The sequence below is a fragment of the Arachis hypogaea genome, chromosome 10, assembly GCF_003086295.3.
Source record: "Arachis hypogaea cultivar Tifrunner chromosome 10, arahy.Tifrunner.gnm2.J5K5, whole genome shotgun sequence".
NCBI lineage: Eukaryota > Viridiplantae > Streptophyta > Magnoliopsida > Fabales > Fabaceae > Arachis > Arachis hypogaea.
The window spans coordinates 96,378,708-96,450,796 of NC_092045.1; the positions used below are offsets into that span (position 1 = coordinate 96,378,708).

Consider the following 72,089-nt stretch of genomic DNA (forward strand, 5'->3'; position numbering starts at 1 on the left):
TAGCCCGCATGATCTCTTCAATGAATGGATCTTCTCCTCCAAAAGGGGTTTCTTCTCGATCTATATGATTGCTCCTATCTCAAAGGTCAGCTTCTAATTTCAAAAGCTTTCCTTCTAGTTCTCTTTGTCATTGTACTTCCCTTCTTAAGTCTCTTTTAGCTTCTCTTTGTCGCTCTATCTCCTGCTCGAGTTGTTCTAGTCGGCTATGGTGCCCGTGCACAAGTTCTATGAGTTATGTTGGATGTTGGTTCACCACGTACTTTGGTGGGTGTATCTCTAAGTTGATTCTACTGAGTTGAAGGTTTCGCAAAGTCCCCTCCCATTAGAATTGTCTGCTCTATCTTATCACGGGGGTATTATTATTGCAGGATCGTGGTTGTGACGTCCTGGCTTAGATTTGGATGCCGTATGTTCGTCTTCGGGTTGATTATTTGCTATAGTTGTGTGTAAACTTCCAGGTCCCCAGCAATGGCACAAATGTTTCAAGGGTTATCGAAAATTGGGTTACTTTTGGGCCCAAATGTGAGGTCCAAACACTTTGGGGCAGTGTCCAACATCTACTGGTGTCAAGGTGCCGCCGTCCAAGTTTCTCGTGAGGAGGTGAGGGTGGGGGTGGTACCTACAAGGGACTCTGATACTTAAGTTAGCAAGGATTTTATGTAGGTTTTTAGTAGATTGGGTTCAAAAAATCCCTGAAAGTGTCAGGATATTTATAGGTGTAGATATAGAGTCGATAACCATCTTTTGAATAGTTTCACCTTTGATGGTGAATAACCGTCTTCTTTATTAGGGAGATTGTTGGGATCTCCCTTCTAGATGAAGGGAAGAGATTGTAGGAGTTAGTTTATTTGATTCAAGTAGATAAGGCCAAGGTTAGCATTGTCGAGCTTGACCTCCATAAGGTCGAATGGGTGCTGCCTGGTTTGTAGATTGGGCTTTCCTCACTTTAGGTCTAGTTGTATTTTGGGCCAAAGTGTGAACAAATACTAAATTAAATTTATAGTTCCACAATACAACATTAATAATGATTGAGATATTAAAATATATCAATTTTGAAAAAAAAAAGAAAGAAGAATAAATGAAAAAGAAGTATATGTTTATTGATTAAAAAGTGCATCTTATATACATTACAAGAAAAGCATTGAGTACTGTCAGAATTTCCGTCGAATTTAGCATTGCAGAGTAGCGGTGGAGTTACCATCAGATGTTACCGGCGATAACGGCATTGAATTTGTAAGGTTAAGTAATTACTTGCGGAGTTACATTTCCAACAAAAAATTTGCCGGTAATATTTAGAGGGAAACAAAAAATAAATTGGCGCGTCCTTAAGGTCGGATTTTTCAACAGAAAAATTTGACAGAAAACCCACTTAGTGTCGGATAAAGCCGATGGTTACTTGAACAGTAAATTCATAGCACGAACCCTCTTCCCCCATCATTCGAATTTCACACACACATACTCTCTATCTCTCTCTCTCTCTCTCTCTCTCTTGCCCTTATTCCTCCATCTCTCTCTCCACCCCTCTATCCCTCTGCCCATTCTCTCTCCAACCATCTTGCCTTCCCTGCCGCCGCGGGCCACTATAAGCCACCGCCTCTCCCATCTCTTTCTTTCCTTCTCTCTCTAACCCACGCTAGCTCGGCCCCTGTCATGGAGCCCTTATTCCTAGCTCATTTTGGATAGCTTCCAACTCTTGTGACTATTCGTTTGCCGCTTGTCGCATCGACAACATCATAGTGCCACTGCAACTCCTTTCATCTTCTTTGTTCCGTTCCATTTTGGCAACTCAGGTTATTACTCTATTTTTAATTTCTGTTTTAGTTAATTTTAGTTTTATTAATCTAATTTCTTGTTTGTTAGTTAGTTAGCATTATTTTTCTATTAGTGGATTTTAAGTGGTTGGAATAGGTTAGATTAGATTAGGTTATTAAGTTTTGAATTGCTGAAAAATGTTTGGATTATGCTTGGTTGTTGTCAATTTTGAATTATTTGTTACTGGGGTTGATTGTTGATTTGGAATTGGAACTGTTAATTGCTATTTGATATTAATTTTGCATGTTTAATATTTGTGCATGCAAAGTGTTAGCAATATGCCTCATAGGTTTTAATGTAATTTTTGGTCTAATTCTTGAAAATGAATGCTCGTTTGCATGTTATGATTGTTATTACGCATTGATAATGGAATTTGATTTATTTTTAATTGACCAAAACTTTTGAATTTTTTAATGATTTAGGCATGTATTTAATAGCACAAGGTTAATTAAGTGGGTCCTTTTTAACCCGATTAGGTCAACCTTGTATGTTTAATTCGTTTTGGGTTATATTAGGAATAAATTTCAAATGTTGAAATTAATTGGTTTGATTTTTGTTCCTTATTTAGTTCTGAAATTAGGGTACTGAACTTTTTTTAGACCTAGGAATTTCTAAAATTCTAAACTTAGGTTACTGGACTTGTTTAGTTTCAATTTTAAGTAGAACATGTTCTGATTTATTCCTTAGTTAGTTCTGATTTATTCCAATTCTAATTAAAACATGTTTTGATTATTGTTGATTTGTTCTGAACTAGTTATTATAATTTATAAAGTTGATTTGTTTTTCTAAATTTCTGATGATTGTTAATCATTGTGTTGATTATTGTTGATTTGTGTTGATTTAGTTCTGTTTGTGGGATTTCTAAACTAAGTTTAACGTAGATAATTGGTATGCTATTTGTAGACATGACGATAGGTGAAGGTTTAGCGGATCAGGCTACTGGTCATGGATGTGGTAGAGAGAGGGTTTCTTTTGGTACCCCAAGGAATTCTGGATCCTCTCCCTCTACTCTGACCACCCCAGTGATGTCACAGGCTGTGGGTTTAGCGGACCAACCATTCATCATGGTCTCTAATCCCAACTACGTCCCTCTGTCTACAGCAACAACGCCGCCTCCAACCGCTCAACAGCCCACTACCACGGCGACTTTGCCCCCAGCGACAAAAGCCGCAACCCTGAAGTCCTCTTATGGAAGCGAGGCAACTGATGCCCCTCCACCATTTCCCATCATAGGTTGACGATTTAGCCTGATGGTGGCATGGTGTAAGTACCACCTTAAGTCTTCTATATTTTTTTATTATCAAATTGCTGAAAGTGTCTGATTATTGATTCTAGTTTAGTGGATTTAGGATTGTAGGTTTGAATGGATGAATGTGTGTCATGTTTTTTTATTATTGAATTACTGAAAGTGTCTAATTATTGATTCTAGTTTAGTGGATTTAGGACTATAGATTTCACTGGCTGAAAATGTTTCATATTTTCTGATTATTGAATTGCTAAAAATATTAGTTGTTCATTGATTGTTATATTTGGTGTTGTTTAATTTAATTGTTGATGGAAAGAGTTTGTGGTGCATCCTAGTTATAGATGAAACTCTGTTAAAATTTCTATAAAAATCTCTATATATTATGGTTATTTGCTTTTGAAGTTTTAATTTATATTGCCATATTAGTTGTTTGTGGATTGTTGATAAGTTCGCGTCGAACAATAACGCATGTACTTAGAAGATGACCAACATCATCAAGCTAATGTACGACCATCCTTGGCCCAACTATAAGAAGATCCCTTTTGATTAATTTTTTTTTAGTTTCAAGCCTTTTTAGCGAGTTTATATCTTCTATTTTGATTAAGTAGTTTTAAAAAATTTTGTGTAGCTGCACTTTATATGGGACCCTTCTCACGATGCCCTCATTAGGAAGATCTACAACTATCGAATGGGTTGGCGACTGCAGCAGATGCTGGAGGATGTTCGTGAGGAGCGGGACCACATGACGACCTGGCTCCCACTGAAAATAAAGAAGGATCTGTTAGTTCACTAGGAGACCGATGGGGAGTTCAAGCATGGGTATCTCACCAACAGAGCTAACAAGGCATCAGCTAGCTAGGTCGTCCAAGTATACCGATGGCTCAATGACCTTCATCAAGATTAAGACCAGGCTAGTATATAGTATCTTAAATTTTGTTATTAACTTAGTTATATTCTTTAACATATCATTACTAGTCATCATAATTATATTGTTTCAACACAACATGTGTAGTCGAAGTCGTTAGATCGTGAGGCTACATTGGTAGAGATGTTCAAGTACACCTACACGTTGAAGAAGAATAAAGCGAGATTTGTTGATTAGCGGTCTCAAGATCATTATGTAAGTAAACATACATCTGATCTTCTAATATAAAATTAGAGATTAACTGTATAGTTGTCGTACTAATCACAATAACATGTATTACGCAGGAGTCCTACACGTAGAGACTATAGGCCGTGACTTAGTAATCTCAGCAAAATAGGAAGGACGCTGCCGATGGATTTACTACTTCAGTCGTCGATCCCAAAGCAGTTTTCCCTGAGACTGCCTCAATGTTGTACAAGAACTATGTACACGGGCTGGGGTCGTTCTTCACTAGTAGCATCCACACCTCCACGTTGAGACCATCATTCGCCTCTACCACTAGTAGAGCCATTGAGCCAGAGGATGGCATCGATTTGAGGCTGCAGGTGCAGGAGCTCACCCGCAATCTTCACTAGTAGGCTCAGAAGCTGAACAATTATTGGGAGAGGTATTAGGAGATCCTCACATGCGTGACAGACACGGATTACCTTAGGCTAGAGTCGAGCGAACAGATGGAGCAGCTTCAGCGGATGGAGGCTCAGATAGAAGTATACCAGGCTCAGATGTGCCCCACTGCCATCATCCCTACTGGTGGCACATAGACATCACCGTCTTCGGTGCCACCTTATCAGGGTTATAGGAACGACGACGACGAGGAGGACTACCTGGATCTTTAGTGATTAGTGTTTTGTTTTATTATTTCATTATATTTATTTGATTTACTTGGTTTTTAATTTATTTGAATATTTTATTATTTATTTTAAAAATAAGTTTCTATTATTTATAAATTGACTATTAATTGTGTAAAAAATAAATTTAAATAAAAAGTTAAAATTGACCATTTATTTCATAATTTTTTTAAAAAAAATTGACATTATCGTCGGATTTGCCGAGGGAATAATCCGACGATAATAGTGCAAGAAATAACATATTGTGGCACCAATATTACTGTCGAAAAAATCCGTCGATAACCAAATAATTTTTCGAACAGGTAATTTATCGTAGAATATGACAACAATTATTGTCGAACGAAAAAATTATGATGGTAAATATTTACTGACGATGTTTATACTATCTGTTTTCTTCTGACAATAACTTAATTACCGTTGGATTTTGTTCATTTTTCGACAAAAAATTTGATCATAGTCAGCATTATATGTCTTTCTTGATTTGTTCTGAACTAGTTATTATAATTTATAAAGTTGATTTGTTGTTCTGAATTTCTGATGATTGTTAATCATTGTGTTGATTATTGTTGATTTAGTTCTTTGTTATATTTCTAAACAAAGTTTAACGTAGATAATTGGTATACTATTTGTGAACATGACGACAGGTGAAAGTTTAGCCGATCATGCTACTGGTCATGGACGTGGTAGAAGGAGGGTTTCTTTTGGTACCCCTATGAATTCTGAATCCGCTCCTTCTACTCTGACCACCCCAGTGATGTCACAGACTGCGAGTTTAGCATTCATCATGGTCTCTAACCCCAACTACGTCGTCCATCTGTCTATAGTGACAACGCCGCCTCCAACCGCTCAGCAGCCCACTGCCACGACGACATTGCCTCCAGTGACAAAAGCTGTAATGTAAGAACCCGCGTTTTCACGTAAAATCATTTTAATAAAATAATTTTAGTGCCTAGAATAGATTCAAAAGAAGTTTTAATTTGAAAATAAAAATGTGAAATTTGATTTCAGTGAATTTTTCTGAGTTGAAAAATGTATTTCTTTCGAAAAGTTTTTGTAAAATTGTGTACTGGTGCTTAAGCTGGTAGTACCGGCTCTAGACTATACAGTACCTCGTATTTTGAAAATAATATTTTGAAAATTGATTTATTGTTTTGAAAAGAGAAAAATAATTTAGAATCGAAAATCGGACACTAATCTTAAAGGTTTTGGCCCAAAGTAGGCCAAACGGATCAAAAACGCTAACAGGTTGGACCGGACCCAAACCGGGCCCAAGGTCCAACATATATAAGCTCACTTAATGAGCTTTTCAGCTCATTCATGCCCTCATTTGATGAGAGGGGCGCTGATAAGAAGAGAGAAGAGAGGAGTGGGGGTTTCAATATACACTTCCACCTTGCAGGAGCCATAACTTTTGATCCGGACTTCCGATTGACGATCCGTTTAGGTCACGTGAAGCTCTTGTTAAGCTCTACATTTTTATCCAAAAAAATTGGTAAGAAATCACGTCTCACTTCCCAGTTTTGTGCCCTAGATTTTTGCATTTTTGAGGTTATGGTTTTGAGTAGATTTTGTGGTTTTGCTTGTTTATGTGATTTGTAGTAGCAGGTAATTGTTGGGTTTTACCCCTACTCTCGTTGGATAAGGTAAGGTTTTACTAAACCGTTGTGTTTAGTTGTTTTGTGTATCTTAGGTTGCGATTTTGGTGATATATGTGTTGTTAGTTTGAGCATTGGTATTTGTTGGTGTTGGTTGAGGCTTTGGATCAAGCTTGATGGCTTCATTTGGTGTTTGGTGCGTTTGGGAATCGGCCAAGGTATGATTTTAGTTTCTTTTATGTAATATGTAATGTTCATGGACACTTAGGCTAGTAGCCCATAGGATAGAATTGAATTGGATATGTGGTTGTAGTGGTATATGTATGATGATGGTAATTGTTAAGGATTATTGGTGCTAATGATGTATTATGATGTTGGTTAATGTTAGTTATTGTTTAGTGATAAATTGTTGGAATTGATGAGGATTTATAGTGGTTGTCGATGTTGGTTGGTTGATGATACTTGATGAATTGATTTTGTAAATGTTACTAAATAATGATATTGAGATATGAGGTATATTGAATTTTGAAAGAATGTATATTGTTGATTTTTTTGGGTACAAAGCATGAATGAGGTCGTTGATGAAGATTGATAGTGAAAGAATGATGATCGATGAAGGTGTTGGTGGGGGACTAATTATAGTGTTTTATAATTGATGTTTGAATTGATGAGTGTTAAAGGGGTTGATAATTTGAGATATTAAGTGTTGGATGTGATATAGTTGAATAATTATGGAAATGGTGAGAAGTCATGTTGATGTTAATAAGGTTAATGGAAATTTGGAAAATGTGGATTAGGTTGGATTTAGAATGGTTGAATGGTTTAGAAGGTGGTGTGAGTGAGAAAATGGTTGAGGTAGTGGTTGTATGAATTTTTGGACTGTTTTGGTATGGTTGATATGTGATTGAATTGGTATTGGATTGAGGTTACGTTAAAATTGAGGTTATGTGGTTTTTTGGTAAAAAATGGATTTTTTGGTGAACTTTGTTTGATCATAACTTTTGCCTCGATTTTCAAAATTTGTTGAATTTAGTTTATATTTGAAGATTGTTGAAAACCCTTCAATTTGATATAAAGTTTGCAAAATTTAGAATTTTGTAGAGGAAGTTATGATCATTCAAAGTTGGTGTTGAAAATCTGAAATTCTGCAAAGTTGCAAAATTTCAGGATTTATGATATGTGCGCATACACAACCCTGCAAAAATGTTATTCTGTTCGGACGCACAGACCTGTGCGTACCCACAGACAGGGGAAAGGGCTCTGGTAGCAGCGCTAGCATAGGTTGTGCGCGCGCACATTAATGAAGAATTACGACTTGTGCGGACGCACAAGTCAGGAAGGGACGTCTATTAGGGGCGCTCGCACAGCTTGTGCGAGTGAATATACTTTATAAATTTTAGTACCTGTGCGTATGCACACTTTCAAAATCTTCCTGGGCGTGTGCACGCACACCCTTGTGCGGACGCACACACCCTGTTTCATAATTTTAAACTTTGTTTTCAACTATTTCACCATCCCGACAAGGTTGTAAGCTTCTATAACACCATTTTAAGACTCTTTGACTTATTTTCGTTTAGTAGAACATGGAAAAATCCCTATGGGGTTTGATTTGGGTTTTCTCTGAATACCTAGCAAACGGAGGTTTAGGTTTCTGGTGTATTGTAGAAGAGTTAGTTGAGAGGGAAGGAAGAGTGGTGCATATGGTGATTGTTGACAATGAATTGGGAAATTGATGAACTAATGAGCCCGGAATGGAAGTAATGAATTGATGATGGTTATGATGAGTTGAAGACTCAAAGAAGAATGATGATCTTGTTGAATAATGAGAGTGTGCCAGGCACTATATCCTTGGGTTATGTATGAGAATGTGCAGGGTCTTATGTCTTTGGGATTGAACTATTTTTGATAATCTTTTCTGCTGCAAGAGTGTGCCAGGCACTATATCCTTGGGTTACGCATGCAAGTGTTTCCGGCACTATATCCGTGGGTGAATAGAGTGTGTCCGGCACAATATCCATGGGTTAATAGAGTGTGCCCGGTGGTGCTCTCAAACGTGAATCACATTTTGTCACAACTTCGCACAACTAACCAGCAAGTGCACTGGGTCGTCCAAGTAATACCTTACGTGAGTAAGGGTCGATCCCACGGAGATTGTTGGTATGAAGCAAGCTATGGTCATCTTGTAAATCTTAGTTAGGTGGATTTAAATGGTTATAATGGTTTTCAAAAATACAAAGATAAATAAAACATAAAATAAAGATAGAGATACTTATGTAATTCATTGGTGGGAATTTCATATAAGCGCATGAAGATAATGTGTTCCTTCTGAATCTCTGCTTTCCTACTACTTTCATCCAATCATTCTTACTCCTTTCCATGGCAAGCTGTATGTAGGGCGTCACCATTGTCAATGGCTACTTCCCATCCTCTCAGTGAAAATGGTCCAAATGCTCTGTCACAGCACGGCTAATCATCTGTCGGTTCTTGATCATGTCGGAATAGGATCCATTGATCCTTTTGCGTCTGTCACTACGCCCAACACTCGCAAGTTTGAAGCTCGTCACAGTCATTCAATCCCTGAATCCTACTCGGACCACAGACAAGGTTTAGACTTTCCAGATTCTCAAGAATGCTGCCAATGGATTCTAGCTTATACCACGAAGACTCTGATTAAGGAATCCAAGAGATACACGCTCGATCTAAGGTAGAATGGAAGTGGTTGTCAGGCACACGTTCATAGGTGAGAATGATGATGAGTGTCACAGATTATCACATTCATCATGTTGAAGTGCAGCGAATATCTTAGAATGAGAATAAGCGTGATTTGAATAGAAAATAGTAGTAATTGCATTAATACTCGAGGTACAGCAGAGCTCCACACCTTAATCTATGGTGTGTAGAAATTCCACCGTTGAAAATACATAAGTGATAAAGGTGTTCATTAGTTCCGGCCCCAGAGAGGGAACCAGGATGACCAAGACGACAATACAATAGTAAAAAGTTCTATTTATACTAAATTAGCTACTAGGGTTTACAGAAATAAGTCTAAGTGCAGAAATCCACTTCCGGGGCTCACTTTGGTGTGTGCTTGGGCTGAGCTTGAGCTTTACACATGCAGAGGCTTCTCATGGAGTTAAACGCCAAGTTGTAACGTCTGTTTGGCGTTTAACTCTGGTTTGTGACGTGTTTCTGGCGTTTTACTCCAGAATGCAGCATGGGACTGGCGTTGAATGCCAGTTTGGGTCATTTAAACTCGAATAAAGTATAGACTATTATATATTTATGGAAATCTCTGGATGTCTACTTTCCAACGCAGTTGAGAGCGCATCATTTGGAGTTTTGTAGCTCCAGAAAATCCATCTCGAGTGTAGGGAGGTCAGAATCCAACAGCATCAGCAGTCCTTTTTCAGCCTAAATCAGATTTTTGCTTAGGTCCCTCAATTTCAGCCAAAAAATACCTGAAATCACAGAAAAACACACAAACTCATAGTAAAGTCCAGAAATGTGAATTTTTCATAAAAACTAATAAAAACATCCCTAAAAGTAGCTAGATCCTACTAAAAACTACCTAAAAACAATGCCAAAAAGCATATAAATTATCCGCTCATCACAACACTAAACTTAAATTGTTGCTTGTCCCCAAGCAACTGAAAATCAAATAGGATAAAAAGAAGAGAATATACTATAAATCTCAAAATATCAATGAATATTAGTTCTAATTAGATGAGCGGGACTTGTAGCTTTTTGCCTCTAAACAGTTTTGGCATCTCACTTTATCCTTTGAAGTTTAGAATGATTGGCATCCATAGGAACTCGGAGTTCAGATAGTGTTATTGATTCTCCTAGTTAAGTATGTTGATTCTTGAACACAGCTACTTTATGAGTCTTGGTCGTGGCCCTAAGCACTTTGTTTTCCAGTATTACCACCGGATACATAAATGCCACAGACACATGACTGGGTGAACCTTTTCAGATTGTGACTCAGCTTTGCTAAAGTCCCCAGTTAGAGGTGTCCAGAGCTCTTAAGCACACTCTTTTTGCTTTGGGTCACGACTTTAACCACTCAGTCTCAAGCTTTTCACTTGGACCTGCATGCCACAGGCACATGGTTAGGGACAGCTTGATTTAGCCGCTTAGGCCTGGATTTTGTTTCCTTGGGCCCTCCTATCTATTGATGCTCAAAGCCTTGGATCTTTTTACCCTTGCCTTTTGGTTTTAAGGGCTATTGGCTTTTTCTGCTTGCTTATTCTTTTTCTTTCTTTAAATTTTTTTTGCCACTTTTTTTTCGCAAGCTTTGTTCTTCACTGCTTTTTCTTGCTTCAAGAATCAATTTTATGATTTTTCAGATCATCAACAATATTTCTCTTTTTCATCATTCTTTCAGGAGCCAACTATTTTAACATTCATAAACAACAAGATAAAAAATATGCACTGTTCAAGCATTCATTCAAAAAACAAAAAGTATTGTCACTACATCAATATAATTAAACTAATTTCAAGGATGAATTCGAAACTCATGTACTTCTTATTCTTTTGTATTAAAAATATTTTTCATTTAAGAAAGATGAAGGATTCATGGAATTATTCATAGCCTTAAGACATAGTTACTAGACACTAATGATCATGTAATAAAAACACAAACATAGACAAAACATGAAGCTCAAAAATCGAAAAACATAGAAATAAGAACAAGGAAGTTAAGGAATGAGTCCACCTTAGTGATGGTGGTGCCTTCTCCTTGAAGGACCAATGGTGTTCTTGAGCTCCTCTATGTCTCTTCCTTGCCTTTGTTGCTTGATCCCTAGTGATTTTGGTGCTCCTATCCTTAATTTCTCCCAATAATTGTGTGGAGGAAAATGTATCCCCTGAGGTATCTCAGGGATTTCTTGATGAGGTAATTCCTCATGCTCTTGTTGAGGTCCATGAGTGGGCTCTCTTGATGTGCAGTCAAATGCTCTATTACTGAGCTATGGACCCTTGAGATGAATCTCTCCATCTCCCATGACTCGGAGGTGAAAGCTTTTGTCTTCCCTTTCCTCTTTCTAAAGGTTTCTCCGGCCTTAGGTGCCATAAATGGTTATGAAAAAAACAAAAAAAACTCTGCTTTTACCACACCAAACTTAGAATGTTGCTCGCCCTTAAGCAAAAGAAAAAAGAATAGAAGAAGAAGAAGAAGATATGGAGGAGAGGGAGAGATGTGTGGGTTTCGGCCAAGGGGGAGAAGAGAGGGTTGTGTTGTGTGAAAATGAAGAAAGATGGAGGGGTTTATATAGTGGAGGGAGAGGGTAATAGGTTCGGTCATTTAGGGTGGGTTTGGGTGGGAAAGAGATTTTGAATTTGAAGGTATGTGGGGATCCTATGGGGAAGAGTGGATGGATGTGAGTGGTGAAGAGGTGATAGGGAAGAGAGATTGAGGTGATTGGTGAAAGGTGTTTGGAGAAGAGTGTTATTGGATAATGTGAAGAAGAGAGATGGTGAGTTGAGGTAGGTGGGAATCCTGTGGGGTCCACAGATTCTGAGGTGATCCTGTGGGGTCCACAGATCTTGAGGTATCAAGGATTTATCATCCCTGCACCAATTAGACGTGTAGAACGCCCTCTGCATTCAATCTTGGTGTTTAACGCCAGACTGAAGCTTGTTTTTGGCATTAAATGCCCAAATGTAGCATATTTCTGGCGTTTAACGCCAGCCTGATGCTTGTTGCTGGCGTTAAATGCTAGCTTTCCTCATGATGCAATCCTGCCATTTAAACGCCAGACTGCTGCTTGTTTCTGGCGTTCAACACCAGATTCATGCTCTGTTCTGGCATTGAACGCCAGCCAGATGCTTCTTACTGGCGTTTAAACGCCAGTAGGCTCTTCCTCCAGGGTGTGCCATTTCTTCTGCTGTTTTTTATTTTGTTTTAAATGTTAGCAATTGTTTTGTGACTTCACATGATCATAAACCTAATAAAATATAAAAGAACAAGAGAAATATAGATAAATAAAAATTGGGTTTCCTCCCAATAAGCACTTCTTTAATGTCAATAGCTTGACAGTGAGCTCTCATGGAGCTTCACAGATCATCAGAGCATTGTTGGGACCTCCCAACACCAAACTTAGAGTTTAAATGTGGGGGTTCAACACCAATCTTAGAGTTTGGTTGTGGCCTCCCAACACCAAACTTAGAGTTTGACTATGGGGGCTTTGTTTGACTCTGTATTGAGAGAAGCTTTTCATGCTTCCTCTCCATGGTTGCAAAGGAAGATCCTTGAGCTTTAAACACAAGGTAGTCCCCATTCAATTGAAGGACTAACTCTCCTCTATCAACATCAATCACAGCTCCTGCTGTGGCTAGGAAGGGTCTTCCAAGGATGATGCATTCATCCTCCTCCTTCCCAGTGTCTAGGATTATGAAATCAGCAGGGATGTAAAGGCCTTTAGCCTTCACTGACATGTCCTCTACCAATCCATAAGCTTGTTTTATTGACTTTTCTGCCATCTCTAATGAGATTCTTGAAGCTTGTACCTCAAAGATCCCCAGCTTCTCCATTACAGAGAGTGACATAAGATTTATACCTGACCCCAGGTCACATAGAGCCTTCTCAAAGGTCATGGTGCCTATGGTACATGGTATTAAGAATTTACCAGGATCTTGTTTCTTTTTAGGTAGAGTTTGCTGAACCCATATATCTAGTTCACTAATGAGCAAGGGAGGTTCGCCTTTCCAAGTCTCATTACCAAACAACTTGGCATTCAGCTTCATGATGGCTCCTAGATATTGAGCAACTTGCTCTTCAGTTACATCTTCATCCTCTTCATAGGAAGAATAGTTCTCAGAGCTCATGAATGGAAAAAGGAGGTTCAATGGAATCTCTATGGTCTCTAGGTGAGCCTCAGATTCCTTAGGTTTCTCAGTTTGGAACTCCTTTTTGTTCAGAGGATGTCCCAGGAGGTCTTCCTCACTGGGATTCACGTTCTTCTCCTCCTTTGTGCATTCGGCCATATTGATTATATCAATGGCCTTGCACTCTCTTTTTGGATTCTCTTCTGTATTGCTTGGGAGAGTACTAGGAGGAGTTTCAGTAATTTTCTTACTCAGCTGGCCCACTTGTGCCTCCAAATTTCTAATGGAGGACCTCATTTCACTCATGAAACTTAAAGTGGCCTTAGACAGATCAGAGACTATATTTGCTAAGCTAGAGGGGCTCTGCTCAGAATTCTCTGTCTGTTGCTGAGAAGATGATGGAAAAGGCTTGCTATTGCTAAGCCTGTTTCTTCCACCATTATTAAAGCCTTGTTGAGGCTTTTGTTGATCCTTCCATGAGAAATTTGGATGATTTCTCCATGAGGAATTATAGGTGTTTCCATAAGGTTCACCCATGTAATTTACCTCTGCCATTGCAAGGTTCTCAGGATCATAAGCTTCTTCTTCAGAAGATGCCCCTTTAGTACTGTTGGATGCATTTTGCCATCCATTCAGACTTTGAGAAATCATGTTGACTTGCTGAGTCAACATTTTGTTCTGAGCCAATATGGCATTTAGAACATCAATTTCAAGAACTCCCTTCCTCTGAGGCATCCCATTACTCACAGGATTCCTCTCAGAAGTGTACATGAATTGGTTATTGCAACCATTTCAATAAGTTCTTGAGCTTCTGCAGGCGTTTTCTTTAGGTGAATGGATCCACCTGCAAAATGGTCCAGTGACATCTTAGAGAACTCAGATAGACCATAATAGAATATATCCAGAATGGTCCACTCTGAAAGCATGTCAGAAGGACACTTTTTGGTCATCTGCTTGTATCTTTCCCAAGCTTCATAGAGGGATTCACCATCTTTTTGCTTGAAGGTTTGAACATCCACTCTAAGCTTGCTCAGCTTTTGAGGAGGAAAGAACTTGGCCAAGAAGGCCGTGACCAGCTTATCCCAAGAGTCCAGACTATCTTTAGGTTGTGAGTCCAACCATGTTCTAGCTCTGTCTCTTACAGCAAAAGGGAAAAGCATGAGCCTGTAGACTTCAGGATCTACTCCATTAGTCTTAACAGTCTCACAGATATGCAAGAACTCAGTTAAAAACTGGTAGGGATCTTCTGATGGAAGTCCATGAAACTTGCAGTTCTGTTGCATCAGAGCAACTAGTTGAGGCTTCAGCTCAAAATTGTTTGCTCCAATGGCAGGGATTGAGATGCTTCTTCCTTAAAAGTTGGAAGTAGGTGTAGTATAATCACCAAGCATCCTCCTTGCGTTATTGTTGTTGTTATTATTTTCGGCTGCCATCTCCTCTTCTTTTTCGAAAATTTCTGTCAAGTCCTTTCCAAAGGGTTGTGCTTTGGCTTCCCTTAGCTTCCTCCTTAGGGTCCTTTCAGGTTCAGGATCTATTTCAACAAGAATGTCCTTGTCCTTGCTCCTGCTCATATAAAAAAGAAGGGAACAGAAAATAATAATAGGGATCCTCTTTACCACAGTAGAGAGATTCCTTTATGTTAGTAGAAGAAGAAAAGAATAGAAGAAGAAAAAGAGGAAAATTCGAACTCAGAGAGGAAGAGGGGGTTCGAATTTTAAGATGAAGAGAAGTGTTAGTAAATGAATAAATAAATAGAAAGAGATGAGGGAGAAGAGTTTTTGAAAATTAACTAAAATAAAAGAAAAATATTAAAGTTAAAATCCGAAAATTAAGAAAAGGAATAAAATAAAAATTAAAATTTGAAACAATTAGTTAAAAAAAGAATTTTGAAAAAGTTGGAGGTAATTTTCGAAAATTAGAAAGAGGAAAGTAGTTAGGTGGTTTTGAAAAAGATAAGAAACAAACAAAAAGTCAGCTAGTTAGTTGAAAAAGATTTGAAAATTAATTTTGAAAAAGATATGATTTGAAAAAGATATTTTGAAAAGATGTGATTGAAAAAGATATTTTATAAAGGATTTGATTTTTAAAATTAAAATTGATTACTTGACTAACAAGAAACTAAAAGATATGATTCTAGAATTTAAATATTGAACCTTTCTTAACAAGAAAGTAACAAACTTCAAAATTTTTGAATCAATCACATTAATTGTTAGTAAAGTTTTCGAAATTTTGAAATAAAGATAAGAAAAAGATTTTGAAAATAAATTTTAAAAATTTTCGAAAATAATAAAAAAATGAAAAAGATTTGATTTTTTAAAAAGATTTTGAAAAGATAGGATTTTTAAAATTGAAAATTTGACTTGACTTATAAGAAATATCTAAGTTTTAAAAATTTTTTGACTAAGTCAACTCAAATTTTCGAAAATTATGAGCAAAATAAGGAAAAGATAATTTTTTTATTTTTGAATTTTTAATGAGGAGAGAGAAAAACACAAATATGACCCAAAACATGAAAATCTTGGATCAAAACACTTAATGCATGCAAGAACACTATGAATGTCAAGATGAACACCAAGAACACTTTGAAGATCAAGATGAATATCAAGACTTATTTTTGAAAAATTTTTAAGAAAAGAAAAACATGCAAGACACCAAACTTAGAAATTTTTTATATTTTAGACACTAAGAATTCAAAAATACATATGAGAAATAACAAAAAACACAAAACAAGAAAATATCAAGATCAAACAAGAAGACTTACCAAGAACAACTTGAAGATCATGAAGAACACCATGCATGAGTTTTCGAAAAATGCACAAATTTTTAAAGACATGCAATTGACACCAAACTTAAAAATTGACATTATACTCAAACAAGAAACACAAAATATTTTTGGTTTTTATGATTTTATTAAATTTTTTGTATTTTTTTCAATTTTTTTTTTGAAAAACAAAAACAAAGAAAAAAAAATTTTTGAACAATTTTTGAAAATTTTTTGGAAAACAGAATTACATAATCTGAGCAACAAGATGAACCGTCAGTTGTCCAAACTCGAACAATCCCTGGCAACGGCGCCAAAAACTTGGTGCTCTCAAACGTGAATCACACTTTGTCACAACTTCGCACAACTAACCAGCAAGTGCACTGGGTCGTCCAAATAATACCTTACGTGAGTAAGGGTCGATCCCACGGAGATTGTTGGTATAAAGCAAGCTATGGTCATCTTGTAAATCTCAATTAGGCAGATTCAATTGGTTATAATGGTTTTCGAAAATACAAAGATAAATAAAACATAAAATAAAGATAGAGATACTTATGTAATTCATTGGTGGGAATTTCAGATAAGCGCATGAAGATACTGTGTTCCTTCTGAATCTCTGCTTTCCTGCTACTTTCATCCAATCATTCTTACTCCTTTCCATGGCAAGCTGTATGTAGGGCATCACAGTTGTCAATGGCTACTTCCCATCCTCTTAGTGAAAATGGTCCAAATGCTCTGTCACAGCACGGCTAATCATCTGTCGGTTCTCGATCATGTCTGAATAGGATCCATTGATCCTTTTGCGTCTGTCACTACGCCCAACACTCGCGAGTTCAAAGCTCGTCACAGTCATTCAATCCCTGAATCCTACTCGGAATACCACAGACAAGGTTTAGACTTTCCGGATTCTCAAGAATGCTGCCAATGGATTCTAGCTTATACCACGAAGACTCTGATTAAGGAATCCAATAGATACACGCTCAATCTAAGGTAGAACGGAAGTGGTTGTCAGGCAGGCGTTCATAGGTGAGAATGATGATGAGTGTCACGGATCATCACATTCATCATGTTGAAGTGCAGCGAATATCTTAGAATGAGAATAAGCGTGATTTGAATAGAAAATAGTAGTAATTGCATTAATACTCGAGGTACAGCAGAGCTCCACACCTTAATCTATGGTGTGTAGAAACTCTACCATTGAAAATACATAAGTGATAAAGGTGTTCATTGGTTCCGGCCCAAGAGAGGGAACCAGGATGACCAAGACGACAATACAATAGTAAAAAGTTCTATTTATACTAAATTAGCTACTAGGGTTTACAAAAATAAGTCTAACTGTAGAAATCTACTTCTGGGGCCCACTTTGGTGTGTGCTTAGGCTTAGCTTGAGCTTTACACGTGCATAGGCTTCTCTTGGGGTTAAACGCCTAGTTGTAACGTCTGTTTGGCGTTTAACTCTGGTTTGTGACGTGTTTCTAGCGTTTTACTCCAGAATGCAGCATGGGACTGGCGTTGAACTCCAGTTTGCATTATCTAAACTCAAATAAAGTATGAACTATTATATATTGCTGGAAAGCTCTAGATGTCTACTTTCCAACGCAGTTAAGAGCGCGCCATTTGAAGTTCTGTAGCTCCAGAAAATCCATCTCGAGTGTAGGGAGGTCAGAATCCAACAGCATCAGCAGTCCTTTTTCAGCCTGAATCAGATTTTTGCTCAGGTCCCTCAATTTCAGCCAAAAAATATCTGAAATCACAGAAAAATACACAAACTCATAGTAAATTCCAGAAATGTGAATTTTGCATAAAAACCAATAAAAACATCCCTAAAAGTAGCTAGATCCTACTAAAAACTACCTAAAAACAATGCCAAAAAGCGTATAAATTATTCGCTCATCACCCGGCACAATATCCATGGGTTAATAGAGTGTGCCCAACACTATATTCGTGGGTGCAGCAGAAAAGCGACATCCAAAAGGATGTGTCGAGTTGACATTTATAGACCGACAAGTGATATCACGAGCTACTAGGATAGGCATTCATCATGTGCATCTTCTATATGCTTGCTTGCTTTGTTTACTTGAGTTTTCCTAAATGTATAACATGCCTACTTGCTTCTTGAACTACCTGCTATATATGAATATTACCTGTGCTTTCCTTGCTTGCATTTATCTATTTTACTGGTGCTAAGGAGGTTAGGTAGGCGGTGGCGATGGGATTGCACGGAGGTGAGGTTGGCGAAGGCTATGGGATACAGCGGTGTGATTAGTATTAATTAGAATCCCCCTAAGTTTAGATAACCCTGGTTTATAGTTTAAGTTCTTTTATTTATTTTGTTCTAAGCTTGAATATCAATATGTGATGTGGAGCTCTATGATTGCCTTCGGCGTCCCAGAGCCTTACATCTTACATCATTGGGCACTATTACCAAACTGAGAACCTCCAGTTCTCATTCCATACTTTGTTGTTGTTTTCAAGATGCATGTCATAATCTACTTCGGTGAGATTGCGGATATGGTGACAGAGTGGAGTATGGTTCCTCCTTGGTTTAATTTATTTTACTTTCTTATAGATACTCTCATATCTTTTTGCATTTTATCTTTACGGCCTTAGAGGCTTACTTGAGAGATAGGTTGTATAAGTTGTTTTACTTCTAAAACTCTGTATATTTCTATTTGTAACTAGTCGGCTTAAACTCCGCAAGCTGCGGATAGTTCTCTATGCTTATTATATTCTTATACTTATATATGTTTTATTCCCTTATACATATACCTTGTACCTTATGCGTTAGCTTCGTGTGAACGTCTCACGCTTTTGTAATTCTGTAATTTGAGCTTAATCCTTCTAGAATATATTATTCCCTTCATTATATATATATATATATGTCGTAACCTCTTATTAACCTTTGTTTTATGGCTAGAGGTACATTTTAGGGTAATTGGGGTGTTACACGTAACCCCGAAGTCCTCTTATGGAAGCGAGACAGCTGATGCCCGTCTACCATCTCCCATCATAGATTGACGATTTAGCCTGATGGTGGCATGGGGTAAGTATCACCTTAAGTCCTTTATATTTTCTGATTATCAATTTGCTGAAAGTGTCTGATTATTGATTCTAGTTTAGTAGATTTAGGATTGTAGGTTTGAATGGATGAATGTGTGTCATGTTTTTTTATTACTGAATTACCGAAAGTGTCTGATTGTTGATTCTAGTTTAGTAGATTTAGGACTATAGATTTTAGTGGCTGAAAATGTTTCATGTTTCCTGATTATTGAATTGCTGAAAATATCAGTTGTTCATTGATTGTTGATATTTGGTGTTGTTTAATTTAATTGTTGATGGAAAGAGTTTGTAGTGCATCCTAGTTAATTATAGATGAAACTCTGTCAAAATTTCTATAAAAATCTCTATATATTATGATTATTTGCTTTTGAAGTTTTAATTTATATTGCCATATTAGTTGTTTGTGGATTGTTGATAGGTTCGCACCGAACAATAATGCATATACTTAGGAGATGACCAACATCATCAAGTTAATGTATGACCATCCCTGGCCCAACTACAAGAAGATCCTTTTTGATTAATTTTTTTTTTAGTTTCAAACCTTTTTAGCAAGTTTATATCTTCTATTTTGATTAACTAATTTTAAAATTTTTTGTGTAGCTGCACTTTATATGGAACCCCTCTCACGATGCCCTCATTAAGAAGATTTACGACTATCGAATGGGTTGGCAACTGCAGTAGATGTTGCAGGATGTTCGTTAGGAGTGGGACCACCTAACGACCTGGCTCCGACTGAAAATAAAGAATGATCTATTAGTTCACTAGGACACCGATGGGGGTTTCAGGTATCGACATCTCACCAACAGAGCTAACAAGGTATCAACAAGGTCGTCCAAGTATACCGGTGACTCAACGACTTTCATCAAGATCTTAACCAGGCTGGTATATAGTATCTTTAATTTTGTTATTAACTTAGTTATATTCTTTTATATATCATTACTAAGAATCATAATCATATTGTTTCAACACAACATGTGTAGTCGAAGTCGTTAGATCGTGAGGCTACATTGGCAGAGACGTTCAAGTACACGCACACGTTGAAGGAGAATAAAGCGAGATTTGTTGATTAGCCGTCTCAGGATCATTATGTAAGTAAACATACATCTACTTGTAATATAAAATTAGAGATTAACTGTATAACTGTCGTATTAATCACAATAACGTGTATTACACAGGAGTCCTATACGTAGAGACTAGAGGCCGTGACTTAGTAATCTCAGCAAAGTGGAGAGGACGTTGCCGATGGATCTACTGCTTCAGTCGTCGATCTCGAAGCAGTTTGGCTTGAGACTGCCTCAACGCTGTACAAGAACCACGTATACGGGCTGGGGTTGTTCTTCACTAGTAGCCTCCACACCTCCATGTTGAGACCATCGTCTGTCTCTACCACCAGTAGAGCCATCGAGTCCGAGGAAGGCATCGATTTGAGGCTGCAGATGTAGAAGCTCAGCCGCAGTCTTCACTAGTAGGCTCAGAAGCTAAACGATTATCGGGAGAGGTATTAGGAGATCTTCACACGCGTGACAAACACAAATTACCTCAGGTTGGAGTCGAGCGAGCAGCTGGAGCGGCTTCAGCGGATGGAGGCTCAGATGGAGGTATACCAGGCTCATATGCACCTCGCTGGCATCATCCCTGCTGGTGGCACATAGACAACATCGCCTACGAGAACGACGACGATGACGAAGACTAATTGGATCTTTAGTGATTAGTGTTTCGTTTTATTATTTCATTATATTTATTTGATTTACTTGGTTTGTAATTTATTTGAATATTTTATTATTTATTTTAAAAATAAGTTTCTATTATTTATAAATTGACCATTAATTATGTAAAAAATAAATTTAAATAAAAAATAAAATTGACCATTTATTTCATAATTTTTTTTTTAAAATTGACATTATTGTTAGATTTGCCGAAGAAATAATCCGACAATAATAGTGCGGGAAATAACATATTGTGGCGCCAGCATTACTGTCAAAATAATCCGTCGATTACCAAAGAATTTTTTGAGCAGGTATTCCGTCGCAGAATCTAATGATAATTATCGTCGAACGAAAAAATTATGATAGTAAACATTTATTGGCAAAGTTTATACTATCTAATTTCTTTCGACGGTAACTTAATTACCATTGGATTTTGTTCGTTTTTTTTGGCAAAAAATATGACGATGCTCAACATTTTTGTTGTAATGACATGTTTTTCTTGATTTGGTAGAGTATGAAGGTGAATAAAAATAAAATAAAATGAAAAATCATGTTGTGGCATGGTCATGCATGTAATTCATTTAAGGTTATATAATTCAAAGTCAAACAATATAAAGCTCAGAGAAAAAAAAAAGTCAACACATTATATCTAGGTCGTGATTTTGGAAAGTAAAACTTAGCACTATATATGGCAGTATGTATATAATATATCTACCATCGATATATATGAAGCAACCCCCCTTCTTTCTGGATCTCATTTTTCAAAACCATATGTAGTTTAAATGATGAAAGGGATGAAGCATATTATTATTGTGATTGTTATTATGGGTTTTATGTTGTTGTGGCCTTGTCCATCATCAGCAGAGAAGACAGTGATTAATGTTGGAGTAGTGCTTGATCTTAGTGAAACAGTGGGGAAGATTGGATTGAGTTGCATCAACATGTCCCTTTCGGATTTCTATGATGCTCATCCTCATTACAACACCAGGATGCTCCTCCATGTCAGAGACTCTCAAACTGATGTGGTTACCGCTGCTTCTGCAGGTACATATTTTTTCAATTAGCTGCATATGTATATCTTGCTTATTAGCTTACATGTATCTACGTACAAATTTTCAATTACTTCAATTTTTTCTTTTTAATATTATATACTCTGATTAGCTTGCTAATTGCATTGTGAAGATGTATTTTATCATTTATGTGAGATGAACCTCTCTTATTATATATACTCCTCTCATACACCGTTAGGAATTTGCATTGAGTATTAAGAAACGTTCAAACTTTCATGGGTTTTCAATTACTTTATAGATACTTAAAGGGAAAAAAAAAGGGAATGCAAGGGTAATGGGCTTCTTTGACAATAAGTTTGATAGAGTAGAAGAATATATATAATTTTGAGTTCTTTTTTTCATTTAATTTTAATTAATTTATTTTTTTCCCTTTTGGAATATTACTAAAGGCCATTTTATAACAGGACTAGTTAATAATATATATCTCATTCTTAGTCTCTGCCCGTATTTGTTAGAATTGAATCTATATATATATATATATATATATATATATATATATATATATATATATATATATATATATATATATATATATATAATATCAAGGAGGGATGACACTATTAGCGAGTAAATGAGTAATTTAAAAGCCTAATCAAATGCGTGTATATATAAACTAGAGATATTCATAGCACGAGAAAGAAAACAAACAAGAGAGAGAAATATTAATGTACGGAGAAGCTAAGACCTCTTCAGCTCTTGGATTACTACTTAACTAATTGTAGTAGTATTCATCATAAGTTATATATTAGACCAAGTCATTTTAATTGGTGATGGAACCTATCATATATTTGAGTCACGGCAATGCATATGCATGTATATGAGCCGTGACTAAGACAGAAGGAAGTTAAAGGGATATTAGCTAGCTCGAATCAAAGATAAGGAAGAAAATATATGAATTGTGTATATAGTCTCCAGTCGTTATATATCACTGTCCCGACTGTGTTTACTTCAAAATTTCCAAATCAAGCAGCCTTTTAAGAATATATATAATAAATAATATTATACGGTTACCAAAATTAATCGCTAAAATTATATATATATATATATGTATTATATATATAATTTATTTTTAATATATATTTTATAATCACAGCATAGTTTAGTATATACTTAACATTGATATGTAATAGTTTAGTTGACTTGTATTATAACAATACTTCATATATTACAATTTAAATAAGATGAATTCTATGATGTAAAAAGGAAAAGATTTTCTACACCTATATATATTTGTTGTCAATAAAAAAAACTACCAAGTGTCTAAAGAGAGAAAACTTAAAAGACAATATCTGCTATTATTTTAATAAGTTGCGGAATTTTTTTTTGGGAAAAAGACAGATAGGTCCCTGACTTTTCAAACTTTTGACAAATACATCCCTGACAAAATTTAAATACAAAAAAGTCCCTGACTTTAACAAATGGAGGACAATTTAGTCCTTCCGTCTATTTGCCTCTCATACACCTAACGGAACTGGCTGACGTGGCTGAAACGGTGTACATGTGTCCGTTACGGTGCCACGTTGGAAGGAGAAAAAAGTTCGAAGGACAAATAAGTCCTTGACGTCATTTTACAAATAAAGTTCGAAGGACAAATAGGTCATTGAGAATTTTTTTTTCATTATACTTCTATTATGCTTCTATTATGAGAATTTAGTTTATAAAATTAGGCTATTTTTTTTTTGTATGGAAAAAATATTGGTGTTTTTGTTGAAAATGGGAGAATGTAGTGTAATTATAGATGGGTGGATTTTTTTTGTGGGAAGTAAACACATGGGGGGCGTGGTTAACACGTGGCATCATTCTGGCCAACACGTGAGGGGCGTGTTGAACACGTGGCAGCATCTTAGCCAATACGTGGGGGCGTGTTGAATAATTTCCACAATACTGTAATACACTTCAAATGTCAATATTCAACCAAAACACCAATTTTCTTTCCATATTAAAAATAATTTCTGATAAAATTATGCTTGTATTTTGAAATCTAGTTAACTTGTTTTATTCTATAATTTAAATTATTTGTATTAAAATTGTAGAAATTGGGCTTGTTATGTTTCTATTCTTTTTCTTAAATTGCATTAGTTTAGTTTTAGTGCATTTGTGTATTATATTAGAATTTGTTAAATTGCATTAGTTCAGTTTTCATCATACCAGTGGCATTAGTTAGCATAAGTTCATTTATGCATCAAGTTAGCATTAGTTCATTTGTGCATCATTCATGTATTAAGTTAGCATTAGTGCATTTGTGTATTATATTAGAACTAGTATTTTTATGCATAATAACATTACGAGAATATATATTTTTTTAAATTATAGTTCACTTTGTTCTAACAGTATAAATTATGCATGACACAAAATATTTATAAAATCAAACTACTTTTACAAAAAAGTCGTAAGTTGACAAAAATTTTTGACTAAGAAGACCAAGATATCTGCAGATAAAAAATTAAATAATAAGATTTTTAGTTATTATTTTTATATGAAAAAGTATGATTTTTTATTAGTAATTAATTTTAACATTCGTTATCTAAAATTTAAAATAATTTAATGTGTATAATTTTACATTTAAAATATTTTAATTGTAAAAAAATATCGAATGACATATTTTGATTTGTCAAATTACTAGTACAAAATATAATTATATATGGAGTAAAAATAGTAGAGAGAAATATAAAAATGGAGAGAGGTAGATGAGAGAATTTAGGAAATGAGTTTATTAATTTTGAAAAAAAAAATTCTCAAGGACCTATTTGTCCTTCGAACTTTATTTGTAAAATGACGTCAAGGGCTTATTTGTCCTTCGAACTTTTTTCCCCTTCCAACGTGGCACTGTAACGGACACCTGGACACCGTTTCAGCCACTCAGCCAGTTCCGTTAGGTGTATGAGAGGCAAATAGACGGAAGGACTAAATTGTCCTCCGTTTGTTAAAGTCAGGGACTTTTTTGTATTTAAATTTTATCAGGGATGTATTTGTCAAAATTTTGAAAAGTCAGGGACCTATTTGTCTTTTTCCCTTTTTTTTTTGTTTGTTTTTTTTGCTACTCCTTAAAACATGTGAAAAAATTTAGTAACTAAATATAATAAATATTTATTTAATTAGTGACTATAAAAATGATATTGGACTTTTTTTTGTGAATTCTATTTATTTTGGGTAATGATTACGGTCTAAAAGATTAAAACATTTTCATAAATAATAATTATAGTAAACAATATAAAATTTGCAAAAATAATAATTATAGTAAACAATATAAAATTTGCAATATACGTAAATATAATCAATTCAATACTTGATATAGTCACAACAAAAAATTCAATACTTAATACGTGAAATAATCAAATTCATCTCACAATTAAAAATTAACACATAATAAATTAAAAATAATTAATTATTCATTTATCAACTTAAAAATTAAAATACAATATAAAATACTGTTTAATATTTAAAATAGATAAATTTAAATTTAAATTAATATTCAAATCATATATATTAATTAAAAATTGTATTTACGTATATCACAAATTTTATATTATTTACTAGAACTATTATTTATGAAATTTTTTTAACCTTTTAAACCGTAATCATATTGTTTTTCTAAATATATATTACGTTCTCAAATTTTTTAACCAAATTATTACTCTTTTTATATTTCTAATAAATTTTGATAGTTATTTTAAATAATTATTTAATTTAATTAGTATTTTAAACTAAATTTTGTTCATTATTATTCCAAAAAATGTATCTAATTACTATAGAATTTTTTTATGTATTTCTTGTGAACATTTTAGAAGGAGACTTTTTTTTCTCATACATATAAAAAAGACTTTTTTCTATAAATCTTGTAATTTATAAAATTTAGTTCTGTATTTTTAATTTTTATTTATAAATATGATTTGATCCAAAATAAATAAAATTTTACAAAAACAAAAAAATTCAAATAAAGGTCCAATATTATTTTTATAATCACTAATTAAATAAATATTTATTATATTTAACTATTAAATTTTTTCACGTACATTAAAAAAAATTGAAAACATTTTACAACTTAACAAAATAATGATAGATATTGTTTTTAAATTTTCTCTCTCTGAACACTTGGTATTTTTTTCTATTGACAACAAATATATATAGACCTAGAAGATTCTCTCCTTCTATATCATAGAATCCACCTTTAAATAAATAACCAAAGAATATTCTTTCTGAGGGAAAATATTCTCTTAAAACTTTACAAGATCATCTGGCTTATTAAAACCTCCAGTTTTGTCCCAATTAAACCCTCCACTAAGCAAGTGCTTTTGCTTGAAAAAGACGAGCTTAGAAGCAGTGCAAGTTACTAATTAATATACTATATATACACTAGCATTTGACTTTATAAAATTAATTAACTAATAGTACGTACGTACTTGTAAACTACATCAGCATATATATTATTATAAAATTGTGGAAGAATAAATTAAAATTAATTGTAAAGATATTTTTACATTTAAAATCTATCTTATAATTTAAATAAAAAATATTTTTTAAATATTAAAATTAATCATCAAAATCAATACTTATATATTTATATACAAATACATGTATTATTTAAAATAAATACTATCAGATCCTCTTTAAAATAACATATAATTTATCATCTATGAGATGGTTTAATTTTTGATTTGTTAATATTTTAACAACCTCTCGTCCAAATCTTCTTCATTCAAACTTCAAACCAAAAAAAGACCAGTCTCTCTCTCAACATAACGGTTATGATTCTGGGTGGATTGAATTTCTTATTTTTGATCATTGTTCACTTCAACATGCATTTACACTCTAAACCTCTTAATGTTTCCATGTTTGTTACTTTTTTTAATATTAAAATGAAAATTTCTATTAATTTTTCATTCTTTCTAATTTCGCCGATAATTTATTTTATTGTTAAATCATGGAAGAATTAGTTACTTTCTTTCATATCTTATTTATTACTGAGATTTATATTTAAATCCTGATTTTGGATTCAATTTTCTTTACTACTGTAATTAATTGAATATCTATCATGATTACACTTTTTGTTTTGTTTGAGGAAAAAAATTTTGGAAGAGAAAGATTTGTTTATTAATGCTTTTAAAAATATATAATGATAAATTATAATAAATTAATTACAACTAATTCTATTATAGTTCAAATATTAAGTCTAGTTAAATTATTAATATAGTTAATAATTAAAATTAAAATATCAACTAATTAACGGTTAACATATCGCATAAGATAAATTACATATATATTTTATATTTCAATATATATTTCATATTAGTAACTAATTTTAGTATATACTTAATATAATTAATTTTATTGATTTAAATATATTAAATTAAACTGATTAGTATAATACTTAGTAATATTTTAGTTATATTTTGATATAAATACGATGAAGATATGTGAGTAAAGTTATTCTTTGGAGTGTTATGTGGTATGCATCCTTTTTTTTCTTATGCACATACAGCTGTAGAGTTGATGAAAAAGGAGAAAGTGGAAGCAATAATGGGACCAGTAACATCAATGCAAGCAAGCTTTGTTTTGAATCTTGGAGACAAAGCTCACGTTCCAATCATATCCTTCACCGCAACAAGCCCTTCTTTAACTTCGCTTGGCAGTTCCTACTTCTTTAGAATTGCACAAAATGATTCTACTCAAGTACACGCCATAAGCGACATCATCCAATCCTTCGGCTGGAGACAAGCAGTTCCTATCTACATCGACAACGACTATGGCCGCGCCATTATTCCCTTCTTAACCAATTCCCTTCAACAAGCAAATATCAGGGTCCCATACCTCGCTGTTATTCCTCCCTCCGCCACCGCCGATCACATTGAAGAAGAGCTTTACAAGCTTATGACCATGGAAACTAGGGTTTTTGTTGTTCATATGGTGGGGAATCCTGGGTCCACTCTCTTTGCCATTGCGGATCGGATTGGAATGATGAAACAAGGCTATGTTTGGATTGTAACCAATGGTATGGCTAATACTTTGGCCTCTCTTGACGCCTCGGATATTCAAGCGATGCAAGGTGTGTTAGGAGTGAAAACATATGTTCCCAAAACCAAAAGGGTTGTTGATTTCCAAGCACGTTGGAAGAGGCGTTTCTTGCAGGACAATCCAGCCATGGTTGATGCAAGCATCAATGTGTTTGGATTATGGGCTTATGATGCCTCAACCGCGCTCGCAAGCGCGGTTGAGAGGGCTAATAATAATAATAATTCAAAACCCGGATTTCGAAACACCACAAATAATGCTTCCAGAAATTTCAGTGAGATTGACAATATAGGAGTGTCTCAGAGGGGTGAAGAATTGCGGGATGCTTTATCGGACACCAGATTCAGCGGCCTGGCCGGCCAATTCGGCCTTGTCAATGGAGAATTAGAAGCTGCAACTTTTCAGATAATTAACGTAAATGGTAATGGAGAAAAGGTGATAGGATTTTGGACACCACAGAAGAGATTAACAAGAAATCTTAGCAGCCTAATAAAAAGTAGTACAACTGATTTGAATAATAATCATGATAATGTTCTAGGAGCAATGATATGGCCAGGGGATAGTTATTCAGTTCCAAAGGGGTGGGAGATACCAACCAATGGGAAGAAACTGAGGATTGGAGTCCCGGTGTCATCAAGGCCTCAATTTGTGAAGGTGGAAAATGATGGTGAAACTAACACAACCAAGGTAACTGGTTTTAGCATTGATGTGTTTGAAGCGGTGGTGCAAGCTTTGCCTTATGCTTTGCCATACCAATTCATTCCTTTTGCAAAACCCAATGGGGAGAGCGCCGGCACCTATGATGATTTAATCATGCAGGTCTATTTTGGGGTAATACTAATTAAGTACTTCTTTAATTTGGAGTGAGTGACTAATTATATATTCTTTTTCATTTAATAAATTATAAATGAAAACTCGTATGCAGTATCTTTATATGAAATTAATAATTAAAGCAAACAGGTGTTTGATGCTGTGGTGGCAGACACAACGATCATAGCAAACAGGTCAAAGTACGTTGACTTCACGTTGCCGTATACAGAGTCAGGAGTATCAATGGTGGTGCCAGTGAAAGATAAGAGCAAGAAGGGTGCATGGGTGTTCCTAAAGCCTCTCACCTGGGATCTATGGATGACCACTGGTTGTTCCTTCGTGTTCTTTGGATTCGTAGTGTGGGTTCTTGAGCACCGCATCAACAAAGATTTTCGTGGCCCTCCTTCTCACCAGATCGGCACCAGTTTGTGGTTTTCTTTCTCCACCATGGTCTTTGCTCATCGTATGCATGCATCCTCCACTACTCTCTATTATCCACTTCTTATTACAGATTAAATATTAAACATGCTAATTAAATGAGGTTATAGATCGACTAATTTGACTCAATTACTTAACATGTATATCTTAGGAGAAATTCTTTATTATTGTTCTAAGACTAAACTAAAGAATTAACTTTTTTAATTATAATCAATTTATATCACATATACTAAAATAGCTTTGTTATAAATATCCACTAATAATTTCTCGGCATTCAGCTATAATTTGCATATAAATTATTATCTTTATTTTAAGTAGTTACTTTATTAGTTAAGAATCTAGTTTAATTTTATATGAATAATGTGATCAGGAGAAAAAGTAGTGAGCAACACTGCACGGTTTGTTGTGATAATATGGGTATTTGTGGTGCTGATTTTGACTCAGAGTTACACAGCAAATTTGTCATCACTACTAACGGTGGAGCAACTTCGACCAACCGTGACCAATGTAAATGATCTAATAAAGTATAGAACACGTGTTGGGTACCATACAGGTTCTTTTGTTCGTGGGATCTTGCTCAACCTTGGTTTCAAGGATTTTCAGCTCATAACTTATAATTCCACAGCACAATGTGATGATCTTCTCAGCAGAGGCAGTCAAAACGGTGGAATTGCTGCTGCATTTGATGAAATTCCATACATTAGGATTCTTCTTGGAACCTATTGCTCTAAGTATACCATGGTGGACCCCACATTTAAAACCGATGGCTTTGGCTTTGTAAGTTACATATATTATTTTGAATAAACATCTATCAAGATTAATCTTTAAAAATTTAATAGACAATATTTTGATTTTTAAGATTTTTAAAAAAATTAGACTTATTGAATAGACTGATTTTTCTCCGTTTTAAAAGAAATTAATTTATCTTAAAATGACATATTTTATTTTATTTTTTTTTTACTAAAGATAAGAGACTCGAACCCGTAACCTCTTGACTGAGTATGAAGAAATTATGCCATTTAAACGATTATTCATTGGCATGATATATTTTAATTTAATAATTGAATCATAATAAAATTTAATAAAAAATTATTTATCTAAAAAATATATTAAAAATTTGATTAAAAATAATAAAAAGACTAATTTGTCGGACAAAAGTAATTTTAAATATATTGAGACCAAAAAATAATATATACATGTATTTTTTATCTCATTTTTAATGTATGTTTTATATTTTAATATATATTTTGTATTAATTAGTAACAGATTTTAGGATATATTTCCTATTGTTATATTTAAATATAGATTTAATTTGATTACAAGGACGGTTGCAAATGCATATAGGTATTCCCAAAAAGTTCTCCTCTGGTGGGTGATGTATCAAGGGCAATTCTGAAAGTAACTGAAGATCCAAGAATGAAAGAAATAGAGAATGCATGGTTTGAGAAGCGAAGTAGTTGCCAGCAAGAAGATGCATCAGTGTCTTCTTCTAATAGTCTTGGCCTAGACAGCTTCTGGGGCCTATTTCTCATTGCTGCATTGGCCTCCACTTCAGCACTCCTCATCTTTGCAGTTACATTCTTGTATGATCATAGACATCAATGGTGGTTCATCAATAATGATTATTCAACATGGACGACCCGAATCCGCATCTTGCTGAGAATCTTCGACCAGAGAGACCCTAGGTCTCAAAGATTCAGGAGAGGTGGTACTGATTCAGTTAAGGAACAAGATAAAGACAATTATGATCAAAGTAGCAGCACCATTGGTCGTCATCATCATCATCATCATGATCATAGCTTAGATGCTGCTTCCACCTACACAGAATACAGCTTCTCCTTTCAAGGATCACCTTGTGAAGACAGCAATAGTGATAATAGTAATGTAGAGCAAAATAATTTGCATAGTCAACCATCTCAACAAGAAAACTGATGCAATTACTTCATTTAATTTGTTATTATTAATTAATTAGACGTAAGAAGATTAATATATATAGTTTGTGTTATATTTTTAATTTGTAATTCCAATATTTAATTAGGGCCATCTGGGTCGATTTTTGTATTTGTACAGAGACGATTCCGATTTACCTAACCATCTAGAAATGGCAAGCTAAGACCCGGTCTCTTTAACTACTGCTACTATGTATTGATTGACTAATTATATTATATAATATGTATATTCAAGTCTTGTGGTCTTTCAATATGTATATTCCTTTTGAGTTTTGACCTGGCTTTCAGGACACATATTTCGTGCAAGCTAAGTTATTAGTTAGATGAACAATTAATGATATATCTCGATGAACAATTAATGATATATCTCTCTAAGATCCCATTTTACTTTTCATCTTTATGTACAATAACAAAATGGAGGAAAAGTTCAACATAATTATAATTACTTTTGTTAAAAATTATGCTTGTGGCTAGATTATGAAAAATTATGAGACTATGTATATATATGAGCAATGCTAGGGGGCAGCAATTTTTGTGATTGTTAGCCATCAACTAGCCATCAATGATAATTTGATGGTGTGAGATTGGTGTGAAATTTCATCCAATAGCTCACCTTCCTCTGCTGGTTACATGCTGGCTAACATTCAATAAAACTGCTGGCCCCTAGACTTTTCCTATATATATCTCCAAAAATAAGAATACTATTATTATTACTAGTTACCACCTTTAAATTATTATAATATTCTCTTAAACGCCAGATATGTACACAAGATTTATACTACAGTTATTAGAATTACCCACTATAGGCTATAGCTAATAAGATATATATGGCTATACAAATTACACAATTAACTTAAAAAAAATTTAACCAAAATCAGCTAGAATTTATTTTATTTAATATTCATTAATTACTGTAATAATTAATAAATATTAAATAAAGTCAGTTATAATTTTTTTTTTGTTTCTCTAGTATCATCTTTAATTTTGATATTAAAATTCAATTATATGTATTATATGTTCATTAATATTTCATTCCTTTAAGATGCAATCCACACGGTGGTTAGTAGTTATTACACAATTACACTAGGTTTGATCTGAACCTTATTGGAAAATGGAAATGATTCATTGACCTTTGGAAGTAAACTCTTTTATAAGTCCTCCGCAACAAGAACTAACCCGCATAAAGAAAACAGAAAACACACATTGGTTACCTTTATTTAAATTAAACCTAGTTGTGAAAGTATTCACAAGTCAAAAAAGGGTTGTTAAGAGTGAAAATCACCTAGTAAGAGAGATACAATTTCTGTCTTTCGATGTCAATGGTAATATGTGTATGTATCTAGGGCTTGGTGTATGTGGCAACTAAGGACCCACTTTTGAATTTCCTCCGCAATGACTTCACCTTCCCAATTTTTGTCCCTATCACAATACTCTTTTTTAATTTGTTTCTCTTTTTATAATGGCTTATTGAAGTTTGATTTGGTCAAAGTGAATGAAAAGAAAGAAAGAAAGAAAGAAAGAAAGAAAGGACACTATACAGTGTATGTGCAGTTTTTTTTATCCTGTTTCGACTCCTATGACCATGGAATTGTTAGACAAGGAAAACTCGTTATACTGTTATAATCGTAATAAACATGATATTAACGTATAATAAATAATTAAGTGCAATCTATTCAGTATAATAAATTATGAAAAGAGTTCACGAAGACTTCCATTTTTTATTGAATAAGGTACCGCGTCAATTCTACCGAAATAAAAATAAAGGCACTTTTATATTCAGTTCTAACAAATTCATCATATTATTATATATCTTCAATAAATATCAGTTTTTTTCTCTTCAATAATATATATTTTTGTTAGTTGTATAATTATATATTTGTAAATATAGATGTCAAGGAATGAAAGTGATGGTTTGATGGACACACAAAAAGTAATGGGTTTTTCGAATAATTAATTTATTCGAAATATTTAATAATCAAAATAAATTAATAAAAAATAGTTAAAATTTATTTTATTTAATATTTATTATTATTATAATAATTAATAAATATTAAATAAGATAAAATATTTTATTTTTATTTTTCTAAATAATTTATATATATTATGATATTTTTTTATCCAAAAATTAAATATTAATTTATCACAAATTTGATGAGTTCTATTTAAATTTAGGTACTTATTACGGTATTTATATATAGTTGTCTAATTTACTAATAAAAAGAGATAAAAATTAATATTTAATTTAAAATATAAAAATAAATTATTTTTAAATGTTTAATACTTATTATAAAATGTAAGTTCGACAAATTTGACACTAAACTTAAAGACAGTGAAAAATGTATCTTAAATTTAAGGATTTCTTATTTATTGCATACTAAAAAAAATTTTAACTCTCAGTACTTATTTAAATATGTGATCAACGGACACGGTATAACACGGGACACATAGACATACAATATATATATATATATTTAATAAATTAATTTATATTCTAACATCAAAATATAAATTAATAATATATATTAATTTTAAATTTATTTTAAGAATACGTTGATACGTGATGATATTTAAGTGTGCTCACATGTGTCCAGAAAGAATTTATTTTTTATTAAGATATGATTGAATATAATAAATACATGTATCGGACGAGTGTCAATACATATTATGTTCAAAATATATCGGCAAACACGACTAATTAAAATATAAATATATGCGTGGTTTAATTTATTTTCAACGAATATTTGTATTCCAACATATATTTTATACCAGTGACGACTGATTTTGGTGTACACGTAGCATCACTTGTATAATTAATTTGTATTTAAATAATTTATGACGTACGTAGTACGAAGGAGTGGAGGACCATTATGGGATGAGTACTTTTCAAAGACTGACTGGACTAAATATATATAAAGATATGGTGTCGTTCTTCATTATGAGAAATAACTTTTATTTGCAAGCAAGAGATTATAGATGGTGACGAAGAACAACGTTAGAAAATTGTTGGGTTTTGTTTACTCTATGAACTTGGTTGTGTTGTTGGGTGTGGCGGCAGTGGCAGAAAGAGAAGTGAAAGTGGGAGCGGTGCTTGATGTTGGGGTTGGAATGGTTGGGAAAATGGGTTTAAACAGCATCAGAATGTGCATCCATGATTTCTATGTCTCTAATCCTCATTTCAAAACCAGGCTCCAACTTATTCTTAGGGATTCCCAAAGGAACGTTGTTACTGCTGCTGCTCAAGGTTCGCTCCATCTCTTCGCCTCTTTATATATGCAATGTTTCACATTTAGATCTATGATTGTTGGGTGTATTTTGTTTGTTCATATTCATATATAATAACCAATTGCACTCTACTGAATTCTTAAAATAATGAAATAATAATTTACGACCTTGCATTACGGCAAGGACAGTAGTGAAGACTAAAAACAACTTCTTCTTTTCCTTTAGAAATTAAATTGATGGAGAATGAGAGTAAAGATAGACTTGAATAATGTTTAAGCATAACATAGAGAATAAATTTAAATTAGTTTCGTATAAGATAGACTGATATATTTGTATTGAATTGTTAATAATTTATAATATGGTAACAAAATCCCATATTATTTTTATAATTATTATGTTAGATATATACATTACAATCGTGAGTTACATTAAAATTAGACATTAACATACATAAATATATAATGGTTAATATTAGTGAGTAATTTTAATTTACATATAGTATATTTGTATCTATAAATTTTATAAAAAAAATGTTAGAATCAGTAAATTTTGTAATTTATAATTATCAATTAATTATTATTATTAATATTTTTAATGATATGATAATATTATATCTAATAATATAAAGTTATTTATTTTTTTTATAATTAAATATCGGACAAATTTTAATAAAAATACGGTCCTGAACTTTTCCATTTTATAATACAGAAATTTCGGAGAAGTTTCTACTTTCTTGAAAGTCACGGTTGTGTTATTTACTACGCAATCCAGTAGCCAATTAATAATGAAGAATAGTGCCAAGTTTAGACTACTTGACAAAAATTAATTAATTAAGATGATAATAGTGGTAGGGTGGTATAAATGGTAGTAAGAAATAATGTCATGTGTCAACGTACGTACTCATTCACTGGCAATGGGTACAAAGAGACATAAATGCAACTGTGAAAGATACATGTCCTCTACCTCTAGACTCTAGTATTTCTTTCTTATCTTCTTCCCTATCCTCTTCCAGTTGACTCACACCATGGATGCATGTGTGATTGTCCCACTACTTTCACTGTCATTATTCAATGCCATAAACAAAAAACAATATATATCCTTAATATGTATTTCTCTTCAAAATAGAAAAATTCAACACGGGCAGCTTGTTTATCATATGGAGACAAAATTATATATATTAATCATAATTATATTTTATGGAACTAAAAATCTAAACTACAGGCCAGGGTGGTGAGAGATTAGAGAATAGAGATTATGGCTACCAGCTAGAAACCTAGACTTTAAATTATTGTTGTGGCTATATAGTCTTGGTCTCTTGGATCTGTCTTTGGTTTCTTCCTACTAATTAAGGTTATGTTTGGTGGGGTTCAACAATAGTATAGCTAGCTCATGTATAATATATCTCTGTCCCATTTTCATTTCAACGGAATAATAATATAAGGGAAGTGCCTAGACAAACAACGATCATTTTAAATAACATGAATAACTATCAATTAAATAAAAATATATTATTCTTTTAAATCTTAATATTAAAATAATTATCTGTATATTTAATAAAATAAACATTCAATATATTTATTATTCATATTATTTAATATTTTCATTATCTACCTAAACTTCGTAATATAATAATACTCGTGTTTCAGTAGTAACATTGATGGTTAAGGTAACAATATATAACAGCCGTCAACTAGTAAGGGAGAAAAAATCATTGGTAATTAATAATTAAGAGAGTCATGCATTATTTCGTTTTAATTGTATAACAGTGTTAAGTGAATAAAATTAATTACGGTTTTGCTAGGTAGACAATAATCTTTGTGAATAATATAAATAATAAATTTTAAAATTGACCAAATAAAATAAAAAAAATATAGATAAACAATGAGAATATTAAACAATGTGAATAATAGATATGTCGGATATTCAATTTAATAGGTATTATTTCTTTTGATTCGATTTACTCATGTACAGTTAATAATAGCTAGATGTTTAATTCACTAGGTGTGTAGATGGTTATTCTAATATTAAAGTTTAGGAAATAATTTAGGAATAGAGTATTTTTTACTTTATTAGATCAATTCTAAGTTCACATTGTTTACAAAAATCATTGTCTACCTAGCAAAATCCAATAAAAAATACTTTACTTCCAAATTATTCCCTAAACCCTATCATCTGGATGATAAGTAATGAATTGAACATTCCGTCAGTATTAATTGTGCATGAGTAAACCGAATCAAAAGAAATAATCATTCAATTAAAAATCAATATAATCATCTGCATATCTATTGAATTTAACATCCAGCGTATTAGACTAACCATCGGCATACTTAGTGAATTGAACATTTGCCTTATTATCCATTAATGACTATGTATGAATGAGAGAAATTGTCGTTCATAAATGAAACGGGCTATCACAATGCAAAGCAGTTCATCCAAGATAGACTCCATCTGCGTGCATATGAAAATGTAATAACGTATGGCGTTGTCGACGACACTACCGCGCACCTGCAATGGAGCCTTCACGGCCGGCGGCAGATGGGCAACAGAAAGGAAGATGCACGGGACTACTGCAACGCGATCTCACATTGCAACGGAGCGCAAACAGGATGAGGAGAGGCTGGGCAAAGTCGGCAGGAGGCGTCGGACCGGACAACGAGAAAGTGCAGCCGGGTGACTCTGCAGACCTGAGAGAGCAATATATTGAACTAGCTTCAAAATTTTCGTTCTACTCTTTCAACTGAATGGATATCTTAGCTTGTAGTGCAAGAATGAAGTAGATGATTATTACAAATTAAATGGGCTTAACTTAGGTTCGAAAACTAACTTTAATTTTAGACACGTGTGACTTGATACTGATCAATATTTAACGAGAATATTATAATCATGCAGCTTTAGATCTCATAAAGAATGAGCAAGTGGAAGCTGTGATAGGACCAATTACAACAACCGAAGCCATGTTTGTGATCAACCTCGGAGACAAAGCGCACGTGCCCATTGTCACGTTCTCAGCAACGAGCCCTTCTCTCTCATCACTCCACACCCCATATTTCTTTCAAATTGCTCAGAAAGATTCAACTCAGGTGGAAGCCATAACCGCCATTATCCAAGCTTTTCGGTGGAAAGAAGTGGTTCCAATTTATGTAAACAACAGTTATGGCGAAGGACTCATTCCATGGTTAACTAATTCACTTCAAAAAGCATACATCCGTGTTCCTTATCTGTCTGCCATTGATTTCTCAGCCACAGATGATGCCATTGAAAGAGAGCTCTACAAGCTCATGACTATGCAAACTAGAGTCTTTGTCGTTCACATGACACCCCTTCTTGGCTCTCGTCTCTTTGCCATTGCCAAAGCCATTGGCATGATGGATCAAGGTTATGTTTGGATTGTCACTGATGGAATGGCTAATTTCTTCAACTCGTTGGACTCTTCAGTTATGGACTCCATGGAAGGTGTCTTGGGTGTCAGGCCTTATATTCCAAGAACTAAACAGTTTCTTGATTTTAGAGCTCGATGGAAACGACAGTTCCTAAGAGACAATCCAACACTTGTTGATATCAATCTGAATGCTTTTGGAATATGGGCCTATGATGCTACCACCGCATTGGCCATGGCCGTTGAGAAACTTGACAGCACCCTTTCTGGCTTCACTAATGTGAGCAAGAACTCAAGCAATGTGACTGATCTTGAAAACTTTGGCGTTTCGCGAAACGGTGAGAAGCTGAGAGAAGCTTTGTCAAATGTTAGATTCAAAGGTGTTGGTGGTGACTTCAAATTAGTTGGTGGTGGGGAGTTAGAAGCATCAGCATTTGAGATAGTTAATGTGATTGGTAACGGGGAAAAAAACATTGGATTTTGGATGCCAGAAAAGGGACTAATTAGAAGTATGGATAGCAAAACTGCAACAACCGCACATTCAAGTTCTAAAGAGAATCTAGGAAGAATTATATGGCCAGGGGACTCTTACTCTATTCCAAAGGGATGGCAGATTCCCACAAATGGTAAAAAGTTAATGATAGGGGTTCCAGTAAAAGATAGTGGCTACTCTGAATTTGTGAGAATAATCCATGACCCTATTACTAATTCTACAAAGGTCACTGGGTTCTGCATTGATGTCTTCAATGCTGTGGTAGAAGCCTTGCCTTATGCCCTTTCATTTGACTTGATTCCATTTGAAAACTCCAACGGTGAGATGGCAGGAACTTATGATGATTTGGTCAACCAAGTTTATTATGGGGTAAGGCTCTCGCTCTGTTATTGTTATTTATTGGTAAATCTCATTCTTAGGCCTAATATGTTTGATGCATTCACAATTTCTGAATGGAACAGAAGTCTGATGGTGTGGTGGGAGATACAACAATTACGGCAAACAGGTCCAATTATGTTGATTTCACATTGCCGTACACAGAATCTGGTGTGACTATGGTTGTTCCAATAAGAGACAGCAGAAAGAAGAATGCATGGGCCTTCTTGAAGCCATTGACATGGGACCTTTGGGTTACAACATTTTGTTCATTTGTATTCATAGGATTCGTTGTTTGGGTTCTTGAACACCGAATTAACAACCATTTCAGAGGGCCTCCTTCTTATCAGATTGGCACTAGCCTGTGGTTTTCCTTCTCAACCATGGTGTTTTCCCATCGTAAGTATGCTCATTGACAGTAACAGATAAAATAGAACACAGTTTTATACAATTATAGATGATCTGTATGAATATTTAATGATTATGCAGGGGAGAGGGTAGCAAGCAACTGTGGAAGATTCGTGGTGATAGTATGGGTTTTTGTTGTTCAAATTCTAGTTCAAAGCTACACTGCAAGTCTTACCTCTCTCTTAACAGTTGAACAATTACGCCCAGTTATTACCGATGTGCATCAACTCCTAAAGAATCGGTTGAATGTTGGTTATTTGGATGGTTCTTTTGTTCGTGAAATCTTGAAGGATTTGGGATTCCAAGAAAGCCAGCTCAAGATTTACAGATCTGCAGAAGAATGCAATGATCTCTTCACAAAAGGAACTGCAAATGGTGGCATTGATGCTGCGTTTGATGAAGTTCCATATGTGACACACCTTCTTCAAATTTACTGCTCTAAGTATACCATGATTGAGCCAAGATTTAAAACTGGTGGCTTTGGATTTGTAAGTTCTGTGATAACATGTTTAATTTGTTTAACTATATATATTGGTTTCTTCAGAGAGTAATTTCCTCATCTTTCTCTAGGTGTTTCCGAAAGGGTCACCTCTTGTAGCAGACATATCAAGGGCAATTTTGAATGTGACTCAAGGAGCCAAAATGAAAACAATTGAGAATGCATGGTTGAATGGAAGCAGTTGTCCAGGATCTAATGCTCAAATTTCTTCTGCGAGTCTAGGACTCGAAAGCTTCTGGGGTCTGTTTCTTGTTATAGGTGTTTCTTGTGCATTAGCACTCATGTTCTTCTTAGCAACATTCCTATATCAGTATAGACATATTCTGTCAAGCCATCAGCCCAGTACTTCAATATGGACAAGAATTGGAACCTTGCTAAGTATCTTCAATGAGAAAGACTTGAGCTCTCACACTTTCAAGAAAAGTGCAAAGCAAGATGCAAGTGTAGCTAGTAGTCCTGCTCATCATCATGGAATAGGTTCAGCTGAGGCATCACCAAGTACACATTGCCCTTCAAGTCCTTATAGCTACACAGAATCAAATTTTTCATTCTATGGAGACCAAGTAATGTTTAGTCCAGATCGACATGGTGATGGAACTCATCAAGGTCATGAGACTCAAGACAGAGAAATGAGGGTGGTGCATGATGATACTCAAGAAGTGGCCACTACAAACAGCAATAATACTAACTCCCAAGCCACATAGAACATCTGTGGCAGATTTTAACAAATTACTGTTGTAACAATTTTGTAACAAACCTCATGCATTAAACATATTCTATGACAGTTTAGTTCAGGTCAAGGTTTAGTAACAATGTATATATGAATTTTCTATTTGATGGTGCAAAATGGGCAATGGCTACAAATTTTATATATACTTTTTCTTAAGAGTCTTAGTAAATACATCAGTCCTTGCATTCATGCTCTAATTGGTTCTATCTAACAAACTAACATGTAGAGATTCATGCACCACGTTTAGAATTACTAACAACTTTGGTGAGAAGAAAGATAAATAATATTTTAGGCCTATACAACTAATTAAGGTAGAGACTAATGATGGAAGAGAACACCATCCATCCATTACAAAACTTTCCTAGGATGTTATTCTTTTATACATAAGCAGAAATTTACAAGGATGTCAACTTAGATATTGTTCAAGACACTCTTTCAGTTTTTGAAAAGTTACAGGTTTTGATACAAATGAGTCCATACCATTTGCAAAACATTCTTCAGCACTCTCTGACAAAGCATTTGCTGTCATCTGCATTCATATGAAATAATAAGACAATGATCATTTCTTTCCAAAATTATTTTTATTGAATTCAAATCAACAATGGAAGGGGACAAGAAGATTAATTTCTCACCGCGACAATTGGGATTCGCTTTTTAGATGGTCCAGAACATTCATGATCTAGATCTGGTAGATTTAACTCCATTAAAACTTTTCTTGCAGCATCCCAATTTCCTGTTTCCTCGAAAGACCGGATCAATTTCGTTGCCTGAAGGCCATTCATTATTGGCATGCAAACATCCTGCCAAGTGCAAGTACCAAATGATTATTACAAACTGAAAAATTCTATGCAAAAATGATAATGGCAGCTGAACAAAGTTGGCAGATCAAGGCACAAGTTACAGGTTCAGAGAATTCCAGAAGTTACCATCAAAACCAGGTCATAAGAGCAGCGCTGAACGGCACGCACTGCTTCGGCTCCATTATTCACAACATCTATGCTATGGCCTAACTGCTTCATCATGGATTGTGTCACCATGACATTAATCTTGCTATCTTCAACCAGAAGGATCTTAGGCTTTGATGTGGATCTGGTTAATTCTGATGCACAGATGCTAGTAACACATTGAGTTGTCATGTTTGCATTCCCTTGAACCTTACATGTTTTCTGAAGTTCACTTGGCTTTGTTGCTATATCCATTTCTGAACCTTCCACCATATGTTTAGAAGAATCTGTAATACCCTTATCTTGACAATATTTATCACTGCTAACTATATTTTCGATCTTTGTTTCTCGGCTCTGACCGGATGAACTTGCTGATGATTCTGATATCTCTGGAGCATCAACAACTAAAGATGAATCCTGAACAGAACATGTCCCTTTTGATATGATATCATGAAATGGGAATGGGAATGAGAATGAACACTCTGAAGTATGTGAGCTTGTGTAGCCAATCTTATGTGTTAATAACTTGTGTGCTCTGCTAGAACCATTGGAAGAGAAAAGAGAGCCTAAAGTTCGCGGTTGGAATTGGAAGAAACTTTCTGTTGTATAATCACAAGCACCTTCATCATTCTCCATATCAGAGAGTTCATCTGTGTCATCAGAATTTTCTTCAATTATTGAAACCTTGTAGGGAAGTATGAATGTGAAGGTAGAACCATGGTGTTCTTTGCTAGACACTGTTAGATGACCCCCCATCAACTCAACCTATTCAAAATTAGAAAATTTGGTAATTATATATATGTAAAACTAATGAAACATAACTCAGATCAAAAGAAGAATGAGGAAATGGTGTTATACCAGCTGTTTGCATATTGCTAATCCTAGTCCTGTGCCACCATACTTTCGAGCATGATCTGTGCCAACTTGCATGTACCTTTTAAATAAAGTAGGTATTGCATTTTCTGGCACATTATACCATTGAAAGAATTATTCATCTGAAGGTCACTTACTCATGTAAGAAAATCAAAGTGATTAGTATGAAATAGAATTGTTAAACAAACAGAACAATATACATACCTGGTATGCCAATGCCTGTGTCATACACATCACAGCGTATCCACACCATTGTCTCTGTCAAATGATGATGCTCCTCGGTGTCTTCATTTACTGAGAATTCACTTTTAATTGGTGATCCGCATTCACCATGAAATGCATGGTTTTGGCCTTGAGGGTGATCATGTCTCTGATCATCAAGAAGATTTCGGTCACTGCTACTTTGAGGTGTTGAGAGGTATCTATCTTCATTTGCTTGAGTTGCTGAAATATTTGAAACAACATATAGGTTTATACCTACTTTCCCTTCATGTGTAAACTTGATCGCATTGCTGCAAAATATTGCAAAAACTTGGATTATTTAGACTATTAACTAGACTTTAACATTTCTCTGCTTAGTTACAAAAATCATTCCAAATTTACTAATTGTCCAATCACATAAAGTTTATTACCTGATCAAATTTGTAAGAATTTGCCGGAGCCTTAAAACATCACCAATAACCTGCAATTGTTCATCAATCAGATGAAGCAGGTACCACCGATGAAGTATACATTAAGAAAATTTTTAAGGTCCTCACCTCAATTGGTACATCATCTGACACATGTCCTTCTAAGGTTAATATTTTCTGCAACGACGCTGCAGCCGTCTGGAGTACGTGCTTTACTACCTCTCGTGGCCGAAATTTAGTTGCCTCGAGCTTCATAACTCCTACGTAGATGCAGAGGATTGCAAGGGTGGGAAGAAAAAAAATAACATGATTTTTATCTAATTGTATATGAAGCAATTCCAAAACAATCTCAACATAACATAAATCATGTTATATAATCTTAGCACTAATAAGATATGAAACAAGGATAGATTTCTTACCTGATTCAACCTTGGAAAGATCAAGAATGTCATTTATAAGTTGAAGAACCAAATCTCCTGAAGATAGCATAACATCCAAGAGCTGTCTTTGCTCCCCATCAAGCTTTGTGGTAGAAAGAACTTCAGCCATGCTAACTACCCCAGATAATGGAGACCTTATCTCATGAGACATTGTGGCCAGCATTTGTTTTGCTCTCATAGTCTCCTCTATTAAAAGGGAGTGAGAAAACAATAAGATTTCTTCATCTAAAAGTAAAAACTATTGAACTAAAGTGCTGAGTAATCAGATTCATACCTGTAATGTGAATGGTTTTGTTTAGTTCTGTTTCCTTTGCCTTCTGAACTGCAATCTCTTCCCGGATCTTCGCCATCCTTTCTCTTTTCCGCACCTGCAATTTCGGAGAATTGTAAAATATCATGTGTGCTGCCATTACCATAAGAAATATTAAAACAAAGTCATTTACCTGATCTGTTACATCCATTCCCATATAGTTTATTCCAATTGTCTCCCCTACTTTGCTAAACACGGGTTCTACATATATCAAGAATGTCTTTGATCCGAATAGTTCTGTCTCAAAAGTGATTTCCCTTTTTGCAGGTAATCCTTTCTCCAAGACTTCTCTCTTGAACTCTTGAGATTCTTTGACCCCAGATCCTGTGAATATTTCCACATCTGTTTTTCCTATTATGTCCTGAAAAATATGAGTAATCCGAGGAGTTTAGATATTTCATCTAGTCAACAATTAGAATGAAGTGTTAAATTATTTTTCTGCAGCACATAATCTATTACCTCCTCTTGCAAACTTGGAAAATGATTATAGATAAACCGGTATCGCAATTCCTTGTCCTGAAGAAAAAAAAACATACATAAAAGAATTAGCCCTTGATAAGTCTAAAACAAACTATTAAGAATACATAGAGCACAGAAAAACTCATGAAGCAGTGCCTCAAACCATAGATTTGAATACCTGATGGCCAATAACAACAGGTGCATTCTGGAGGATGAAATGCAAGAAATTATCTGCTCTTTTGAGAATCTGGGAGAGTTCTTCTACAGGTGAGGATTGCCTCTCAATGTTGTTGATCCTTTCAAGCAACTTGTCTTGGAGTATCTGCTCTCTCTGGATGCTTGCCTCAAGCAATTTCTCCAAACGCAAGGCCCTTTGTTTCCAATACTTAACAGTATCATACTCAGCAGCATCTATGTCAATTCTCTTGTTCTGAAGCACAACCTTGTTCTTCCTTCGCGGCATGTCCTGCCATATGTCATAAACATCCTCCAATATAGACACCGGCCTTTTGTCGCCTCCATATCTTTCTCCCTCGAACCGGTGCTCCTCCAATATCTCCAGCTTCCTTAGCTCAACATCCTGCCTTTGTTTGCTAAGGTTGTCGAGCTCTTCCCTCAGAAGGCGCACCGCGTTTGCCTGCTTGTACTCCCAATGTTTCATGAGGTATGCCAACTGAGAAGACCCTTTTTCAGTGAAATTTGTAAGCTCCATGAGGCGCTTGAAATCGGCTATAGTTGGCTCCTCTATGATTGTAACATCTTCTAACATATCCTGCTCCCTTCCAGGCTTTTCGATATTGAACTGCTTTCCAACTTCACTTCCAATATCTTCAGGCCACATTGAAGGCAGGATTTCAATTTCCATGTCCTCAATGCACTCCCTCTCCTTCTCACACACCATGATAGCACAATGATTAGACTTTTCTTCTACACAGATTCAATTTGTTCATTATTCAATATAGTTGCAACTTCACCAACTAACTCTTGCTTTTTCTGTGTTGAAATAGATTAATATTCCAAGAAAGGAAAATTAAATATGTGAGTTTAATCATTATGGCCATATTAAAATCAGAAAGGAGCCAATTTACACTTTACAGCACACATCAGCAATTACATGGAAGAACAGGCCAAGGGTGATTGTGTTTCATAATAAAATCTATGAAGAAAGGGGAAACAAAATATATATGAACTCTAATGTTGGTAAACAACGACAATTTTTAAGACTTTGTTTATGAAAAATTGATGCAAGTATTTTAATACGCGACAAGTTGACCAACCTTCCGGAAAAACCGAAAAAGCAATAGAAAGCTTTTAATTCAAAGTAGCAAGGATTAGGGAACTTAAGAAGCCACCAAACGGATAAGTTTGAGGAGAAGAACAAGCATAAGAGAAGGAACATGATAAGGATCAAAAGCTACTTTCTGGTATCAAAGATATCCTAATGCAGAAAACAAGCTAATCCATACATTGGGCAAAGACCAAAGCCAATACACATTTTCACAGGACTTAGAAACAATAAAGATAATTAGCTGATAATTAAGCTAATCACTATGAGTTAATTAAGGCCTGTCACTAATAAAGATGAAGAGTTGAAACTTGAAAATATGAACTCTGAGGAATCTCTTCAACTGTGAAGTCAAAATCATTCAATCATACAATCATTAATCACTTCAAAAGAAAAGGCTAAATAAATAGCTTTGTAAATTTGCATTGTAAGGTAAAAAGGAACAAACTTTATTTAAAAAACATAAATCCAGATAAGCATGTGCATTTTAAGAGCTCAAAAAAATGGTACTAAGAAATAATATTCTTAACCCTTGTTGTTGTTGTTATAATAGTTGCTGTGAGGCAACAATTACCTTGAGACTCTCACAGTTTTTTCTTCCTCTTCAAAACCCTCAGCTTATGCCTCATCATACAATCAAAGTATCAAATGAATCATATATGGACTATATATTTATATATATAATGTAATGTTGCTTCCACTCTCTCTCTCTCTCCCTGTCCATGAAAACAGAACATAATCATCCAATCATAGAAATGGATTTTTCTTCTTTTTTTTTTAAATCCACAGGAAACCATTGCTTTTGCTGTTCCCCGTTCTTTACTTTACGGAGTGCCAGATATAATAGATATTAATATATTTTTGTACGTACATGAGTCTAACATATCATATTTATTAAAATTTTTGTTACTAATTTTAATATTTTATTTAAAATATATATCCACTATAGTTTATTAATTATTATTACTTGTTTGTGATGCATGGTACGTAAGTCAAATGAGAAAAATTAACATGGCGGTTATGTATATCCTTACGGTTAAGCAAGGTCAAGTTCTTTCCGACTTAATCACCTTGTATTAAACCAATATAAATTGGTCGAGTAATAAGTTTTTAAATAAGTGTCGATAATTCAAATTTTGTCTTATATATAAAGTAATTTATTAGTCAATAACAAATTTTTAAATGAAGTTTAAATTTATGACAAATTAATTTTTAATCTGTCAAATTAAAAAATACTGTGAGCAAAACAAAAAATCACCTTGTATTAAAGTTTGATTAAGAGTAGATTAGAATTTAGAAGTATACGTGTTTTGTGAACTAATAATAACTACTACCTTAGCTTAGGTAATAATACTTTACTACAACGTGCTGCTTAATTTCTTCGTGACGGTTGTGTTTAATTACATAGTAACGCTAGTGACTCCAGCTCTTTTTCTAGTTAATCCATGTATGTTTTAAGAACCTTAATTAAGATTTATTGGAATTTTAGAATTTTTTACCTAAAATTATTGATGTTAACCTACTAAGAAAGATATAAGTTTACTTGAATTTAGGTTCATATTTTAAGGGTAAATCATTCTTGTAAATCATTTGCAAATCAAATTTACTTGTATCTTCTAAGGTAAAAAAGCCTACGTTCATATTTTATATTACATTTTTATATAAATCGAATATATTAAATTTGAATTAGGATAATACATAGGATTCGAATTATTTGAAATTGTGATTCACATGTAAATCAAATTTAAAGAATTCGAATTATGTCCTCCCATGCTAAATCAGCGCTATAAAATTCGATTTATATGGTCCATGCTAAATCGAAATAATAAAGTTCGATTTATACGCAGTTAGTAAATCGAATCCATTAAAGTCGATTTACAGTAATATGTAGCTTATGGTGGCTTCGATTTACTATGTATCATACTATGCATAAATCGAACGCAATTAATTCGCAGGAAGCAAAACACCCAACAACTCCTCAAACTATGTCCATGCTGGGCGGCCATCCTCGATGTGTCACTCAAAGTCCGTGAGCCATTCGCTGACATACTGACCAACAATTGGGATCCCTAGTTGGTACGCCACATCCTGCAGCGTAATCGTGCACTCCCCGAACGGCATGTGGAAAGTATGCGTCTCCGGACGCCATCTCTCTACGAATGCACTCATTAATGGCTCGTCCAATTTAAACCAAGTCTCGTTCAGTCTTGTAAGATAGTATAAACCGGTCATCTGCAAGTATGGAACGATCCTGTCATCCAATAGCATACCGTGTTGCCTTCTCATGATGGTGATGCTACATCGATAGGGATAGTAAACGATAGAAAATTTTTTATCACAACCATAACAAAACAATGTTCGATTCATAAAATTCACATAACTAAACATTGCACGCCCTAATTTTTTTTACAATAATGCCCAACAAATTGTTCACAGGACCCAACCCTAAACACTAAATAATTCATGATCCAATTCTAAAAAAAAATTCCAAAAACATATAATCTCACACCTTCAAACAAAATAAAAAATGCTAAAATTAAATGGGTTTAAGTGCGTGACTACTCAATTAATCAGTATATGTTATAAATTTAATAACTTAAAACAACATCTACAATCAGCATCATGTTTGCACCAGTTGGGTTATTTTGCACCCGAATCCTAAATTAAATCTTGTTGAATATAAATTTAATAAGTTAAGAAATCTAACATAGCCTAGGATCCTAACTAACCTTTCTAGGAACCATTTCAAGTTTTCAAAATCTAACCAGCTAATAACTTATTACTTCTAACCAACACTTATATTGAAAAAAAAATAAGGTTCTAATTTCTAACTAACGACTTTAAACAACTACTACAAGAAGCATGTTAACATTATTAGCATGACTAAGTTATGTTCAAAACTAAAATTTTTGTTCATCACTAACCGTTTCAAGGACGGCACCTATAATATGCGCGACTCTATCTAATCAATACAGACAATTTAAATCGTCCTTCATGTGTACAGATTTGAATTTTCTGCGAGTTTTTTTCCAAGATTTGAGAGGGAGTGGTGGGGTTGGAATGTTGGTTTCTAATTCGAATGAATTGAATTCGAATTACATATATAACCATTCGAATGTAAATCGAACCTACGGAGTTCGAATTATATAAAGCCATGCATGCTAGTAAATCGAACCTATTGAGTTCGAATTACTATTGGCCCTAAATCAAAACCATTGGAGTTGATTTACTATTGGAAACATTCAAATATATATAAGACGATTGTAAATCGAAATCCATCAATTTGATTTACTATGTGCATGGTCAAATAGAGTCTCATTGATTTGATTTAGTATAAGATACGATCAACATGTAATTCAAATCTTATAGCTTTGATTTACTATTCAAACACCTAATTTGAATTTATTAAATTCGATTTTTATATAAATTTGTAAATGGAGACATTCGGATAACATTTTTAGGTTTGGGGAATTTAGGTAATTTTAAAATAGATTTGATTTATAAAGGTGAATTACTCTCATTTTAATTTGTTGTTTTAGATTCTGATATATAATGTTGTGAGTTTTCTCCACTAAAATTTATCGAATTTTTATTTTAGATTGAATAATTAATAAGACAAAAATTGCAAAGTAATTTTGATACACATGGAAATTAAACTCTAAAATTCTATTTGTACTTGATTATTAATTCTTATTAAATTCTAGGCCCAAATAAATAAAATAAAATAATACTAATTTTATATTTACCAAGTCTAAACCGATAAATAATTGTGACTTATTTTTTTATTATAAATTAATATAGCAAAATTACTTTATATCAATTAAAATATAAAATAACTAACATAATTATATTTATTTATTTATATTTCATAAAATAGGGTAAAAAAATATAATTTCCTAACAAAACTACGTATATATTTCATTTAAAACATTCATGTCATTCAAAATTAAACAAAATGTTACTGTGTATGTTACTGAATTTTTTTAAATAAATAATTTTAATATTTTATTTATGGATATAGATAATTTGTAGCATATTTATTAATTTGTGTTTCTTTATTTATCTTGTTTATAGTGTAAACAAAATAAGCTTGCATATATCTCGTTTACACTGTAAACGAAATAAGACACGATTCGTGTTGCATGTATCACGTTTGCACATGTAATACATGAAAGAGAGCAATCAACACGTATCTCGTTTACATTTTAAATGAGATATGCACAAGCTTATTTCATTTATATTGTAAACGAAATATAAAAAATGTTAATTCATTTGTACCATAGACGAGATAAAGTACGACAAATTTCGAGTAACTATAAAAAGATCTGCAATCATTTGTATTCTCCACAAATATTTCACTTATTCTTCTCCTCCCTTTCTTCAATAAATTTAGTCAAAATGTCTAGTGGTAGTGGATATGTTGTTGTAAGTGTATATCCCAATTGTCATATGAGAAATAATGACATTGGAGTTATATTTGAGTGTGATAATCCTAATTTCTTACGCACTCGAAGAGTAAATTCTTTGTCTGAGATCAAGAGTCTTAATTGACAAACTTTAGTGCAAACGGGACAAAAGAAATTGGAAGAGTTGGGTATAGGATGCTAGCACCGATGTATTTTAGCTCGATGACGATGAGCATGTGCACCTCATGTTTGATATCCATGGGAGAATCATGGCGGAATAAGTGATGGAGCTTTTTGCGGAAGTTGGTGATGTTGGTGGTGGTAGTTCTGGCTACTCGAATTTTGTCCAAAATGACTCATCTCTTGCACCACCACCGTTGCAATATGCTAGTCCAGTCGTAGACATAGACATGGACAGTGAGGAGTCCGACGAGGAATATGTTGTCCATAGCAACGATAGTGGTTCTTCTGAGGATGATGATAAGGAGGAGTTTGTACCAAAGACTCCAATCGGTGCTTCAGTTTGGTATCTTTTGCCTGTCCTGCAACCAATTCTGGAGTTATCAACTATACCCAGTCGCTATCATACATTGGATCTAGATGGGATGCATGAGGAAACTCCATTTTTCCAATATGGGTAGCGACAATTATAATATAGGCGGTGGTGTGAAGTTTTACATTAGTCACAGATTCAAAAGCAGAGAGACAGTCATGCAAGGTGTGAAAAATTACAGCATTCGAAAAGTGCTGAGTACCGAATTGTGGAGTCGGATCAATCAAAGTACCATATACATTACAGGTAATTTGCAATAATATGTCCTTGGAGTTTCCGTATTGCCCTCTGACAGAATCTCAGATATTGGTAAGTCTTACTTTATATTGTAATATATATATATATATATATATATATATATATATATATATATATATATATATATATATATATATATATATATATATTTAGGCTTTAAATGCCTACTGATGATATTTTAATTCGTTAGGAAGGTGCGTAAATTTGGTGGTCCGCACACTTATTTAATTAGTCCCTACCATGTCTCGGGAACATAGGCAGTTGTACAGCAACCTAATATGTAGTGTCATCATGCCCATCATACAGTCCAACCCATTAATTACTATCCCTATTTTACAAGGTGCAGTTAAGCAAAGCTATCACTTGAATTCCTCATACAGAAAGGTATGGATGGCGAAACAAAAGGCAATTACACAGATATACAGTGATTAGGATGAGTCATATAATAAAGTGTCAAGGTTGTTACAAACATTGCATGATTGTTGTCCCGGAACAATATGTGATTTTAGGCAATTAAACAGATATACGTTGATTGGGAAGAGTCATACAATAAGGTCGAGTGCTGGTACCATGTCTAGAAGTCACGCAAGCACCCACCTACTGGCTCTCCGTGTGTATGTAACCAGGGGCGAAGCTACATACTGGGAAAGGGGGGCAACGGCCCCCCGTAATTTTAATTTTTTACATGTAAATTATATGTAAATTTCAGTTTAGCCCCCCCTAAAAATTTTATTTTAATATTATTTTATTGTGTAAATAATTTTAGCCCCTCTCTAATATTTTTTCTAGCTCCGCCCCTGTATGTAACCCAAGGTAGTATGCAACATCCTGCAGGATGATGGTGCACTCATCCCAAGACAAGTAGAAAGTGGGTCTCTGGACGCCAACACTCCACGAATGCAGTAATCAGGGGTTGTCAAACACAAAGTCTCTGAGTTAATTGCACCGTGCCACGAAACCCAGCTTCTCTTAAGTAAGGAAAAATGGCGTTTGGTGGTGCGAGAGTGTGACTCACTCGCCTAGAAAGTAGTAGGCGAGACCTTGTTAAAATATAAAATATTTCTATAACAATCTATTTCAAAAGTAAAAAATTATATTTCAAAATAAAAAATAATAATATAATAAACAATTATTTTACATTTTATAATTTAGTTGGGTTCAGAATAATTAACTTTAAAAATCAACATTCAAAAAATTTATCCAACAAAACAAATATTCAGTAAAACAAATTATCTAGCGTATTCAAAATTGAAATTAAAATATAAAATTTGAATTAAAAAATAAAAAAACATAATAAACATTTACTAAATATATTAAATTAACTAATAGGTTACCTTAAATTAAATAACATTTACTGAAAATACATTCCACCACCTAACAAATACTAATAACATGCCAATTAACCTATTTGATGTTACCAAAACGTAATCTATTCTACTCATATATAACAATACTAAATCTATAAAAGTACTTTAACTATAATTATATGCTTATTTATTTAAAAGAGGAAAACAATAATACTAACATAAAAGCCGATCACTCCCCAAATGTGTCACGTCGCATTCAAGCGGTTGATATCATCATTTCGTGTAAACGCCATAATGTCCGAGTATCTCAAGAATATCAAGAAAAACGTCCGACAAAAGGAGAAATTGAGGTTAAGGGACAATGAGAGTGACACTTAAGATACTGTGAACAAGTTCTTTATATAAACATGTCTAAATCTTATCTCGTTTACAGTGTAAACGAATTATGATTGTTTATATCTCGTTTATGCTGTAGACAAAATAAGTTGCATATTATATTATGTGTACAAACGCAATGCATGGACTGCGAGATATGTTTATCTCGTTTATAATATAAACGAGATAATATAAGCAATTTTAATTCGTTTGCACCGTAAAACGAGATATAAAAAAAATAGAAATCAACAAACATACTATATTTACCTATAATTGTAAATAAAATATTTAAATTATTTATTTTAAAAATATTCGTATGTTAGGTGCATGGCAGCTACATACACTTGCAAACAAATGTTCCAAAATTTAATTAAACCATATCTATCGATCTATCTATCCTAAGTGCAATATCATGTGTGTATTGTGTAATCCGGTCGATGATGAATGGGTCCTCTTTTGTTCGTAAATATATGGTTGTATTATTTGAACGGGGACTCCAAAAAAGCTATAGCAAAATAATTAAGTGCTTTTTTTTTTAGTATAAAAGTATCTTTATTAAAAGATAACGTAATTTCATTAAATTTTTAACATGGTTAATTTGTCAACATAGTATATATGTTATGTTATTATTTTTATTTTATTTGTTATGGATGATTATAAAGTAATGTTTATTTACTTTCTCTATATATATATATATATATATATATATATATATATATAATCATTTGAATCGATTTATTTTAATTCTATATTTTTCAATTGCATTTGTTAGGATAAAGAATATGTGTATTATTTTGTTTAACATATTCATTACATTTTTCATCGTAAAGAATAGATTTAATTACTCTGTCGGTTCTTATAATTTCATTGAATTTTCAATTAGGTCCCTATACTTTTTTTTAATAATTGAGTCTCTATACTATATCAGATTTTTTTTTTTACCAAAAATATGAGACTCGGGCCCGCAACTCTTAATTGAGTATGGAAAGACTATGCCATTTAAGCTATTACTCATTGGCACTATATCATTATAGCCTGGTGGCTGTGAATAGTCTTACTATATCAAATTTTATAACCAAATCTTTACCGTGATAATACATTAGAATTAACGGAATATTCTACCAAACTAAACAGAATATTAATGTTAGGTATATTTATTTTATTTAATAAAATATTTTGTTAATTTCAATATTTTTGTTACGGTAGGAATTTAATTACAAAATCTGATATGGTATAAAGACTCAATTAAAAAAAAGTATAAAGTTCTAATTAAAAATTTGATAAAGTTATAGAGACTCACAGAATAATTAAACCTAAAGAATATGATGAGTAGTGTTTATAAACTTATGAAAGCAGGAAACAAGAAACAAAACAGAAGCAAAATACTTTGACTAAAAATATTTTTTTGACATATCTTTTATGTAATTTATTTTAAAAAATTTAAAACAAAACTAAAAAATTTTAATAATTAAAAATATTTTTTGAAAAATATATTTAAATATGAATAACAATGATATAATAATCAATAAAGGATAAATAAAAAGATAAAAATTTAAAATGAATAAAAAAATATATTAAAATTAAAAGAGATATATTGAAATTGAATACAAAAGAGAATCAATCACTTTATTTTTTTATTTAGTTTCTTTATATAATAAAAAGAAATTGTTCAATCTAATTTGTCCACATCACAGGCTGTAACAAACAGGACAGGACAAGACACTGAGAACATGATAAGACAAGACACTGATAGACAGAGACATAAAATTTTGTGTTTTTGTATTTTATTTGGTGATAAATTAGAACAAATTATTAAAATCTAATTTATTCTCATTTTTTTTCGTTAAAAAAAATTGAGATGAAAAATATAATAATAAAAAATATAATTATGAAAAATTAACAAGAATAATGAAAGAAAAAATATAAAATAAATTGTGTTCCTTGTTAGTATCTCCGTGTCCTTCTTGTCATGATAGACATAAAATACACTAGTGTCTCTGGATACATTGTCTCTGTCCATGTCTCCTCTGCTAAACACAATTTTGTATCTCTGTATCCCTATTTAAAGTGTCTTGTCTCTGTAAACAAACGCAGCCATAGTTCATGAATTAAATCGAAGAGACTCATTCAACCTTCTATTTAATTTCTTGATACAACAAGAGAAAAACTCACTCAACCTCACTTGTGCACACCATAATTTCATCACAAAACCAAAAAGTATTTTAACATTCATCTAATCTCTCTATGTTATAAAGAAGGACGCAAGAGACACTAAAACTAATTTTTTTAAGACACAAGATGAACAAATATAGATTAATAAGGATTAATCTAATATCTTAAATCTGATATCAAATGATAAATAGTAAAAGATAAATAAAAAGATAATAATTCAAACTGAATAAAAAAATACTTTAAACTTAAAAGGGATAGATTGAAATTAAATAAAAAAAGAATCGCTTTACTTTTTATCAAATTTCTTGATGTAATAAAAAAAAATTTTCAACCTAATTTGTCCACACCATGGTTCGTGAATTGAATTGAAGAAACTTACTCAACCTTCTACCTAATTCCCCAATACAACAAGAGAGGAATTCATTCAACCTCACTTGTTCACACCATGATTTCATCACGAAACCAAAAAGTACTTTAACACTCTTCTAATCTCTCTATGTTATAACTACAATAGTTAATGAGGTATTTATAATTTCTTATTAGGTTAAAATAAAAAAAATTTTAACTCTACAAATATAATATTCAATTTAGTAATTAATAAATAAATAAAATTAAAATATATTAAATTAAATTGAATACTTTAAAAATATAAACTAATAATTTTTAAATAATACTTAAATTTTTTTTATTACGAATATCTAAAATATGTATTAAATAATTTCTTTAAAAAAAACTCTAAAAAGAAAACAAAAAATAAATATTCTTTCAAAAATTACATAAATTGACCCTAAAACAGATGAGAATAAGAAATTCCCGGTCATTCTCATCTAAAAATGAGAATAATACAAAAATATTAAATAGTTCGAGAGCCGGGTGTGTTATAAACGAGTCCAGGTCACAGGTAAAATAAATAAAAGGGAATAGTGTTTTTTAATTTTTTTATTTTGCGTTATGGACAACTAAGCCATGTTATACTCGTCTCTATCATTATGTTCTGTCTTTGTCTACTTAGCCATGAGCCCATGACCATATCATAGAGCGTTGATTTGCCATCATACCACATTCATCTCATCTCATCCATCACAAAATGGTATATATATATATATATATATATATATATATACACACACACGCATGGTTAAGTAATTAAATTTTTTATTTTAGACTCTTTGATTAATTTATTTATTTGATGTGATATGTTAAATACTAAACTAAAACACTGATGTGATAAACAGTTATGTTATATGTATAATAAAAATCAATCACTAAATTATTTATTTATATAAAATATATATTAAAATATAAAATACATATTAAAAATAAATTAAAAATATATTTATACACAAATATATGATACATCTATTAGTAAACCAAGTAAACAGATTCGGAACAATAATTTAGTTAAAAAACTAGTAAAAAATGTTAAAACAGAAGACCGGCTGACAATTAAAAGAAGCCTAATTAATAGGAGATAAAGAAAAATGCTATTTTAGATGAAGGATTACCATATAAGCAAATAAAAGAAGAACATGATAGTCAATTTAGAGAGAAAGTTAGTTAGGATTTCAGAAAATTAAAATGTAATGAGTGAGGTGAGAGAATCATCAGTGATTAAAGCAGAATTACCAAATTTTGTTATGGAGTCACTTCCTAGGACTCGAAGCTGGGAGTAGTATCATTGTGATTATCTATTGTTGTTGAATTTCCTTAAGTCATACCTTTTATTAATTTTTCATTCAATTCTTGTTTTGATTCATAATCTTCATTCATTTGAGTCTAACATTTTGATGCTTTCATTTAGAGAACTGCTCAAGCAAAACAACTTTCATTGAGATCATTTGGTTAATTTAGCATTTGAGAGACTTAAAACTGCTCTTACTCACATCGGGTACTCACTCTCCCTTATTTTTCTCAACCTTTCGTGGTGGAGACAGATGCTTCAGGAGATGAAATTGGGGCTATTTTATCTCAAAAGAAACACCCCATTGTTTATTTCAGCAAGAAACTCAGCGGACAATTATTGATGGCATCAATGTATGTTAGGGAGTTATATGCTATCGTACAAGCGGTTGCAAAGAGGAGGCATTATCTCCTTAGCGGTCATTTCTGCATTAAGACGGATCACCAAGGCCTTTGTGAACTTATGAATCAAGTATTGTTGTTTTCTCCACTATAAGAAAACAATAATTTTGCTACGCTTTTAAAGCATGGCGAAAAGTTAGAGAAAGCGTAGCGATAGCTTTTGGCCATTCTTTTTTAGCTGCCGGCACGGTTTTGAAATGGGTCACATCTACAAGCATACCGGTTGTTCTATCACTAAACTTTTGGTGATCTATCACCAAGCTTTATTTTTTGCCATGTTTTTATTGATTGTTACGCTTAAAAGCATGACCATATGTGTTAGATATGACTACGTTTTTAAAGCTTGTCAATACTCAATGGCGAGAGATATGGCTACACTTTTAAAGTGTGGCTATTGATGACTACTGTACAATATGACCACTCTTTTAAAGTGTGACTATAAGTTTGTTCAATAACCTATTATTCTTTTTTAATCTTCGTAATAAAACCTTACAAAATTTATAGATAATTCTAAAATTTAGACAATGACCAATAATTTTAAATCAACTAATCCAACCTTCATAAACTTGTCACAAAAAGTGTATTTGATCATATGACATGCTCTAACAAAATACCAAAAATCAAAGTCATAACAACTATCCATGAATTCCTAATACATAAATTACAACTCCAACAACTATTACATTATCTATTTCCTTTACGTACTTCATTACAAAATATGAAACTTCATGATTACTGATCATCCATTGTGAACGAAATTATTTTCACCACTGCTCTGCATAATTTTAAATATTGTTATGTTAATCCATCTTATATTTTACCAAAAAATGAGGGGGAATATATTGAAAACTATGCTATATTTACAATATTTATTATTTTGCCATGAATATATATTACACAATATCTCTCTATGACGAAGTGTTAACAGCCTCTGTCCAAAAAAATTATAAAATTTTATTTTCATATAACATAGTCCTAGCCATTTTTTGGAGACTTCTATTTCTCCTTTCAACAATCCCATTGTGTTGGGGAGTTCTAGGGCATGAGAAATTCTTTTCATTTTGGATCCTTTTACAAAGAGTCAAAAACGCAATGAAAGTATCATTTTTGTGAGCTAAGAAAAGAACCCATCTGAATCTTGTATAGTCATCAACCACTACAAAACCATAATATTTTCTTCCCAAACTTTGAATTTTAGTAGGACAAAAAAGATCAATGTGTAGCATTTCCAATGGCATTTTGATAGAGATCTTGTCCTTGGGCTTAAAAGAAGATTTAGTTTGTTTGCCCAATTGACAAGCATCACAAGTGATGTCATTGTCAAATTTTATGTTAGGAAGACCTCTAACCAAGTTTTTCTTAACAAGATTGGAAATTTGGAACATGCTTACATGTCCTAATTTTTTATGCCACAGCCATTTTTTAAATTCCATAGAGGTGAAACATGCAATATTTTGTTCTTTTAGTTCCTCTAGAGTGAGTCCATACACAGTGTTATATCTTTTGGCTTCAAACAAATTTTCAATGAATTTTTCACACACAACCAAGCATTCCAATTTCTTAAAAATAACCAAATACCTAAGGTCACACAATTGGCTAATGCTTAGTAGATTGTGTTTTAATCCGTCAACTAAAAACACATCATTAATGAAAGAAGAAAAATTCTTACTAACTTTTCCAATGGCCACAATTTTACCTTTACCATTGTCACTGAAAGTTACAAAGCCTCCATCACATTTGTCTAATTTAATGAAAAATGTAGACTTTCTAGTCATGTGCCTATAGCATCCACTATCTAAGTACCACATGTCATCTTTTTTCTTGGATGCTAGGTAAAACTGCACAAAACTCTTAAGTGACCTTAGTTATCCAAAACTTTTTAGATCATTTAATGTTAAATCATCTTCTTTGGCCAAGACTATTGTAGTTGCCAATTATTTTGTAAACTTGATCTCGTACTTGCCTTTCATTCATGAAGCATTGAATGAAAAAATGTGCATCTCGATTGCATAAATGACAGAATTTTTTGTTGCTATTTTTTAAGGAGATTTGGATTTTGAAATCTTGTGTCTTTAGAAGTGGACGCCACATTTTCAAATTGTGAACTTTTGAAAACCTTTTCTGATTTTTCAAGATAACCTAAACCTGCTTTCTCCTAAAGAAGGTCTTTGACTAACCAACAATTTATTCAAATTTTTAGAACTTAGAGCAAACTTGACTAGATTCTGTTTTAGACTTTTAACTTTTTTATGCAACCTATCATTTTCTTCAAAACAGTTTAAATATGAAATCATTAAATGTTGTTTCTCACAACCTTTGAGTTCAACCTTAAGCTACTTGTTTTCTTCAATAAGATCAACAGTGATTTCCGTTTCTCTCAATTTATCTTTGAGAAATGTATTTTCAGCTTTTAAGACGTCATTTTCGGATTCAAGTTCATGACATTGGTTTAGAAAACTTCTTAACTTTTTAGTGAAATGATGAATCATGAGATGAAGGTCTTCATTAGAGAGTTCAATGAAAATTACCTCATCAGGTTTGTTATGGTCGGCCATGAGGCATGCTTGAGAATTATTGTTCGAGTCTTCATCTTCATCTGAATTATTCTCCAAGTCTTCCCATGAGGCCATAATCCCCTTTTTCTTTTCCTTTTGGAACTTGTCTTCTTTCTTAAGTTTTGGACAATCATATTTGTAGTGTCTTGCTTACTTACAGTTGTCGCAGATACTCTTACTTAGGTTTTTCTTTGATCCTCTTGAACTGGTTCCATTGCTTCTTCCTCTCAGTTTCATCATTCTTCTGAATTTTCTAGTAAAAAATACAAACTCATCATATGATAAATCATCACTGAATTCATCACCCAGTGACTCAGTGCATTATTTGAGAGCAACTCCTTTTTTTGTATCATTTTTTAAGTGTGTGACTTCAAAAGCAAATAATTTTCCTCTCAATTCATCGTAAGTCATTTGACTAATATTACCACTCTCAGCTATGACAATAGCCTTAATTTTCCACACTTTTGTAAGACTTCTCAGGACTTTCCTCACGAATATAGGTTCAGAGTGAGTAATCCCTATAGCATCTAAGCCGTTGATGATGATGGAAAACCTTTTGAACATATCATCAATGGATTTTCCTTCCTTCATAGAGAACATTTTGTATTCTTTACATAGCATGTCAATTCTAGTTTGCTTCACTTGAATAGTGCCTTCATGTGTGACTTGGAGCTTATCCTAGATCACCTTTGCTGTTTTGCACCTTGATACCTTTCGGTATTCCTCAAAGCTAATAGCATAGTTAGCATGTCGACAGCTTTGACATTGAGCTCTATCATCTTTTTATCTTCATTATTCCATTCGGCTTCAGTCTTGGGAATGACAACTCCATCAGCACCAGTTTTGGTTGGGACTTGAGGGCCATTCATGATGATTTTTCATATGTTGTAATCCACCGATTGAAACAAAGATCTTCATTCATTTCTTCCAATAGTTTTACTTTTTCCCGTTAAAGAATGGAGGTCTGTTGTTTGATTGTCCTTCTGTTAGAGTGTAAGCCACCATGTTAGAACTATTGTTGCTTGCCATCAGGATCTTTTCTCCAAGCTACAAAGCTTGATCTCTTTGAGACTAAGCTTTGATACCAATTGGTGGTTATCATTGGCTAAGAGAAGGGAGGTTGAATCTTGGCCACCCTTTTCAGCTTCGTATGTAACTTTACTTTCTGCTGTGAAATACAGGAGATAATTTGCTTTTGTCTCTTTATGCGAGAGAAGTAGAAACATAGTGATCTTTCAGGACAAAAAAGGTGAGATGTAAAAGAATTAATAAATCAAGAGACACTTTTGATTTTGTCTCCTAATATGTAGAATTAGAAACAGAGAGAGAAGAAAAGAGGGTGACACACAGATGTATCCTGATTCAACTACTTAAAGCAATGTTGCCTACATCTAGTCTCCATCATAATAATGATGAAATTTCACTATCTTTTCAACATATTACATACACCAATTCTTCCTAGGATCTACTGGTGCGGGAAAATTGAATTTCTCACAACTGAACCGGCAAGTGCATCGGGTCGTCCAAGTAATACCTCAGGTGAGTGAGGGTCGATCTCACGAGGATTGTCGAATTGAGCAAGCAATGGTTATCTTGCTGGACTTAGTCAGTTGAATAGAAGAAATAGTGGTTGTTGTAAACGCATGAAACAGACGAATAAAGAAAGCAATATCAAACTGGTGTAGAAACAATAATGAGAAATCAGTTAAGGCCTCAGAGATGCTTATCCTTCTAGATTAATACTTCTTACTGACTACTTTAACAATGAGTGATTCATTCAATGAAAGGCTGTAAGTGATTAAAACCAGGGTCAGTGGTCATTAATCTCCTCTGATCCACACCAAATGCCAAGGTCAGTGGTCATTCGATCTGAACGAGGGTGAAGCTCACGCAATTCATTCTCTGGTGATCCTACTCAAAATGCCACAGATAAGGTCAGATCTTTCAGATCGGAGAATAAAGCTCAGGATTCTAGCCTTAGCGCCATAGAAACTTCAATTACCCATGACTAACGAGATTTTATGTCACATATCCCAATTAGCCTAGATACTCTCTTGGAACCTGTGATGCACTCTCAAGCTGCAGCTCAATACTATCCTGTTAGGGACTCGCAAGAACTCATGTAGAACAAGGAGTCATACTTCTATTCCACCCCAAATTCATAAAGATAAAGAATGAAAATGCATCATAGAATAGAATCAAACATGTATTAAAGTAGAAAAGTAATGATATTAATCCATAGGAATGAGCAGAGCTCCTATCCTTAACCTAGGAGGTTTAGTTGCTCATAATTTATAGAGAAAACTAAGGTGTAATGTAATCTGTCTATGCTTCTCCCCTCCTGGGAGGCATGATCCTCAAGAGGAAGGAAGTCCCTTATTTATAATAAAAATTCTAAGACTAAACCTACAAGATATTGTTCTTAATTAAAAATTACAAAAATAAAATAAAATAAAATAAAATAAGCTAAAAAGTGCTAAAATCCACTTTGGAACACACTTGGTAAGTGTTTGGGTTGGTTCCTGGCGTTCAACTTCGGTTTTGGGCATTCAACTTTGATTCCTGCTCCCTGGTTGGTGTTGAACGCCAGTTTGGGCGTTCAACTTGGAAGGTTGGTCCTTCTTGGGCGTTGAACGCTAGAAAGGGGGTAAGCTGGGCGTTCAACACCCGTTTTGGGCAGTCGTCTTCAAATAAAAGTATAAACTATTATATATTGCTGGAAAGCCTTGGAGTTAGCTTTCCAACGCCGTTAAGAGAGCATAAATTGGACTTCTGTAGCTCCAGAAATACTCGTTTGAATGCATGGAGGTCAGGATTTGACAGCATCCGCTATCCTTTCTGTGCCTCTGAATCAGACTTTGCCAAAACTTGCCAATTTCACCCAAAAATCACCTAAAATCATAAAAAAAAAATAGAAAAGCTCAAAGTAGCATTCAAAATATGATTTTTTTCACTAAAACCTACTAAAACATAATAAAACTTAATAAAATATAACTAAAAATACTAAAAAAATAGTACCAAAAAGGGTATAAAATATCCACTCATCAAAACACCAATCCTATCTAAGACAATTTCAGATTCCAATCCAACCTAAACTTGACTAGGACTCACCCTTGCTTTCAACAGCAAAGTGCTAACCCAACTTGCAAGAAAATCCTCTCAAGATCATGACACAAAACAGAAAAACTTACAAAGATTTTCTGAGATAACTATAGCTTTTCCTCCAAGTATAGTTCACTGTATTTTTTCAATCACTGACTTTTTTTACAAATCTCACCATGTTTATCTTTTTTCAATGAAAATCAGACAGACTAAACTGAGAAAAAGAGTTACAAAATAGAAACCATGAAAGAGAAGAACAAGAACAGCTCAGGGAGATATGGAAATCGAAACATGTGCTCTTTCTCTCTTGCTTAATCCTTGGCCGTTCACCCCCTATTATAGAGGAGTGGAGCTTCCAAGGTTTGAACCAAGTCCAACACTTGGGGTTGTCTTCTTCTCAAGCATCAGAACAAGCAGCGGCGTGGTCAGAGGAGAGAGAGAAGGCTGAAGCAATGACATGCAATCTTACCATTTTCTTTCATCCTTTTTCTTCGAGTTTCTTGAATTTGGGCTGTGTATTCTTTCTTTGGTCCCAGGTTTGGTTTTTGATCGTTGATGAGTCACTGAGCACCTTTGGCTTCACTGTCTTCATAGTTGCTTGAATGGTGCTTGTTGCTCAGAATATTTCTTCTCAATTTCTCGTTGAAGCACAAATGAGAAAATCACCTATTTGTGATCCTTTGTAGCGTTGATATCCTCTCTTTGATGTAGCCATTTTTCTTTCTCTTCTTGCTTGAATATGGAAACAAGCTTTTTGTTCTTTACCGTGCCCTAACTTCGGATCTTTCCTTTTTCTTCTTTCTTGGTTCAGAGATCTGATGTGATTAGGAAGAAACAGAAAAGAGAGAAGAGAGAGTTTGTGTTTCGTAGAAGTGAAGAGGGATTTAATTGAATTGAACAAAGTTCACCCGGTTAATGACCTAGTTGAAGTGAGATGGTTTTGGATGTGGTCACCGAATTGAACTTGGAGTGGATATTAGCTTTATTTCTTTCTTTTCTCATAAGGTTCATTAGGCTTACGATGAATCAAAATTTGGTTATGTTTAATATGATCATGGGCTAGAGTGTATATACGTGTGTGTTTGAGCATTTACTTCTTGGGTCAAGTTGAGCAAATCAAATTACTCTGCACACTTAAAAAAATAACACACCCAATTTGATAAAATTCCTAATAATGTTTTATCATCACTTTAATCAAGTTTTGGTTTTTCAAATTCAACAAAGAGGAAAAGTGGGATTCATGCAGAAAAACATTGATGATCGATCAAAGTTTAACGAAGCTTTTAGTTCAGCAATATATGTGCTATTTAGTTTAAGGATGTTTAGGATAAACTAAAATTATTGATACCATGTGGTTTCTGACAGGGATGGCAATGGGTCTCTACTGAGACAGGGTCCTCTCTCATCTCTATCTTTGTTTAGTATTTTTTTTTCCGTTTTTGCTTCATTTTTGTTATGGGTCCTATTTATTTCTCTTCACGAAGAAGACGGATGTTTGCGGTATCCATGAATATTAAGTTCTAAATTTTTAAAGAAAAAATCAACACAATTATAAAAAAATCTATACAATTTAATTAAATAGATCAAATTAAATATAAGTTAAACACAAGTTTAACATAATGACATACACATAAAATTTTTAACATATAAATTAAAATAAAATAAATTCGAATTCATATATATATATATGGACATTTAAATAAATTTTCTTTTGCGAATTCCTATGAGACCAGTATCTTATTCCTGTCCCATCCCATTTATTCGTGGTGTGAAAATTTTGTGAATTTCCATTAATCTTTCCGTCACGGGTACATATTTTTTTGCCATCTTTATTGCCTGATAAATAGGAATGTTTATGATTTAATTTAAAGTAATTCACAAAATAAAATTAGTTTTAATTTTAAAAACCAACTTAAATTTGTTTTTATAAAAAAAATAGTTTGTAACATATAAAAACTAATTTTACCTTATTTATATAGAAATAACCTATTTTAATTCAAAGGTGAGCCCATGCTAGTAGTGTCGCCTAAACTCAACTGCCTGGGTCGGCTAACAAAGTTGGCTTGGACTGTCCGTGGAGAGGCATAGCTTAAAGAAAAATTCATCTAAAATCTCCATTAAATCTATTATATATTACTAATTTTATAATTAAAATATGTTACATATCACTTTATCATTACAATTAAAATCAAATTTTTTCTTCTAAAATTAAAAAATTATCTCTTCCTCTCTTTCCCTTTTTTTTATCTCTCTCATTCTTTTACCCACTATATCTCTCATATATAATTACCAAAGACTAATTATAAATTTGATAATCAAAATATACAATATGATATTTTCTATTTGTAATTAAAATTAAATTAAAATTAAAATTAAAATTGAAATATAGCTATATTATATTATTAATTTAACCACAAAAATATGTTACATGACACTCTCTCATTAAAATTGAAATGAAATATTTTTTTAAAATTAATAAACTCTGTTCCTCCATCTTATCTGTTTTCTCTTCTGTATTTTTCTATACTCTTTCCACTTTATATATAACTTAAAATTTATATTTTTTATTTGTTAATTTGACAAAGCAAAATGTGTCATGAGATATTCTTTTATTACAATTAAAATAATTTTTTTTCCAAAATTAACAACCTCCCTCTCTACTTTTTCTTTATTTTTCTCTTTTTTTCTCTCTCATCCTCTATTTCTCTCTACTTTTCTATTATATAAAAAATAAAATTAATAAAATAATATAATCTAAATAAATTCATAAAATTATAAAAAATACATTAAATTTATAATTAAATATAATTAAAAAATAATTCTGTAATATTATTCATATAAAAAATTATTATATACATATATTTTATTTTTTATTTAGTTACCGTTTGTCTTTTTAATTATATTTTTATTTTTCTTTCTTTAAATATTTATTACATATAATTTAAAGAAAATACTAATGTTATACTTGATAATTAGAATTAAGATTCAATTATTTAAAAAAAATTAATTTTAAGTTAATTTTATAACTATTAACATAATTTTTTATACTAATATCTAATTATATTTATATAGAGAGAGAGAAAAAAATATATTATTTTTAAATAATAAGTATAAATTTTTTTTGTGCAATAGACTTAACACCTAATCAAATGCAAAAATATATACATTAATTTCTTTCAAATTTTAGAAAATAAATATTAAAATTAATTATTAGTAAGAAATTAAACTCTTTCACATAAAAATAATATCTAAAAAATTTGTTGTTTAATTTTTTTATCTATAAAAATTATGATCTTCTTATCTGATAAAAAAATTTTTGTCTTCTATCTATGATTTTTTTATAAAAATAATTTAATTTTATAATTTTTATCTGTTATAATTTATATTGTCAAAATAAAATTAACGTAATTTAAAAGATTTATATTTTTATAATGTCATTATAGGTAGAAATATTAGTTAAATAAATACATAATAAAATAAAACAAGCCAAAAAGAGTACACACGTTTCTTTTATTCTATGTAGGAATCTTCACAACAAGTGTTTTTCTTCAATGCTCAAATGATCGTATACTCATTCTGTCACCCAAACATGTTCTGTCCATTGTTTTTTTGGATACAATAAGTAGTACAATATAAGTTTACAAGAATTGTACTGCATTGCAAATTTATTTTCTTTTACTTAGGTCGGTCAATGAAGTCAGTCAAATCGGTTCCGATTTAGAGTGTATTTGGATTATAATTTATAAACGGAAATTTGCATAAAATTAATTTTACAAATTTAATTTTAATGAAAAATAAATTTGTATTAACGTGATTTATATTTGGTAATTTTTATATTAAAATAGATTATAGTAAAATAAATATTATTTTGATTATACTATTCAAAATCACTTTTAGATAAAAAATTACTAAAAAAGACATAAATTAAAATAATTTTTTATATTATTCTATTATTTTACTTTAGATATTTGAATAAATTTTATTAATTTATTTTATAATAAAATTAATATTTACTTACTAAATTAGAGTAGCATAAAAAATTGACAAAATATTAAACATAAAGAATAATAAATGATAAAAAAAATCATATGAATAAAAAGAATATATTCTATAATTTATTTTAGTGCCGTTAGTACTCTTTAATTTAGTATCATTTTGGACTATAAATTTTTATTATTTATGACTCTTTTGTTACTTATAATTAGTATATAATAAAAATAAAAATAAAGTACAGTAAGAAGTACAATAAAAAAATTCATACAAACATAGTATAGAATAATTACAATCAACAACATATATCATATGAATAAAAAAATTATAATAAAAATTAAATAAAATTTATATGAATAAAATTAAACAAAAAATAAAAAATTTTATACACAACATAAATATAGTACAATAAAGGATAGAAAAAAATAATTTATATAAATAAAAAATAATAAAAATATCATAAAAAATTAATAAAAATAAAAATTTATATCAACAATAGTTGTCATATAAATAAAAAATACAATAAAAATATAACAATAGAAAACTAAAAAAAATAACATTAGAATACTAAAAAATATAAAAAATATTTATCATATAAATAAAAAATACAATAAAAAACATAAAAATCAAAATATGAAAGAGAGAACTAAAAATAATAAAAAAAATTAAAATCTTTATCTTAAACAAATTTAAAAGAGTTTGATGGAAAAAAAAATCCGTAACTAAGAACATACAGAAAATTAATGTGAAATTTTGTGGTTATTATGTGCATCTCTTTTATAGAAGAAATGAAGGGTAGAGTTGGTAGATATGGAATAAATTTCTTACTCAATTCCTCCAATAGTAATTAACCTTTCCAACGTCACGTGAACGTACATTTAGAGATGAAAGCACTTCTGAGTTAAGGGTTATAAAAAGTTGCCAAACATAACAATAGAACATTCAAGACGCTCAAACGAGTTTTTCTATTTTTTATCGTGAACCCCAAACACATACTTAGTCGAGCAAGGTCAATAAGATCGGTGCCATGATAAATTTAGCAGAAAGAAGACACTGTTTAGAGAAAACCAGTTTTATTTGATTATAAACTAAACCAAACTGCAAAAATTAATTTTTAATAAACTGATTTTTATTAAAAAAAAATATAGTTTCAATTTAACGTTTTTAATAATCTGTCATTTATTTTATAGTATTTTTTATATAAATTTAAAAAAGACTAGAGGATCATCAAAATTTATTGTTTTTTATTATCCCTTTGTTACGGATCCAATCCCCGGATTCGTCGCCTGATTCGGCCCCCAAACCCAGCTACCCGGATTCGGCCTACTTCGCCACTCTAGAAGGCCCAATACCGGCCCTCTACAACTCATAACCAACATTCAAATTCAAATACCTCCTTATCTTAACCAAACAAGATAAGATAAGATAATTACCATCACCTATATAAAGGGGGCTCAGGCCCCCTCAGGTACGTCACTCATTTCACTCATCTCATACCTCTTATATCCATTCTGACTTGAGCATTGGAGTGTCTTTGCAGGTACCACCCCCCATTGTTTCAGTCAGATAATCCGGCGATTGGCTCAACTCGCAAGTCTCTTATCCACCTCACAACCCGTACCAGAGATATTTAGTACATTGGCGCCATCTGTGGGGACCTGGAACGTCGCAACAGAATGGTGGATAACCCCGATGAGCAAACCCCAAGCCCTCACAACTCATTCACACAAACCCCAAATCCCGAACGTCGGGAGGCCACTCCACAAAACCATCGCAGGGTAACAAGCGCCATCCGTCAACCGACCTCGCAACCCGAAGCCCGAGCACCCGACGGCTTAGGAAAAAAGGCGATTCAGATAATCCAAGATCTCTGCTTCCAAATGTAGGATCTCGAAGGCCAAGTCGCAACCAAAGAACGGCATCACGGGGAACATGGAAGCCACGCGACTTCTGAAAACCATTCCCACCACGATGCTAGACACAACAGGTCACCCAAACGGCGACACAAAAAAGGCACAAACGCAGCGTTTCCCGAGATTCGGAATGTCGGCACGAAGAAAATGACCAACGACACCACTGGGAAGCTAAACATACAAAAATCAAACACGTGATAATGGGAGCCACCCCTTTCACCGAAAGAATCTTGAGAGCCAAGCTTCCAAAGGGCTTCGGCAAGCCCACGAACATAAAATACGACGGAACCAAGGATTTCCAGGAACACCTCACGGCTTTCGAGGCCAGGATGAACCTGGAAGGGCCTTCCCGGTTACCTTGGTGGGAACTGCAATCAAGTGGTTCAATGCTCTCCCACACGACTCCATCGCCAGCTTCCATGATATCTCAAGAAATTTCATGGCCCAATTCACCTACTCTATGTCAACAATCTGGCCATCTCAGACGGTCTTGAACGCCCCCATCACAGACACGTCCGTGCTCGGCACAAAGACCAAAGCCTGGGCCCTCATCGTTTTCTCAGTCGCAGAGATTGCATCCTTCACATCGGCCAACAGCTGCCCCTTCTCCTACTTCAACCCCTCGGCTTTGGCCTTCAAAGAAGCCACCTCAGCCTTCAAAGTTTCCACATCGGCAAGAAGCGCGGTGACCCGAGGCTCGGCATCCGACGCCCGCTTTTACTCCCCCATCAGTTGAGACAAAAGCGCAGTCTCAACCTCGGATAAACAGAGCAGCTCAGCTCCAGCATCCTCGGAGGCCTTAACATCTCTTTCCCTGTTTGTCTCTGCTGTCTCAAGCTGCTCCTTTATCTTGGTCACCTCGGTCTAAGATTGACGTAGCTTTTTGTCCAAAAGACCCACATGGGCCATTACAGGCTCTGCCTTCTGAACTATCACCGCAGAACAGAGGAGGACACGATACACCGATTTGGCCTGAAAGGCCACGTCACAATCATGGAAGAAATCCTTAGTGCCAGGCATAAGTTGTTGATCGATGAAAGCTGGAGCATCAAACCTCCGGCCTATCACAGAAGGCACAGAACCCTCCTCCTCCAGATTCTCACTACTAACCTCCTACGGCCTCCTTCGCTTTCGAGAGGCACCAGCAGCCAAGACCACGACTACCTCTTCGTCACCACCCGAAGTCACTGGGCCCGGAGCAGTAGGGGCGCCGCCCCTACCCCCAGCCGAAGTCAGCTCTTGAGAAATGGTACAAAAATCGTTGACAGGACGGGATAAATGAGTGGAAGGAAAAGCATCTGAAGCCACCTCCCGGTCCATGGCAGCCTTCAACCTCGCCAAGGTTGTCAAACCACCAGCCATCTCAACTGAAAATGAAAAAAGAAGCGTAGGACCTCAACTCGGCAAAATGGCTGCAAATAAATAAATAACAAATACACACACCAACATAAGTCCGCAGGCCACGGGGTCTCCCATAACATCTCGGGGGTGCAAAGGACGCTCCTTGAAAAGGTGCCAAAGGACACTAGCAACATCCTTGTCCTTCTAGGACAAACCCTCGCAAGTAACCTTCGTCAAGACCGACGGCTCGGCACCAAAATTTCAATACGTCGGAAACTGGCGCTCCCCCTCTAACGTCAACCAGAAAGGATGGTTCCCCCGAGCAGGACGCACCTTAAAATATTCCCTCTTAAAATCATGGAAGGAATCCTCATACAAACCGAATATACGTCGATGGACCTGTGCCTTAAATGACATATACCCCTTCTTATGCTTCCCCTCTTTGGTTGGCAAAGTGCACAAGAAAAGGAAATGAAAGATGTTAACGGAGGTTGGGAGCTCCAAATACTTGCATACAAGCTCGAAGGTATGCACCGCCGCCCAACTATTCGGGTGAAGCTAAGATGGCGCCACGGAACACCGACTCAGCGGTGCCTGAACAAAGGGCGAAAAAGGGAGTCGCACGTCAAGACGAGTAGACATCGAGTCATAGACCCACATCCAGTCCAGGACGGTCGGAGAGTCAAAGTTCAAGTAGCAAACCCTCTCATCAACCCCGGAGAGGGCGAGCTCGTACTGACGCTCCGCGTCACCACCCCCGCACACTACCCCTTGCTCGCGGAGCCACTGAAGATCCACCTCCGTCATCCGAGATGGCATCCACTAAACATTGCTGGTCACCCAAGAGTATAGAGAAGGAACACCCCTGGCCGGAGCTATAGAAGCGCCCACACCCTTAGCCCTCCTTCTACTGCCAAACATACTTAAAACAAAAGGAGCATCACCATCAGCCCACTAAAGCTACACGGCGAAAAACGGTAGAGAAAACAAAAACTACCACCACCTACCACAAGCTACGCCTACAAACAGTGGTGTTCACCCTCCCCAAAAGCAAACACCACTAGCCCTATCCAAAACTCAGCGCTAAAAGAGAAAAGAAAAAGAAACGACAATCCTAGCACGTGGGAAAAATAAAAGTAAACAAAGATATGAAAGCAAAGGGAAAAACACCAACCTGATAAAGCTGAAGTCGAAGCAAATGGAAGGAATTGAAGTAGGAAATGGCACAGAGTGCATAGCCAAAAAGTGCACCAAGGAAGTAGAGCAAGCAGAGAAAATGCAGAAACAGCAAAAAAGAATGAAGCCAACGAGGGAAAAGAGAAGGAAAAAATCAAAACAATTACGAAGGGCGAAAAACCAAAAATATTCCTCGGGATCAACAAGGGAGGAAGGGGCAAAAAAGGAAAGCAGCTCGAACGTCCCTTCACAATAAATGCTCTCTCTGAAAAAACGCAACCGTCAGCACACCTCGAGAAACACAATGGGCACAAGAATGCAAAAAGCCCAGACCAACAGCCAACACGGAGTCCAAGGGCAACGACCCAAGAATCGCCCGCTCCGGCATTAGGAAACTCATCAAAACGACCTCTCGAGTTCGAAACCCATTTCAACAAACGACCAATATAGCCACAAACGGCGAAGCCATGTCCTCCAGCGACGAAAACCGACCTCGCTCGCTCTCCCATTGCGGGGGCAACTGTTACGGATCCAATTCCCGGATCCGTCACCTGATCTGGCCCCGAACTCGGCTACCCGTGTTTGGCCCACTTCGCCATTCTAGAAGGCCCAAAACTGGGCCTCTACAACCCCTAACCAACATTCAAATTCAAATACTTCCTTATCTTAGCCAAACAAGATAAGATAATTGCCATCACCTATATAAAGGGTGGCCCCAGGCCCCATCAGGTACGTCACGCATTCCACTCACCTCATACCTCTTAGATCCATTCTGACTTGAGCATCGGAGTGTCTTTGCATGTATTATCTTCCATTGCTCCAGTCAGATAATCTGGCGACCGTCTCGACTCGCAAGTCTCCGATTTACCTCACAACTCGTACTAGAAATATTCAGTACACACTTAGTCATTAATATTTAAAAATATGAGATAAAGTATGTTATTGGATTACTAAATTAAAAGAATTAAATTAAAAGAATTGAGTTAATGACTAAATGATGGCCAAACAGTAAATTCTGATATATCTAACATTTTCCTATTTATATTTAATTTCATGTTTAGCACGGTTTTAATTGCGGTTATTTTTTGTAATAGAATATTCCACTTAGCCACAGTTATAACTGTGCTAAGTAGGTGTTGACCATGGCAAATTAAAAGTCTCTGCGGTTGGTTAACAGACTAAAAACTCTAGCTTAATAAAAGAGTGTCACCCTCTTTAGTTGTAGCGAAAATATCGTTGTCACGATTTTTTTGGTGGCTAAAATTTGTATTTTTTATAGTGTAGTACTATTGTTGTTGCTGCTGTTACTACTACTAATAATAATCGAAAAAAATATAGGATTTACGTGTTCGTACTAACCGATGTTGAGCCCTAACCAGATACTAGCTAGTGTAGATTTATTCCCAAAATGCCTAGCTTTTTTTTTTATACTAGGAAGCGAAAAGGTCGATGGTGACTTTTTCTATATGATTTACTTTGGAAAGATAAATAATTAAATATCAACAATTTGTTATTTGGATAATAACGTTAGTTATGCTAAGTAGTGATTGTATGTCCATTATTATTTCAAGTGGCACAAATTATTAAAGGCAACACGAAGGAAGGGATATATATATATATATATATATATATATATATATATATATATATATATATATATATATATATATATAGTTTGGGACCAATTGAGGTTGCACAATCCTCAAATTCCGGAAACAAAACCTTAAATTCATTCATCGTGCATATCCTTGGATGCATTTAA

General features: G+C 33.7%; 3 protein-coding genes and 1 non-coding gene across 8 annotated transcripts; 3 read left to right on the forward strand and 1 right to left on the reverse strand.

Moving 5' to 3' along the window:
* Positions 1–14,171: 14,171 nt before the first annotated feature.
* Positions 14,172–14,279, forward strand: LOC112719433 (small nucleolar RNA R71). Its single transcript, XR_003161735.1, has one exon. It is a non-coding gene; the product is annotated as a small nucleolar RNA R71 (small nucleolar RNA).
* Positions 14,280–21,472: 7,193 nt separating this feature from the next.
* LOC112716031 (glutamate receptor 2.1-like) lies at positions 21,473–31,299 on the forward strand. The gene is made up of 5 exons (XM_072205155.1): positions 21,473–21,822; positions 27,328–28,688; positions 28,818–29,130; positions 29,476–29,882; positions 30,450–31,299. The coding sequence occupies exons 1-5, from the start codon at positions 21,561–21,563 to the stop codon at positions 31,035–31,037; spliced, it is 2,931 nt and encodes a 976-aa protein (XP_072061256.1). The 5' UTR covers positions 21,473–21,560; the 3' UTR covers positions 31,038–31,299.
* A 2,605-nt stretch (positions 31,300–33,904) lies between these two features.
* On the forward strand, positions 33,905–40,298 carry LOC112716033 (glutamate receptor 2.7). Its single transcript, XM_025767871.3, has 5 exons — positions 33,905–34,295; positions 37,166–38,514; positions 38,607–38,919; positions 39,010–39,416; positions 39,499–40,298. The coding sequence occupies exons 1-5, from the start codon at positions 34,028–34,030 to the stop codon at positions 40,129–40,131; spliced, it is 2,970 nt and encodes a 989-aa protein (XP_025623656.1). The 5' UTR covers positions 33,905–34,027; the 3' UTR covers positions 40,132–40,298.
* LOC112716032 (histidine kinase 5) lies at positions 40,253–45,954 on the reverse strand. Of its 5 annotated transcripts, none has more exons than XM_025767870.3 (13): positions 45,672–45,954; positions 43,991–44,805; positions 43,813–43,869; positions 43,487–43,714; positions 43,318–43,411; positions 43,023–43,229; positions 42,733–42,863; positions 42,607–42,656; positions 42,179–42,486; positions 41,960–42,063; positions 41,084–41,866; positions 40,790–40,957; positions 40,253–40,686 (listed from the first exon to the last, which is right to left on the reverse strand). In XM_025767870.3, exons 2-13 carry the CDS (start codon positions 44,711–44,713, stop codon positions 40,564–40,566), a joined length of 2,976 nt encoding a protein of 991 aa, XP_025623655.1. In that variant the 5' UTR covers positions 44,714–44,805; positions 45,672–45,954; the 3' UTR covers positions 40,253–40,563. The 5 variants fall into 5 exon arrangements, with proteins under 5 accessions (XP_025623655.1, XP_072061261.1, XP_072061258.1 ...); XM_072205160.1 differs by having other exon boundaries at positions 43,991–44,698; positions 45,672–45,911; XM_072205157.1 differs by having other exon boundaries at positions 43,991–44,739; positions 45,672–45,798.
* Positions 45,955–72,089: the final 26,135 nt, after the last annotated feature.

Excerpts from the sequence above, each read along its gene's own strand:
- LOC112716031 (XM_072205155.1), top strand. The coding sequence starts at position 21,561 with ATGATGAAAGGGATGAAGCATATTATTATTGTGATTGTTATTATGGGT. Across the intron at positions 21,823-27,327 it reads GGTTACCGCTGCTTCTGCAG|CTGTAGAGTTGATGAAAAAG; the intron begins GTACATATTTTT and ends ATGCACATACAG. Across the intron at positions 29,131-29,475 it reads CACCATGGTCTTTGCTCATC|GAGAAAAAGTAGTGAGCAAC; the intron begins GTATGCATGCAT and ends TAATGTGATCAG.
- LOC112716033 (XM_025767871.3), top strand. The coding sequence starts at position 34,028 with ATGGTGACGAAGAACAACGTTAGAAAATTGTTGGGTTTTGTTTACTCT. Across the intron at positions 38,515-38,606 it reads TCAACCAAGTTTATTATGGG|AAGTCTGATGGTGTGGTGGG; the intron begins GTAAGGCTCTCG and ends TGAATGGAACAG. Across the intron at positions 38,920-39,009 it reads AACCATGGTGTTTTCCCATC|GGGAGAGGGTAGCAAGCAAC; the intron begins GTAAGTATGCTC and ends ATGATTATGCAG.
- LOC112716032 (XM_025767870.3), bottom strand. The coding sequence starts at position 44,713 with ATGGTGTGTGAGAAGGAGAGGGAGTGCATTGAGGACATGGAAATTGAA. Across the intron at positions 43,870-43,990 it reads CTGTTGTTATTGGCCATCAG|GACAAGGAATTGCGATACCG; the intron begins GTATTCAAATCT and ends TTTTTTCTTCAG. Across the intron at positions 42,064-42,178 it reads CACAGGCATTGGCATACCAG|AAAATGCAATACCTACTTTA; the intron begins GTATGTATATTG and ends ATAATGTGCCAG.